We start from the raw sequence: 69354 nt of genomic DNA on the forward strand, positions 1-69354 counted from the left end.
GAAAGTAATTGTAATAACAACAGGAATGAAGGAACGATGAAATTTGTAAGAGACAACTGATGGAAGATGTGAAAATTATATATTAAATGTTTAATTTTCATATTTTGTGAAGATGCTCTGTTATTGGTTATCCCCATCAAGTCTTCAATCAGTACATTCGTAGCAGTAGTATCGTGGATGACAAATAAATCAGTCTGCTTTAACAGTCTTGTTTTCTTCCTTACATCGACAAAGGAGTGTCGTTCCATGGTAATAAGTACTGGGTGGAAGCCTTTCTTAATCATATCTCGTACTCAGAGAGCAGAAATCAATAGTGAACTCAAGTATTATTCTTGACATGTTAGTCTTGTTTCAAAACAGCAAGATTTACAATCTTCATTTACGTTTTAATCACTTGTACCGCACAACAGTAAACTAAACTAATGGGATATTATATGAAGAATACTAACACATAAATGGAATAATAATCAGTATTAAGCTGTTATACTACCAAATATAACTGAAGTTTGTTGATCAACCTGTTCAAAAATTAAGATTAAATATTCAATATTGTAATACATTCGTAGATTTGAAGATTCTCTTTGGCATTATTAATATCATAACTGAACTGAAGTGAACTTTGATTTTGTCATCATGAGAACCGCTTATTAACAGATTTACAAATATTAGTTGTGAAGAATTTCCATACTGACGTTTAGGACTGCAGTTGATTGATCTTCTATGACAGATATGAATCGTGTGCGGATTACCTCGAACGGTGCCAGATTTGAGTTCAAGAATGAATATCGACTCTGAAGTGAAGGTAAATTCAGCTGACGAGTTTCAAGTAGAACGAAGCCTACATGCTAGATTCTACTACTAACCACCATTTATCTCCGTTTAAAATGTTTATTCGTGAGCTTTGACAGGAGAAAATTGTTGTTTATCACCAAATAACTAAACACACCATCTCCAACTCCCTTCGGTTAAATATATAATCTGTTTTAAACATAAATGTAGGAACATCTGTTTGATTCCTTGCATATATCTTTCCTTGGTACTTATAAATATTAGTATCTATGGGCTCGTAAAGGTGTCCCCTGTAAAATACCTGGTACAATAGGATAGATTTCGCTTCATGAGTGATGAATCAACCAAACACTCATATCAAGCTTCAATGCAAGATTTCTGGTGGATGATATAATCTGTTAAGTGAAGAAGTAATTCATTACACATAAGTTACTAATTTTATTATATAATAGTAAGAATAGTTACCGCTAATCCTTAAAACTACCTCATAAGTTCAGTGAATCACATAAAAAGCACACGTTGGGAAATTCAGATATTGATATTACCCGACTTCCTTGGACTTGGACCTGTGGCCTGATGTTTGAAAAATGAACCATTTAACCACTAATCATATTGGTCAACGAAATTTATTCATATTTGAGCCTTGATTAAAGATCCATACTCTATGAGTTTATGAATGAATCTAATCACTTAACCCATACTAGGATAAAATGGCTGTTTAGTCCTTCCAGATTTTCAATAATGGTCTAACTTAGATTGGTTCATGATTTCAATGAAAGTCAACTATCTCCACAACTCAGTACTGAATCCATAAGCATGTACTTAACGGCCGCTGATTCTGAAAGACTAACATAACCAGAACTAAAGATACTAAACATACAAACAATGTAAAATAAGGTTTGAATAAATTGTGTTTTGTCTAGTTTAATGGCCCTGCCCCATACCATTCAACATCAACTGGAAATTCAGTGAATGACATACTTAAATTGTTCGTAGTCGTACATGGCTGGAAGTACTCAGGAAAATAATCTTCTGCATAACCATTTGCAGTTGTTAATCATCATAAAACTTGTCTGTCATCTTAGGGGAAACTTCAATCCATATCAAATAGAAACTCTACTATTGAGCTATGCAGGCTACAAATGACTAATGAAATACAAGACTACATTAAGCCTTTCTGGTTTTAGTAGAGTTTTATTGATCATTGCATTGGAAAACTAAACTAGCATTACATTTGAGGTCATTTAGGGTGAGTTGGTTTATTTTAAGGTTGTTTTCATTTATAGTCATAAAATTCAAACTTATGAATGTCAAAAGGAAATACAACCACTTAAACCTCATAAAAAAGAACCGATGCACCGATATGAATAACTATGATAACACTAAATACAATCATTAAGATAATTTACCTTAAATAAATATAGTTTTTAACTAAAGTAAACAGATATGGAAATTTCAATAATTGAGATCATGAGTCAATCGAAGCTAGATCACTATGGAAGACCTGGAAACACTGAACGGCCGTTTCGTCCCAGTATGGGACTCCCCAGCAGCGCGTCCACGACTCCGCCTCGCGGGATTCGAACCCAGGAACTATCCGTTTCGCGCCAGGCTCTTAACCAACTAGGCCACTGAGCTGATTGGCATCCAACGGTATTAATGTTTAACTTCAACGAATCCACGAAATTCAGTGACATCCACCATTGTCATCACAACAGACCCGGTTGAACTTCACTGATCACAGCTTCTCACTAGAACTCGAGGAAACATATATTGAAACCAGTCACTAGTGAGCATATGTTGATTAATATCAGAAGAAGTTTTGTGGATATTGTAGTAATTTCAATAGTTGTGATCATGAATCAATTGAAGCCAGACCACCATGGAAAACCTGTAAGCACTGATAGGTCCTGGGTTTGAATCCCGCGAGGCGGGGTTGTGGATGCGCACTGCTGAGGAGTCCCACAATAGGACAAAACGGCCGTCCAATGCTACCAGGTTTTAAATGGTGGTCTAGTTTCAATTGACTCATAATCTTAACTAGTGAAATGACTACAATCTCCATAAAACCCCTTCAGATTTGGAAATTGTCTATAAATACAGGTATAAATCGATTTCATTATTGTATTAGTTAACGATACACTTCTAGTTGTAAATTATGTAAAATTTACATATTTGTAATTTAGAGTTATGTAATTTTTATGAATGTTTCTCTATTAATACTGTTCAACAGAACCGTTATAATGATACAACTATTGATTATATATTCATCAATAATTTATCAGTGATTACAAAACTGATCAGCAGTTTAAACCTTGTCAACCCTTAATATCTAAAAATTCCAATGATTTGAACTATTTTCCTTTCTAGATTTCATAAATGAAAAGATCATCGTCTTCCAATAAACCAAACTAGAAATCCGATGAATAAAACTAATTCAACCTGGTTAACCACCATTGGTGTTAGGGATGAGTTATCCACTGCCTAGTATCATATATCCATTGAAGTAGTCAGTCAATACTTTAATTATTGAAATCAAGCCCACTGCTGAAGAATCCTATACTAGGATGAAACAGCTATCCAGTAGTTCTAGGTTTTTAATTATGGTCTAATGTAGACTGCTTCATGATTTCAGTAAAATTTAACAACCCTCTATTGACATATGTTTATGTCGACCTCTGAAAATTAGGTCGAATTTCTTGACAGTCTCCAACTATTCCATATGACTACACTATATACCAACAGTAAACATTTAGCTCAATTCGTGATAAACGTTATCTTTAATTAATACAGAACTCGTCATCCCGCATACGGGACTCGAACCTGGGGCATCCAGTCTTTCGAGCGAACGCCTAACCTCCAAACCACCGATCCGGCGTCCAGCGGTGTTAATGTCTAACTTCAATCGATCTATGGTCGTGCTCAACACTTCATCCATCGTCTGAGGTTGATACCTGTCTCTACCCGAGATTAAGCATTCGCTCGCGAGACCGGAGATCCTGGGTTCGGGTCCGGCATGCGGGATTCGCACGGTTGAGGAGTTCCACATCAGGACGAAACGGTCATTCAGTGCTTCCAGGTCTTTAACGGTTGTCTAGCTTAAATAGACCCGTGAGTTCAACTATTAAAATTGCTACAACCTCCATAAGCCCCATTCTGAAAATAATGCAAAATCATCAAAATAAGTTTTTCATAAATGTCAAGTTATTTGTATCCAAATAAATTGTAACCAATTATCGATTTTCGTTGTTTTAAAGGTTGGTGAAGAATGAATCAATACATTACCAATACAATCCAACCTGACCAATCTGAATCACATACACTTTGAATGGGGTCATTTGATTTGAAATGGAACAATGAATAAAAATATAACGCTCAAATGACTGGACCAAATGAAGAAAAACAACTTGTAAGCAATCTTCCAATAGTGATTCATTTTTATGGTTACCAGGACTATGGTTCTATAATCTTGGCAATAGAGTTTTGATCATTTATTCGATGGTTCGAACTGTGCTATGTTTACTGAAGTCTGTCCTTATTTAAAATATGTGTCCTTAATGTTGTTTGAAATTACAACTGCTGATATAGAATTAGGTTGGGATAAAAGTAGTATCGCCCAAACCAAAATGTTGTATCAATCCAAGAAATTATTGACTGTTAGTCTGAGCCTTGTTGATAAATGCAGACAACCAGCTTCGGGTTTGTGCGATAGCTGATCAGTAGTTGGAAATATTGAGTGATATAAGTCAGAAATGGTCACAGTAGTTTATATGCATTTATTACTCTTCAATCCGGTCGAGTTGGACTAATGCCTAATTGTGCTAGAACCTACGCGAGGTGGAATCGTAGATGCGCACTGTTGAGGAGTCCCATACTAGGACGAAACGGCCGTCCAGTGCTTCCAGGTTTTCCATGGTGATCTAGCTTCAATTGATTCATGATCACAACTATTGAAATTACTAAAATCTCCACAAAACCCCTTCTGATACTAATCATCTGCTCACTAGTGACTGACTTCAAGAGACACTCCTGGAGTTCTAGTGAGAAGCCATGACTAGTGGAGTTCAACCAGGCCTGTTGTGGGATATCAGTTCACTGAAGACAATGGTGACGGTGGCGCAATTTCGTGGATTGGTTGAAGTTAGACATTAACACCATTTGATGCCGGCTCAGTGGTCTAATGGTTAAGTGCTCGCGCGCGAGACTGATTTTGGCCTTTGTAAAATATCATAATTATGAACCTATAACTGTAGAGCCTGATGAAGTTACTGAAAACAATTGTTCGCTCAAATCTTCTTCATTTTTGAATATTTTATGAGGACTTTTAAACTGAGGAAGAAACCAAAATGAAAATGCATGACTAAATCTTATCGGGCTGTCTAACTTCGAACTGAGGGATTTAAGATCAACCCCTTTAATTTATGAATTATATCTGTTGTGGAAAAGCTAGTTATATTATCCAGACTTCCCAAAACTTTGATGAGGTGACTTTCAAATTACATTGCCTTTTTGAGAAATTTTATGATTATTGTTGTCAGTAAATAAACACAATACACATATTACACATCTCGGGTGCTGTTAAAGGTATTAGAGTAGTTGTCACTTCCCATGTGCCCACACCGTGAAAGGATATTTCTTCTTGAGAGACCTAAAAAGGGAGCTGGATTAGTGATCTAGGAGAATGACCGCAGAGACAAGAAGATAACTGCCAAAGCCCGGTCACGCACGTCATTTTTATGGGACGTTTTTGATGTGATAGCTCCGTACTTCAAAAGATCTTACAAACGGAGATGGAAATCCATAGGGTAAGGTGAGGAGTGAAATTTTTAGAGGAATACCTTATAGCTGCCATAACCCTCAAGTCAGCAGTACAACTTCCGGCCTTCATTTTTACCGTTTTCCAAACGACCTGCCTGGCACGGTAGGACCTGAAGAAGCATATATTGCAGCTAATATAGCTCGATTGCGTCGTCCAGACAAGTAAGCCCGACCAACACATCAAGGTGGCAGCCACGGTTTCATCTATCTGTGATAAATAGGTACGGCAGCTTGAATCGATTTATATACGTACTGGGTCCTACTTCGCTCTTAAATGATTGCTGCACATAATAATAAAGGAAATATCTAAAAAGATATTCAACATCTGTAAAGGATTTTCAACAATTGCATGTAATATCACATTTATCAAGGAGGACGCAACATCCACTTTCTCATTCCTCAACACAAACTAATAGTGAATGTTTGTACATAAGGTATAAACGCAATTTCATAGAAGTGCATCATCCACTGAGTACTCAAATCTGTATTATGTAGTTACATGTTACCACACTTAAATATCTCAACTCAGTTCAACCCTTTGAATTACAGTTATCCCCTTACAGTGAATATCACTAATTATGAAACATTGATCCATGAAAATTTATGAATTACCTTAAAACACTTATCATTATTTATGTTTCAAAGTCTTCCTTCTTGTTTAGCTAATTAGTTATAGTGAATACCCAACAGCCTAATTTTACAACCTGGTACGATCAGTAAAGATTGACATCATTCAACTTTGCTCAATCAAAGCAATTTTTACGCAGACTTGTTAATTACCGAGGAGAGTATACATCTTTGTTTTTCTCACAACATCATATATTCATAAGTTAAAGTAAAAATCATCAATAATGTATAGATGAGAATTCATTACAATAACAAGGAACATTATTTAAACTAATTTCTAGTATGAAAACCACAGGCATATAAAAAGTTGGAATTTTTCAATAAATAAACCAAAAAATCATACAAAATCGAAAAGTACAGTCCAAGCAACTATACAATAAATATAAAACCCTTACTTCATATAACAGGATAGTAAACACAAAGACAAAACATTTCAAAGCATTATTGGTTTAATGATACACACAATAGGCATGTAAATGTAATCAGCGTACTGACAAACAATAGGAATCATGAAAAGGTGTAAAATAATATGTTTTTCAAAACAAAAATAATGAATATGTGACTTGTTTTATTTCTTAATGTATTTCGTTAAAATGCAAATACAAATCTGATATAAGTGTTATGATATCATGAGATAAACAACAGAATCACGGCATATATCAATCCATTATAAGAAAACCACATGCATTTTGTTTGAATGCACTCAAACTCCTTATTTTACATCCACAGAATATTCTGTTCCGTGAACAGATTCATAATCTTTTCGGAAAGATTGTCAGCTATTCCTATGTGATTGATAAACAGAATTCTGAACCATTATAGAACTTGAATTACTGCTGGAAATAGATTCTAACTCATCATGATAGTGGTCGGAGATGACAGCTGACGAGGAAACTTTTCTCGTCGTTATTTTTTCTGGTGTATGTTGCCATACTCCCTCCATATTGCTCCTGTCATATTCCATTACAGGGTTTTCAACAAGAGTTGTATATGCAACGTATAAAGTGTAACCAAAATCGACAAAAAATGTGACCACCAGTAAAATAAATGTTACGATTAAATAAACACGAGATGTGGTCAGTTGTAAATTTATTGATTTAGTAATAAGATCTAAACAACCTGAAGTATAAATATGTCGATTAACGGAAATATTATCAGTGAAATAACATGAAATCGGTAGTGCAGTTTCTACGTTACTCTGTACATCTCTTTGTCCATATGAACTCCAATCAGTGTAATTGATCTGACCACAACACTGGAAAGTTTTTTGTATTATGTCCCAACACTTTAGTGCATTGTTAGAGCTCTTGGCACTAAAGTAGCTTACACGGGCCTCTACAAATGTGCTGGCCATCTCTGAGTTAAACAGTGTATCCATTTCAGACAAAAAGTTTCCTACCAATATTAAACTTAATATTAAACCAACTGATAAAATTCCAAGAAATATGGAACCGAACCATAACCATCCAATTCTGAAGTGACAACAGTCGCATATGCTTGATGATCTATCAAGTGTATCATCACTTGCACAACGTGGACGTGAAAAATAAGAAGGTCCATAAACTTGACCACAGTGGACACCAACAGCTGTTGTACAAGAATCAAATGGATTATCCGATGAATAAACTAGTTGATTAGCTTGAACTCCAGGTTGACTTGAATTTATAACACTACCAACTGATTTTGGAGGACAAAGAAATGTGAACAGAAACCAAATGAAGAAAATTATGGCTAATATGATCTGTAGAATAGAAAGGCCAAGAGAAAGCCAGAACACAGTGTATATAGCATGAAGTATAGGACAATTTCGAATAGGTTGACTAATAATCGTACTGAATAAAACCAGTCCGACAATTCCTGTGCATAAAAGTGTGAGGATAAAGCATCCGTGTAACGCCTTTAGAATATGAAGGCGCTGAGTCAAACTCAATCTTTGCATGTATCTGAGCTATCCTAGAGATTGAGAACAAATTTAAAAAAATAGGAATTTTATAAATAAATGTACTTATCATATGTAACAGGAAGTACTGACAGACCATTTTTAAAATATGTATTACCACCGATCAACCTCTGTATTTAACGATATACGATTGGAGGAATGATAACAAGTAATTGTACGTCTAGTAAACATACATCGGTTTTTGTACTAGTGTTACGCATACCCAAAGACTGCCGATGCAGTAGGTTGTAAGACCCAAGTCACGACATGATATCAGTTCACGAACCCACTGACTCTTAGTCACAGCAGTGCTGATAGATTTAGGCTAGTTTGTTAGGTTTATGGTGATAACCCCCATCAGAGGTACGAAAGTTTACGTAAAATGGCTCAGAACCGTCTACAACCTTTCAGATTCATTCGCTCTTCTTCTTCCCCCCAACCTTGAATTTCAATATTCCTTGATCTTTTCTACCGTCATTTTTATCACAATTACTTTGACTCCTTTGCTATTAATCTTGCTATCTTTATCTCTTAACTGTAACAAGGTATGGAGACTTGGGCCGATGCATATTTGTGGCACCTTTACGTTGATTGTGTTAGCTAGTTGTAGAGAGTGAGAAAACGTTCGTTGTACCAAGTTATCGAATCGCATTATTACGACAAGTTGATGAATAGTAAACGAGTCAAAATGAGTGTGTCGATGATAGTAAGGAAAACTTATCAATACGAGTATATTTTTAGGGGGACAGAAAAATACATGTGCACTGCATGCGGTTTAAATCCACATTATATGATTTGAGTGCCATCAAATCGTTAACTGAATAATCAATAAATGGAAACAGTTGCCTTCTTATTCAACACATAAGCGTTTACAAGTGTGGGCAAAAACCATTTGAATTTGGTCACATTTGTCTCAACAATAAGTCTCCTAATTCCTTTGTAATGAATTCAGTACATTAAAGTGGAGTAAAAGCATCCTTTAGGCCACACACTTCCTTGTATGTGCTTCAAATACCACCACGAAATAATATACAAATTCTGAGCAGGTTGGTGTTTTTATTTTATGATAATGTTTTAATGCATTATTTAACGTCAATTTTCCCCAAAATGTTGAAAATAATAAGATGGGGAATGATGTCAGTATGGTTGAGCAAAATTTAGCTCGAATGACCATCCGTACACATATTATTTTAATCAGTAAGACCATCATAAATGATATTACAACATGACGCTTATCATATTAATTTTAAAAACCTCAGGATTGTTATGTATTAACGAGAAACGACCACTACCTTTGAAGAACATTACCGTCAAGGTCATTGACTCACATTTGCAATAGCCGCTGTGTATATGAGTACATGGTGATTTTGAGCAATGTCCAGTTACAAAAACCGATTCTTGATATGAAGAAAAACACAGTCACTACCAAATCTTAAATCTTTGTTAAGGTTCTCGAATTCTCTATATGAAATGGACTTTATTTCAATTGTTAGGAATGTAGAAGCAACAAATCGTCCCCTTCGTACCCCATATCAAAGTACTTATCAAGCACCAAAACTTAAATTTTTCTAGGCAGAGTCAACAGATAGCTTGGCCCTCGTGAGCTGCTTCTTAAAAGTAAAAGAAATTTTCCCGGTTAGGAAAAGGTATGATTCTTTCTGATTTCTTTTCAGAAGCTAACTCTCGGAAACAACCCAATTAGCAGTCCAACGTGCAGTAACACTTGAAGATGTTAATCTACTGGAGTTGAACAGGAGTGATGTAACCACTTGAGTTGTGCAGCCTCACGCTGAATTTGTGTTTTTTGGTGCTTGCCTAGTATTTTTAGAAAAGACTAAAATGTCTTGTCATTATTTCGATTATTTCCTAAAACGGTCTCTTTCTAAGAATGATTTACTGCTAGGACAGACTGAGAGACTTCCAGGGTGAAGAGAGTTATTGGCGATGCGATACATCGAGTTTAAATCATGTCTACTTCCCAGATGAACTACCTGTACATTCATAGTTTTCAGGCGAGCTAAATAACCTGTATTTCCCAGTATGAGCACCTCTTTGTTTGCTCCACTTTGAACACGTTCAAAGGAAGCGATTTTTTGTAATAAAGAGACATGGCGCAAACACTTTTCTGGGCAAAATCTTAAGTAACCAATTAAGAAAGTCTGACATACACCCGGAGTAAGATTTCCTGAAATTCTTGAGAGGATCCTCAGTAGTGAGCACGTCTTTTTGGTTGTACTTGGTTTGTTAAAAGAGAAATCTAGACTGATACAAAGAGTGGTGTACCAGTCCCTGTTCAGTGGTGGAGGTTGTAGCTGCGGGACCTCATAGAAAGTACGAAGTAAACAGATTATCAATATTGCCCATCATCAATATTCCACTGACATTCTACAGATATTAAAGCCGGAAGACTGGTCTTACGTTAACCATTCTGAAAAGTCAGGATATCATCGGAGTGTTTTTCTTCAAAATTTATGACTGTTTGAGTGTGTCAGAGTTAGGGTCCTAAGCTTTATGGGCGTCGTTAATAATCAATAAAAGGGTTTCTCCAAAGATCTGTGTTTGTGACATTCTGCTCTCCAATGAAGGTCAGTCAGAAGAAGTAACGCGAACATCGTTGGCTTTTGACCTCCATCTTAAATAACAGAGGAGTTAATTCATCACACACCCACTTGAACCTGTGAAGTTCAGCTTCCGGGATAGAATATACTGGTCTATTCTACTGAGTCCTTATAGTAAATCTAGAAGGCTGGTGTGAACGGGACAACTGTTCCACTGAGGAAGTCCATCCGTTCTGAACAGCCATTTGGTTTTTATTATAGGGTCTACTAGGCAAGAGTCCGCGTTATGGTCAAGCAAGCATAAATTTGTTGACTAGGTACTTAAAAAGAGACTCATTTAAAACCCTCTCCGTGTACTAGCAGCTCATTTCTAATAAAATAACTTACCCGTAGGGATAAGTAAGTTAAGATTCACTATATGTATCACTGCTCGTTCTATACTTCTAGGTGTCAGGATCTTCTTATGTGACGAATTGTACTGAACGAGGAATTCTCATTACTTACGTTCTTCATTTTGCACCATAAGTATGTGCGAACCTGCAACAGCGTAGTGGTAAATACCTTAAAACCTCAACTTTTTTCGCTCGTTCAGCCGCGAAGTCAGAGAACTTTTGTTGCCTTGTCACAATGTGTACTGCTCCAAGGTATGGAACTAGGAGAGAAGTCATATCAGTAAACATTCGAAAATTGATCGTTTGATAAAGAAGATATAGAATGTAAGGTCTACATAAAATGGGAAGTCCATATCTCCGAATTCTTGTTCCAATATTTTCGTTCTAACGAAAGGTTATCTTTTGACCCCACCTGCCTTTGACTGTTTTGTTTTAACCTAAGTTAGTAGCCTTAATTTCACACAGTGTTCTGTTCATGAGTCATATTTAGCGATCAATTATCCATTAGGCTGTTCTTTAGTGTTGAAAAGTCAAATTGGTCAAAAAATTATTCCGGTAATAAATTCTGGAGCAATAGCTCGCTTCTCTAGACTTTAGTATATACCGACTAGGACGAAAGGAATGGTATCAATTCGAAATTTTACACAGATTGTTCATCTACATGATGCTGTGATCGAGCGAAATGTGTTAACTTTAAGTGGATACACAGAACACGTTCACCATTCAAAAGATAAAGTGATAACAGCACGAAAAACGGTTAAACATCTTTCAGTATATATTCTGATTTTCTCACTTTAGCGTCATACGGACTGATTTTTCTGGTCAGCATCCTTCATAGGTCGTTATGTCACCTTCCTCCTATGAGATATGTTTATCTACACCAACTCAATATATAGTGAAGAACGCATTTATATTAGAGATAGAACAATATATTCAATTTGAATAAAAGGTATACAACAACACCCAAGGATGGCCTAGCCTGCAAGGCAGAGCCATGCCGTTCGATTAATTCCTATCAATTGAATTTATTCTTCCCGCCTTCTCCAGCGTTGGGTTTTTATCCGCGCTAAATGTTGAATATCTACTTCCCCAAATGCCTCGTGTTCAGCCTTGAGAATTATGTGGTCAGGACGCGATGCCACTATAAGTGTATTCAAAGTTTGTGAATGCCATGGAAAAGTTATATTGACTTTTTTACTCCATTTACATCACAGCCCGTCTAAAGTACTGCTCTGTATCCGCTAGTCATTGCCCAACCAATGATTTAGATGCTCTTGGAGTGTTCAAATAATAATAGCCAAAACCTTGGTACTAAGTTCTAGAGTAAAACACTGAGGTGAAATCACAAGAAAGAATAAACTAATACTGAAAAAGTATGCAGCGGTAAGTAGCTAGAATAACACTGAATACGAAAGCAATATTAATCGCACAATACCTAGTCTAAGAAACTGAAGTTATCACGGAAATGATGTCTTTGTTAACTCTCCTGCCCGAAATTTCCTCTTACACGAGGATCACAAGACCAGACAAATGGGTCGAAAGTGAAGTAATGCGAAAGTATATTTGACTAATGGTCTAATGGTCCTGCCACGAAATTTGAAAGTCGTAGCATTTTTTCACGTGTTTGGGGAACTTTTCGACTAGGCCATCAACAGGATGTATTATACAGAGATTATCATCTTATCTTGTATACCGGGTAAATTTTATCCTGGGGAAATAATTGTGACGGACACTTAACAGTTAATACATACCCATCGCAGACTTTGTTTCCTACATATCATACATAAGTCTCCAGTGGTTGACATCGTTGGATTATACTGATTAAGATGCAAATATTCAAGTGATGGTCACTCTCCACGTTATATCTGAACACCTTATACCTAAAATACATTATATACCAATAGTCTCTGATCCTAGTATTAACCCGGTTAATATTTATTATTATCCATGTACTCAAATATTCTGTTTGATTAAACGAGCTCTCTACTCACCCACTTTCAAATTATGGCAAGTAACTCCACTAAAAGAGAAATCTCGCCAACTTCTAAGCCATCTATAAGGTCAAAATCTGCAACCCCTGCGTCAGGTGATTCAGTACCTGTCAATATCAAACCTTTATCTTATGAGCCCTGTGAATTTAATCCCCAAATATTACGATTACTAACTTATTCTTTCCCTATCTCTGTGCAGTGTGCCAACGGTAAGACTGGTTGACATAAACATCACAATACCCACCTGAATCGAAGGGTCGACACAGTCTACCACATAGAATGTTTTACTAACGCCAAAATCCAAAATTTCAAAGACCAAAGAGTTTATTAGTTTATCTCATACATACCCAAATGCTGATGGACAAAGTATTAACATCCGTCAGTTACGAAACTCTCTGGCCGAAACTAACGGTAGACCTTACCAATTAGCGCCCCTTACACATATAATGGGCCTTAATACTGATAAAAGTCTTGAACAGCTCACTAAAGCTGAGTGTATTTTGGAGTTTGTGGCTGAAGAAGTGACGAAAAGAGTGGTATTCTGTTTCAGTGCAGTTGCGTACTTTCTCCCCGACCGCACACACCCATCTAAGTTAAGGGATATTTGCCCTAGAGCATGCGGTATGCTGAACATTAACTGCAAAGTCATCCGCCTGAGAAAAAAGCCGGATAAATTGACATGCCCCTCCTGTTTAAGTTTGGCTGTTGTAACGGTGCTAAACAGTTTGTTGTCACGAACTTATGGTATTGATGCTGATTTATCACGCAAAATACCTCTTTAAATCGTGTTACGAACGTTGAATTGGTTTCACTCCCTACCCAGAAATCCTATTACAAGCAAACCAGACAATTCCTTAATATACGAAGCCTACTCAAGACCCTATAATACCTGAAAAAAATAATAATACAAAAAAACGAAAGGGGCTCTAATAGCTTCGATAATAAAAGGAAGATAGCCAATTGTATATCACAATACTGTTTCTAGCACTATATTTTATTTTATAACCACACATAATCCCATACTCTCAGCTCCTTTCAGAATTGCCTCCATTTGTCAGTTGTATGTCCACTCACACCTTGTTAACACTTATTTTCTTTAACCTATTAAAATGCTCTTTCTTAGCAAATACCTTAATAAAAGAAAATTAGACTGAGTAACCATACCTTAAACATTCCTTCATGAATATTGGCTACTCTGCCTCTCGTCCTTTCTTTTACTTGCTCCCTTTTTCAGCCCTCTTGTGATATGGAACGAAAGATTTTATCCTGCACCATCCTCAAAGCCTTAGACATTCCAAAGGGACATAAGGTTGCGACATTTAGAAGCTCATACCTTCAATGGACCTATCCTTGACCATCAGTCGCACATTTGCAACGCAAGTTTCATGAAGCGCGCCAACTGCGGTACTGGTTAAAACCATCTACATTCATATCTTATAAATTATCAACCCAGCTATGTAATTTACTACAGTGGATATTGTGTCATTTGTATCAATTTGATCTTGCCTGTAAACTGGCATGCCTCATGTAACAAACTGTTATTTGAGAATAAATTATTATTATTATTATTAGTGTTACAACAAAAAACCAGCTAGAGACTGTTTGAAACATAGTAAATAGTTTAAAGTGCATGAACGATAAGAATGATCTACTTACTCACGCCTGTTACTTCCAGTGGAGCATAGGTCGCCGACCAGCATTATCCAACCCACACTGTCCTGGACCTATCCAATGTCATCCATTCTTCTCAGGTCTGTCTCCATTTCTCGACGCAATGTGTTCTTTGATCTTCCTCTTCTCCCTTGGCCTTGAGGATTCTAACAAGAGCTTACCTAGTCATGCACTTTCATGATTTCCTCAATGTGTGTCCTATCCACATCGAGAGCTTCTTAATTTCTTCTTCCACTGGAATCTGCTTTATTCTCTCTCATAGTAGGTTGTTGCTAACCAACAGATCCGAAGTATTTTGCGTAGACAACTGTTAACAAACACTTGTATCTTCTGGGTGATGGCTTTCGCAGTTCTCCAAGTTTCCGTGCCACACAGTAGAACTGTCTTGACATTTGCATTGAAAATTCTAACCTTGGTGTTGGTTGACAGTTGTTTTTATTTCCACATGTTCTTCAGCTGTAAATATGCTGCTCTTGCTTTTCCGATCCGCGCCTTCATATCTGCATCAGATCCACCGTGTTCATCAATGATGCTTCCCAAATATGTAAAAGTTTTTAGATCTTCCAAATCTTATCCGTCAAGTGTGATTCGATTCTTGCGTGCTGTGTTGTATCGGAGAATCTTGCTTTTCCCTTTGTGTATGTTGAGATCCACTGCTGCTGCCTCACTGGTCGCCTTCTCCTGCACTTGATGTTGCGTGTGCGGTAGAAGAGCCGAATCTGTGTAGTCTAGATCGTCCAGCTGCATCCTAGCTGTCCACTGTATCCCATGCTTCCTCTCAGATGTTGACGTCTTCATAATCCAGTCGATCACCAGAAGAAAGAGAAGGGGTGAGAGTAAGCAACCTTACCTGACACCGGTCTTTGATTTGGACGACTCTGCGAGCTGTGAGCTGCATGATTTTACAGCTTAATCCATCATAGGAATTCCGTATAATATTGACTGTGTTCTCAGACACGCCTTATTACTGAAGAAGCCTCCATAGTGTTGCTCTGTCCACGCTATCAAATGCTTTCTCGTAGTCAGTGAAGTGATGAATTCCATTCAGTTGATTGTTTCATAATAATCTGTAGTGTTGCGATTTGATCTGTACACGATCGACTCTTACAGAATCCAGCATGTTGGTCTCGAAGTTGAGCGTCTACGGAGTCTTTCATCCTGTTTAACAATACTCTGCTGAATACTTTTCCTGGTATTGAAAGAAGAGTGATGCCCCTGTAGTTATCACACCTGCCGAGATCGCTTTTCTTTGGTGTCTTGACCAGGTGTCCTTCTTTCCATTCTGTTGGTACTTAATTTTCATCCTAAATCTTACTGAAGAGAATGTGGAGTATCTTCGCAGTTACTGCTGCATCTGCCTTCAGTACCTCCCTGCAGTTGCCGCTACGTCTGCTTTCAGTGCCTCTGCTGGAATGCTGTCTGATCCTGCTGCTTTGCTGCCCTTGATTTGTCTGATGGATATGCTTATCTAGTCAACTGTTGTTAGGCCAACATTGGTTGGGAGGTCCGTGGGTGCTGCTTCAATGTTGGGAGTAGGAGGACATCAGACATCTATGTATGAATTGTCCAGGTAATCTCTGGTGTTACGGGAGAACTGAAAACATTGGGCTGGTTAAAACCTTTATATTCAATATTATCAATGCCACTGTGTTTTCGGATGTATCTGTTTTACTGAACTTCTGAACTTGTTTGTCTATATCATTATTTTCGGACATTTTGGTTTTTCTTTGTCTTTGGTTTGATATCTGGGGGGTTTTTGCTCCGGGAACATACAACATTGAAGGTTTGTTTTTTAATTGTTATAATTATTGTTGTTAGAACGACATTTGGGTCGACTATTTGTAAATTGAGAATAAACTTTGGTACCTAAATTGGAGTTTGATTTTATTGTTAATTTGGTTTCTTAAATTGAAAATAGATCGATATGCCGTGCTTCAATAACGAGAACGAGTAAAACCTTGGACGTAACGACTGGATTCATACCAACTTAGGCAAGAATGGAAGCAGGCCACTATCTCTTAAACCTTCAAAGGTGACAGAAATAACTCAGCCTATTGAAGACCGAATAGTGTTAACAGTATTGGAAAGACTAGTGAATAAGCAAATGAGAGAGTCGGCGAAAAAAAGAGACCTCCCACTAATCCCAACGCTGATTCGGGAAAGGCAGTTCATGTGCACTTGATCTCCCCATAGACGACTTGCTGGTACCACAAGATATCCCTCGATTTCGCAAAACCTTTGATATAGTACCTCATGTACTCCCCATAGTAAGGGTTTAAAAGAGAGACCTCATCGATCAACTTTTAACCTGACCCCGAAACCATCCAGAAAGCAGGGTGTTTCCGACCAAGTTAAATAGAGTATAAGCGAGTTGTCAGGCCACGTAACCTGATGTTTCTCAAAGAACAATCATTGATTCGATCATATTTCTAGTCTTCATCAACAATAAGGCAGATAAAATTAGCTCGGGGGTACTGACTTATGTGGTCTACTGTGGTGTTTGAATGAACTAATGATACCTTGGTACTTGTTGAATGCTTGGTTTCGAATTCTAAATACAATACATTCGTTGGTGCCTGTGTCTTCTTAATTCAATTGCGTTAATCCTGGAATTCCTAAGTTATACGACAATTAGAATACTATATTGGCGTCGCGATGGAGCCTGCAATGGAAAAGTTAGATATTCATTCAACTTCGGAAGCTTTTGAAGATTACTTTGAGAGGTTCGAAATCTGGGCTATGACCAAGGAAGATGATGAGGATGTTAATATTGTGGCACACTTCCTCACATTCATTGGGAGAGAAGCGTACAGCTTATTAAGAACTCTGGCTATGCCGGAAAAGCCCATTTCGCTTTCTTATACAGCTCTCAAGGATCTACTGCTAGACTATGCTCAGTATACAAATTTCGAATGTCGTAAAGGAGAAAGATTTCATAAAATGATTCATGAGGATATAAAAAAGTCCACTACATTACGTCATCCCAACCCAATTCACACTCAAGGTTATGCAGACAATTCATTGAGTTTGGATGCAGTTCACGAGGATGGGGACAAGTTTGGTCAGTGTTTGTCCTGTTGCAAGTTCCACTCTTCTAATTCATGTCAATTTCGTAATTCTAGGTGCTTCAAATGTCGTGATATTGGACAAGTTCAGTCACTTTGTAATGCTAATGTTCATCCTACTGCAACAAATATTAAGTCTTGTAATTCTGATTCTACTGAGTCCAGTATTCATGATAATCATTTATCTTTATCAACGATTTCAAAAGACAGTGCAGAGTCATATGGCAGTTCAGAGTTAAATGAAATCCGGAATTCTTGTGAGACAACTGTTCCTAATCAACCGATTTATCAGAATTCTCATGCTATTGTACCAGGTATGACTTTTCCTAATGATTCACATATTTCTAATGAAATTACTTGCAATTCTGAGGAAAATATGTTAAATGTACCTAATCGTGATCAAAAACCTGATGTGGTTTGGATAGATGCTGATTTTTCTAACGATCCTACGCTCTGCAATGACAGTCCTAATGAATTTCATAAGAATATTTCAGAAGAATCAAATCCTGATGTCATATCATATATCACCTCTCCTCATAATGCATTTGATCCTTGTGTAAAACCTGCTCAATGCGAAGCACGAGTACTAAGTGACCTCGAGTTTGATTACATTTCGGATGATTTCATATCAACTGCTGTTTACTCTTATCACAAAAACAGTTCTAATGTTTACTCTAAACAATGTGAGAAATATGTTTTAAATGAAGCCACATTATTCATAACTTAGGGATATAAAGATCCAACATTATTTCGTGGGGGAGGATAGTGTTGAAAAATCTATGGTTCGAATTCTAGATATTAATGATTTCATTACAAAACCGACATGCTGGTTGTATACAATTCCAGGTGAGTCTGTTCCGATTTCGTTTGTTAATTCCAATACTAATGAGCACATTCTAGATACTACAAAGTTTTTATCTTATACATTGTCGGACAGACTCAAGATGAACTTAACAAGAAGACGTACAACCGATTACAAACACTTATACTTCTATTTAAACTGTGGCGGATGTGGTGTTTGAATGAACTAATGATACCTTGGTACTTGTTGAATGCTTGGTTTCGAATTCTAAATACAATACATTCGTTGGTGCCTGTGTCTTCTTAATTCAATTGCGTTAATCCTGGAATTCCTAAGTTATACGACAATTAGAATACTATATTGGCGTCGCGATGGAGCCTGCAATGGAAAAGTTAGATATTCATTCAACTTCGGAAGCTTTTGAAGATTACTTTGAGAGGTTCGAAATCTGGGCTATGACCAAGGAAGATGATGAGGATGTTAATATTGTGGCACACTTCCTCACATTCATTGGGAGAGAAGCGTACAGCTTATTAAGAACTCTGGCTATGCCGGAAAAGCCCATTTCGCTTTCTTATACAGCTCTCAAGGATCTACTGCTAGACTATGCTCAGTATACAAATTTCGAATGTCGTAAAGGAGAAAGATTTCATAAAATGATTCATGAGGATATAAAAAAGTCCACTACATTACGTCATCCCAACCCAATTCACACTCAAGGTTATGCAGACAATTCATTGAGTTTGGATGCAGTTCACGAGGATGGGGACAAGTTTGGTCAGTGTTTGTCCTGTTGCAAGTTCCACTCTTCTAATTCATGTCAATTTCGTAATTCTAGGTGCTTCAAATGTCGTGATATTGGACAAGTTCAGTCACTTTGTAATGCTAATGTTCATCCTACTGCAACAAATATTAAGTCTTGTAATTCTGATTCTACTGAGTCCAGTATTCATGATAATCATTTATCTTTATCAACGATTTCAAAAGACAGTGCAGAGTCATATGGCAGTTCAGAGTTAAATGAAATCCGGAATTCTTGTGAGACAACTGTTCCTAATCAACCGATTTATCAGAATTCTCATGCTATTGTACCAGGTATGACTTTTCCTAATGATTCACATATTTCTAATGAAATTACTTGCAATTCTGAGGAAAATATGTTAAATGTACCTAATCGTGATCAAAAACCTGATGTGGTTTGGATAGATGCTGATTTTTCTAACGATCCTACGCTCTGCAATGACAGTCCTAATGAATTTCATAAGAATATTTCAGAAGAATCAAATCCTGATGTCATATCATATATCACCTCTCCTCATAATGCATTTGATCCTTGTGTAAAACCTGCTCAATGCGAAGCACGAGTACTAAGTGACCTCGAGTTTGATTACATTTCGGATGATTTCATATCAACTGCTGTTTACTCTTATCACAAAAACAGTTCTAATGTTTACTCTAAACAATGTGAGAAATATGTTTTAAATGAAGCCACATTATTCATAACTTAGGGATATAAAGATCCAACATTATTTCGTGGGGGAGGATAGTGTTGAAAAATCTATGGTTCGAATTCTAGATATTAATGATTTCATTACAAAACCGACATGCTGGTTGTATACAATTCCAGGTGAGTCTGTTCCGATTTCGTTTGTTAATTCCAATACTAATGAGCACATTCTAGATACTACAAAGTTTTTATCTTATACATTGTCGGACAGACTCAAGATGAACTTAACAAGAAGACGTACAACCGATTACAAACACTTATACTTCTATTTAAACTGTGGCGGATGTGGTGTTTGAATGAACTAATGATACCTTGGTACTTGTTGAATGCTTGGTTTCGAATTCTAAATACAATACATTCGTTGGTGCCTGTGTCTTCTTAATTCAATTGCGTTAATCCTGGAATTCCTAAGTCATACGACAATTAGAATACTATATCTACGCAGAGATCTGAAGGCCTGTAAAAGCCGAAAAGGACTCATTTGAACTTTAAAATGATCATACAACAATAGAGGGGTGGGCAGTAGACAATTGGTTAAATCTTAACCTATCGAAATTTCATGCCATGATTATTCTGCCTCATTTAACAAAAAGCACAAACTCCCCACGGAACCCCATTCCCGAGTGTTTTTTTGGAAAAAGATCTCGGGCTTGCAACCACAGAGGATCTGGACATCAGTTCAAGCCACACGAGGGAGGTAGTTAAGGCCAATGCGACTCTCTATTTTACTCATAGATGATTCGACTCAATCACCTCTGAGCTGTTCGTAACACAGTTTAGGACGAATGGAGGCCCCCACCTTGAAGCTCTAGATGTCATAACTTATCCTCATATTGAAAGAGAGTTAAACCTAGATCGAGGACGGAGACGGGCAACAAAGTAGGTGATTGGTCTGAAACACAATTTTCATGAGAAAGCACTCCAGAACCTGAGATTATTCTGGTTGAGCTATACGAGAATAAGAGGTTACTTGACAATGACATACAACACCTTAAGTAAGCCAAACCACGGACACCTAGGTACGTTCCCACTTTTCCTCATTAAAGTTTGTCCCCATTCAGGATGTTCTTCCAGCCGAAATGACCACAATCGATAGCTCTGAAATTTTCATTTATTTACTTAAAACATTATTGTTGGTGCACGAAGGCACCAAATATATATGCGTCATATTGTTCACTCGAGGCAGGTGGTTTTCTTAGGGGGCCACACCAAGAGCCTTGCACCTACAGGTCTAATCCAAAAGGCAGTGGAGCGACACCAGGAGATGCAGTCTCATGGTAGCCAGTGACCAACAATTGGTTCCCTCAAGATTCCGTAGTCCGTGTTCACCATTAGTTTGGAATTAGGGTTTTCCAACTCCTCTAGGTGGATCCTCTGTGTTCACCAACTCGGTTATGGCTCCAAACATTCGCTTTTTGTCCTCTCGATTTCAGTCCTTGAAACAATCATCTCCTATAACTCAAAATGTCACTTTATTATTTTCAAGTTGCAACCAACCAAATTCCTTCTTGGTAATATGACGGGTGTCGGCATTCAGAAACCGTGCTCTCCTGAAACAAACGCATTCACTCAACTACACGATACAAAATTCCACAAATAACCACCAGTTTTTAGAGTTCATTACAGTGTCTAGACCCATCGAAAATCACCAAATACCTGGAACTGTACTGAAGCAAGAAGAAGAAAACTTGAAGAAATTAAATGGTCCACACAATCTCGTGACAAATATATTGTACAGTGAATGTAGACCTTCTAGCCTTGAACTTGTAAGGTCAACTCATCATGTTTACTGTATTACTACGTTTGGACTGGTAAAAGGTACAGAAAAACTGTATTATGTTATATTCTTCTAATATTCGTTCACAGAAAACGCTATTTATATGCCAGCTATGCACAACTTTTTCACAGTCACTAGAAACAACCAGCTGACAGATAATCACTTATTGGCCTTCTAACATCTTGTGTGCCTTCCCAAATTCGCCCTCTTGAAAACTAGTACTAAAAAGGACATTTTGCCTCTGGTGGCTATTCTTGTTGTCCTGCTAATATTTTGAATTAAACCATATACTGTGTGGCACGGGAACCCTAATGGTTGCTTAAGCAACCAATATAAGGGAAATAATTATTGTCTCTTTTAAAAGAGACAATCTTTTAAACAATTAGGTTAAATATCAGAAAAACTCGCCAAAGAGTCTTCTTTTTTTCTTGTTGAAAAATAATGCGAAATTTCCTTTTTTGTCGCCTTGTGTTTGAAATGTCACTAAGTTGTCTAATTTCCAACTAAATACATATCGAATTGTCCACTTTTCATAGATTTCGGGTTTTCATCAAGAAGTGACACTTATAATGACAAACCTATTCATCCGATTGAATGAGTGAATTTCGTGCCAAAATCCAAGACCTGTTATCCTATACGTGTTTGTTCGTCCATAAACTTTCGTCTCGCCAGTTAGACACTGACGGAAAATGACATTATAGTTTACAAGGTGATTATCAGTTGATAGATGCTCGTCACACAAATTCGTCGTAAGTACAAAGTTCCACTTCCATTTACGAAGGTCTACAAAAGAAACTACAGGTGATGCGATATTCATTAAGATTATGTCCTAATTTTAATTGCATATGAGATCAGACACGCTCTCACGACATAATTAGTCTCAACTTAGCACATGTCAGTAAGAAAGTAAATCCATGGTCAGAGAGAGCTTTATTAAAAAATTAAGTTAAACATAGTAATAAATTTCGAAAATAACGCTCTTTTTGAACTGCAGTGTTATTATTCTGAAGCGAAATAATCCTGTGAATTCTGGAATTAATTAAACATACATTTTTAGCAATGCTATGTACCGATTTCCTGATCCCTTTCATATAAGACCCCAAATCTAGAGGCGGATAATCTAAGGCTCCATGGAAACAAACGTCATCAAGAGGGTGCTTCAACGAATGCACTTCATAAACTGAGTGTTCTGGTTCATAACGTCATTTATGTCCTGTCAAAAAATTTATTAAATCATTCCTAGTTGAGTCTGCTTTGCTGTGTGGTTTAGGATGCACCGACGAATATATCGCTAATGCTAAATGTTTAAAGTTTTGGTAAAGCAGTGGTGGTAAAGAATTATGGAGCCTAAATAGAGACCAGTTTTTGTTAACATACGCTCTATTTTCAGTTCCTTGGGGAGTGATTCATTGTCTGTTAGGCAAGAGCGTCCCTGAACCATTCATAAACGTCCTAATACCCCTTCACATACCGTATAGACTAACGGCATTGATTACTGGGTTTCACTATTTTTTCCTGATCTTGTCGTATATCTTAGGAGAACCTATAATTGTGGATTAGATCTGTAACCCATAGAAAGTTTCAATGCAGGTTTAGTGCCATGATTTCATACTACTCTCAATCACTTTGCGATCATTTTTGGTAGGTATAGTTGGTGTTTAAATCAATTAAAGTACTTTTATGAAATTTGCGAATGCTTGTCTGTAGAGTAAAGAAAACTGCTGAGCAGTCGAATCGTCCTTTAGTGGACAGACGGATTGTCATGGTTTGAAGTATTTTAATTATAGTACAAACTAGGAATCCTAGAAATAACGCAATTTAGCCTAAAAGTACTAGATGAGCACGAATGAACGTATCGCATTTGGAATTCGAAATCAAGCAGTCATCAAGTACAAAAGAATCATTAGTTCATTACAGACACCGATTCCATCATAGCTTAAATGAAAATCCAAATTTCTGCGATCAGCGTACTTCTTGAGTTCATCATATGTCTGTCTGATTGTTTATTAGATGTAGACTCTGTATGATCTATAATATACTTTCTAGTATTAGAATTAGCAACTGAAATCAGAACGGAATCACCTGGGTCTTGGAGTTGTATGTAATCACCATACTTGTTGTGTACTGAAATCATTGAACCATAGATTTTCCAATACTATCCTCCCCCACGAAATAATGTTGGATCTTCATATCCTCAAGTTATGAATAGCGTGGCTTCATTTATAACCTATTTCTCACATTGATTAGAAAATTCCTTAGAAGTAACTTCATGATAAGTAAAAACAACATTTGATATGAAATCATCCGAATTGTAATCAAAATCAAGCTTGTTTAGGACTTGTGCTTCGCAAGTTCCTCATAAGAAACAAATGCATCATAAAGACAAATAACACTTAACATGGCATCAGGATTTGATTGTTTTGGAATATTTTCTTCAAATTTATTAGAAATGTCATTGGAGGATAATGGACCATTAGAAAAATCAGCATCGATCAAAACTGCATCAGATTTTTTATCACGATTTGCTTCACTCAACATATTTTCCTCAGATTTGTAAAAAATTTCATTAGAAATATGTGAATCGTTAGGACAAGTCACATCTGGTACAATAACATGAGAAATCCGATAAAAAGTTGATTGACTAGAAGCTTTTATCTTACAATGATTCTGAGTTTCATTTAATTCTGGGCTGCTACATGACTACTGTTTTTCGAGGTGGATAGAAATAAATGATCATTAGAAACATCCAGCTTAATACGATCAGAACTACAAAATTTAGCATTGCTTGCAGCGAAACGAATAATAGTATTACAAACTGACTAAATGTGTCCGGTTTTACCACATTTAAAGCATTTGGTATTACAAAATGCACATGAATTACACGGGCGAAACTTACCCCAGAACAAGCATTTACCAAACTTCGTGACTTGCTTCGCAACTTCTCAATGAATTATCTAAATAACCTCGATTACTCATTGGACTGAGACGTAGTAACGTAGTGGAATTCCTCATGTCTTGATGAGTCATTTTATGAAATTTTCCTCCTTTACCTCATTCGAAATCTGTATACTTTACATAGCCTAGCAGTAGTTCCTTGAGAGTTGCATAAGGAAGTGAAATGGGCTTTGCTGGTAAAAACCAGTTTTTAATAAGCTGTATGCTTCTTTTCCGATCAGTCAGCTACAACGTAGGACCAGGCACATTTATGCATCGGTCCAAGTTGCCATACCTCATTAACACAACGAGATGGACACCGGATTCATAAAAGTAGTTAATTCAGAGGTAGTAATATATAAAAGAAAGATTGCAATAAGGATATAGTACAGGAAGAAAAAATTAGTTCGTAGAAAGAAATATTTGAAGCGATTTTAATCTCTTAGTTTAAGGGAAGACAGAGAGTGTATACACCGGTGAATGTAAAGAAATGAGCCACAATATTAATATTCTAAACATCTTCGTTGGTCATAGCCCAGATTTCGAACCTTTCCATGTAATCTTCAAAAGCATCAAAATCTGAATGTATGTCCAACCGTTCCATCACGACGCCAATGTGATAATTAGGAGTACTTTAATTATCATACAAACTAGAAATCTCAGAAATAACGCAATTTAACTAAGAGGTATTAGATGAGCACAAACGAACGTATTGCATTTGGAATTCGAAATCAAGTAGTTATCAAGTACAAAAGAATCATTAGTTCATACAAACGCCACACGGCTATCTCACTTACACCACGATTTGGCGAGGGGCAACCGAGCTTTGAATATACGCCGAAATTTGTGCGGAAACCAACCCACCAGCGTCAATGAGACTCAACGTAAGTGAATTATTAGACTAGCGGAATTACTCCATTCCCTATCATTAATTCAGACGTTGACTCAGGGAAGTCTTGAAATAATATTTTCCATTTAGGAAAGGATCGCGTCTCAAACATGGCATTGTTCCTTAAGGCGATCAGCCTTCACCTTGTCAGCTCCACTAAACAGAACTGTCATAAATGGATCTCCTTGTAAGAGGTCAGTCCAAAAGGTTCGATAGAGTGTTATTTCTAGGGAGATATCTATGATGAAATTAAATAGAGAATTATGATCAAACCTAATACGTATCACTTGAGGTCGATAGTCCTGGTGACAGTTTCCTAATACCTCTGACTCAAACAATATTATCTGAGTAGAGATGCTTCACATATTGTATGTAATTTGGTACCCCTTTCAATGACAAACAGCCACAATCTTTCGTCCGATAGAGTTGAGTATCACCTCAAAGTCGAGAAACACGACCATAGTTGGGCGGCGATATATTTATCTCAAAACTTGACGAATAGTGAATGTATGGTCGATACATCCACGTCTAGGTTTGAAATCAGGCTAATTTTCCCTAGTTCGCCGAATAAAATAATCAGATTTTTATATTTTCTTGTTTTCGCACATCTTTTTACAGTATTATTCTCTCTGTACCACTTGTAAAAATATCAATACATGAGCCATTATCTCATATATATATATATATATATATATATATATATATATATATATATATATATATATATATATATATATATACCTTATTTTATTACTGACTCCCTGTTAGTTTAATCTTTTGTTCAATTTACAGAAAACTAGTAAAGGATAGTCCACCAAGTTATGTGGCTATTTACTAACAGGGATTCAGACAGCTTGTTGGGATCAGCTACCTCATTAGGCTTGAACTTTTCTCATGACCCAGTCCCTGGTTTCTCTATTGACCCACCCAACTCAGAACCATTAGGAACGATTCATGGTCCATATGATTTCAAATGGCGACTTCTCCCTGGTCAGAAAAAGAAAACCAAAGAAGAGGTTACTTTGTTTGTGTGCAACCTAAGTTCGAATGCTGCAACCAGGGAAGCTAGTACTATTCTGTCTGTTTTTCAAAGCACAGTCAAGTGGATGAAAACAATACGTCATCCAAATATGCTTACTTGGATCGGTGGATCAGAGATTGGTTCAGGGAAATTATCTAATGAAATTGGCTTTGTTACGGAACGTGTTCTACCATTACGGGAATATCTACGCATTAAAGCAGATTGTGGAAATTTCAACCTTCTCTCTTCATGGGGTATACATCAGGTTGGTATCGGTAGATAGATTATAATGCTACTGAGCTATGTCTATTTTTGAAAAACTATATTTCTTTGTTCGACATCTATCAAACATGATTTAAATATTTATGTGTGAAGAGTAGTTTGACCTAAGAAGGATCAATGATTTTGCTGAACTTTAATCTGTGTGTTTACTCTGGAGATTTTTAGTGTTCTACTATTATGTTACATAGGCTCGATGTTATGACAAAGCACAACCTTTCGCGTGCGTCTAGTTACAAGTCAGTCAATCAGTCAGTAACAACGTAGAACTTCGTACGTACGTACATTATTTCGAGTTGCCATACCACATTAGCACCGAGATGCAGTTGTTGATTCAAATCCCGTAGTGGTAGAGGTGGTAAGAGTATAAGCAGTAATCGGAAAGATTAGGGTTTGAAGATGTTATTCAAGGAGTATAATCCAGCGAAACAAATTTGGAAAGAGGAAAAAAAGGGACATGAAGAATTCAGAAGATTAGAATTTTGGAGAATACAAAGAGTGCCATTGCAACCGATTTTTAGCAATGTCATTCAGGGTCTCTTCATGAGCTTTGGTTAGGCGTCGAAGTATTATTGAAGCTAATATTTTAGACACTATATTAGTCAAACTGATTCCTCTGTGATTGTCACAAGAGGACTTTTGTCCTTTCTTATAGACTGGCACAATCAGTGATTGAGACCAGTCAGATGGGATTACGTCTAGTTCCCAAATTCTACCTAAGACCTCAGTTAATCTCACTGCTAATACTGGACCACCATCCTTAAAAATCTCAGGAGTAAACCTGTCAGGGCCAGCTACTCTCCCTCGTCTCAGATTTCTTATAACTTTTTCAACTTCGTAAAGAGATGGAGGACCTACATTAACTTGCCATTCAGGTTGACTGGAGATCGTGGGAAACCGAAGTGTGGCTGAAGGCCAGTTGAACTGATCCCTAAAGTGTTCTGCCCATCGATCCAATCTCCTGGATTGAGAATGTATATATCCATCTTTCTCTGAGATTTTTTCGCTAACAGTCGAGTTCCTAATATTGGTTTCCTTAACGAGTCTGAACAATTGTCTGCTATTACCTATTGCCGCTGCCTTTTCCATCTCTCTTGCTTTCACTACCCACCACTGTTCATGATCATTGCGTAGGCTTCTTGTCAGCTTGCGCTCTTCGTTATGTTACAAACTTCGATGAATTTCTGTCCACTGTTTATTTTCGAAACTTTCAACAATCCAACCATTGTCCCTACTCGGACATCGTTATTATGTCTCATTATGTTCATAAGTTATCTAGTTCAAATGCTTTTTTTGGTCATGAAGAATTATTTCCACTTTCTGCTTGTATTAACCGTCTCTAGATCTTGAGTCATTTCCTTGATAGGTTATTTTAAATCGCTTGCCGGGGTGCTCTGTGTTGTTAGTAGATAAGCTTAATAATCTTAATTTCCATACTTCTGGTGACGAGGAGGAGTTATGACAGTGCCAAATGTTTATTAGGAGAAACCAGTGTTCCAATTTTTAGTGTTCATTTTTCTTCAATAATGATGGCTAAATTTTTTTAAATCTATGTATCGTCATCTAAGTAAGTGTGAGTTAGAAATTTTCAGTCCTTATTAAAAAAACCCATAATTGACCGTACAGTTTTATAAAGATGTTCTCTATCTATTCAGTGATTATTTACACTTTCCAGTGATTTGGTTACTAGTCTTCCATTCAGTTGTAATTGTTTCCATGTATTATATTTAGTACCGTCTAGTTGATGGCACTAGGCTGGCACATAATTAAGCGTTACCATAATATGAACAAGAAAATATTTGCTACATATTGTTTGGATCCATACTGTAGTAAAACAAATTCACCAGCAACGATTGTTTCGGAATTCAGCTCTAAACATTTTTCAACACTATGTGACCACATTCGTGCATATGTTTACTTACCTTTCATCTGTACCTTAGTATGAATATATTTTGTTATGATCTGAGATACCCGCGAACTATGTTAACGACAATTCGAACCAGGATACGAAGACCTCAACTACTCCAACAATGGTTACATATTGATATTAATTGTGTACTCGCTTAACATTAATAATCGTCAAGTTAAATTTCTAATACACTTGTAGTTTTTGAGTATTTGGTGCATATCTTTTATATAATTATTGGTATATATTCATAGAAGACTTCTTAAACGATAAAGCCATTTAAGTATGAGTAAAATTGGATTATCTCGTAGTGACAAATGTTTCTTACCATCATTCCACCATTCTCTCATTTGAAACCTATAAATATAAAATAGCTAAATAGTTCTATTGCAATCGTCTCTTTGGGTGTTGATTTATGTTTTATTTTTGGCAGTAGTATGAAGTTGTATAAACCTTATAAAAACATTATAGTAATAAAAACCCACCATGTGAGTTTGCTTTCACTATAGTATTTAAACCTATTAGCCAAAGCATTATCCATAAAGTTGGAGTTAATCTGAATATCTTGGAAAAATTGCGTATTCTAGGGAAATATGTGAAAGTAGGACTGTGAATATTACTATATTAATGCTTCAAGTTTATGTATTTCGATATGCAAACCTTTTCGCACTAATCTAGATGTCAACTTCACAAGCAATCAAAGTTAAGATATTCTTGATTAATACTCATGGGAGGAATCCTTTCTATTAATCCAGGTAAAGAATGAAATCAAGACGGTATATATATATATATATTGGTTTAGACATAGATGCATTTAACCAACGAACTAGTATAGAATGTAAAAGAAACATTTACCCTTAACTCTATTGTAAAAGTGAGAGTGCTCTCATTAATAACAATACAAAACCATTTCTAACACACATACGATTAATGTTTTAATAGAAAATGTTCAACTTGTTTTCATAACTCGACCGAGAAATGATAAATCCTGTCACATACCAATATATATATATATATATATATATATATATATATATATATATATTTGGTATGTGACAGGATTTATCATTTCTCGGTCGAGTTATGAAAACAAGTTGAACATTTTCTATTAAAACATTAATCGTATGTGTGTTAGAAATGGTTTTGTATTGTTATTAATGAGAGCACTCTCACTTTTACAATAGAGTTAAGGGTAAATGTTTCTTTTACATTCTATACTAGTTCGTTGGTTAAATGCATCTATGTCTAAACCAATGTTGATATTCTTATGTGGAGACTCGAACTCAGCATCTTTTATTGGAACTATAAAATCCTAATTTGGTCTTATTTCGCTTGTTATCAATCCTATGCTAACTGAAATATTTATTCTTTAGACGTTTTCTCATCTTTTTTATTTACTAAAAAGTTCAATTAACGTCTTTTAGTACAATTTTGACCTGTATAACATACGGTACTTTACACGAGTCTTAATAACATAAAAAAGAGATAGTCAGCAAAAAAAACATCAGTGTATGAGAAATAAATAAACTTAGATTGTTAAAATATTCAAACTGTAGAGAAAGGTGAAGAGTGATTTCTGTTATGTCCCGACAAGCATAATAAATGGTAACTTTTGGGATCCGTTTATGGACAAATAATATACGTATATTTTTATGTTAAATAACTAAACTATACATATTCATGTCCCTCTTATTATGAGCTTTATTTTGATTTATGAACTATTATTCTACAATTTACCATTCTTGAATTATTCCCTGTCTATTAATTACTACCTCCCACATCCACAGCCACATTTGGCCAAATCTTGTACAAATGTTGTTTCCTATTTTATGGTACAATGTGGTCTGTCTGATTGGTATATAAACCCAGTATGGTTGAAATAAATGATTCATATCGCAGAGGCTGGGATTAGTGTCCTAGACTTAACCGGCAGGTCTAGACAGGAAGCAGGACCGATAAGGGCTCTGGACAGCTCGTACGGGTTTTATGCGTCACTGGTTCGATCGATAATTCACTGTTCTCTAATTGGCGGTATCATTACGTATACATTAACAGGGCACACAGGCCACAAGTTATAACAATTTCACCTATAATTACCAATGATTCTGAGCCGTAAATTGAAGGATTTGAAGTTAACTTTGAAATTGAGTGTTTACCGAGATTATTTTTATTTTTGTCGACAGGTACTGTATGAGATTTTAAACACTTCATTTTCAATCAATAATAGCAGCCACCAAGGGCTGGAAACTTCAGGTGGAATTACTCGGATTTGTTCACAATTGCGCAAGCGTATTCACCCTTTATCTTCCTCTCAAAATTGAATTCTTATATTCCTTTATATACACGTTGTTATTCTGTCTTTTCGAACAATATCCTCAATGTCCAGTCTTTCTTGTTATCATTGCTACTTCGTTATTTCGATCTCTTTCGGTGTTCACCTGGTTGTGCTAATGTGGTATGGGAACTCGAACCAATTCTCATCTCTGCCAGACCATACGTTGATGACGGCTGACTGGATGAACAGTCATAATGTGACTATCTTTGTTTCATCTGTTTCTAACAATAGTGTAGTGTTTGTTTATTTTCATTTTCTTTTCTTTGTTCATCTGTAGATCGCCAAAGCGTTAGTTTTCTTAAATGATGACGGTAAATTGGCACATAATGCTGTGCGTTTAGATAGCGTATTTGTAACTACAGCTGGTGAATGGAAATTAGGCGCTTTAGATTTTGTCGGACCTGTCAATGAACCTCCACCGTCTACTAGACAAACAGCAGGTTTTGTGGATGCAAATACAACAGGTAAATTTATACAATGTCCTACTTTTTAGAGACTTTTTCATCCCTTAGATCATTTGTTTGTAAATAACACACTCTTGAACTGTTTTCAAATTCAATCTTTTGTCATAATCGGTAGTAAGCTGTACTTACTCATATACGTGTTAATCAACTAACTATAGGAAATAGAAGTGGTTGAATCGTTAACTGAAGAAAACGGATTTATGTGAGAGGAATTTTAAGTCAACTTTGTAAAGACCTCTGTATCTATGATTTCAAATCATTGGAAAACAAGCTAAACCCAATAACAGTTTTAAAAATAGTAGTCTTGGTACGGCCGAGGGTGACAACGTCAGCTCTGCCTCTTGAAATGCCCTCGTAAGGCTACGGGTATACAACCACTGCCTGGGAAGTCCTGCACACCGCCTTCTAGCGGAGGGTGTGTTATTTACGAAATTGAGAGGATAAAAAGCGGATGTTTGGGTTGGTGATCACAGAGGATCCACCTAGAGGAGTTGGAAAACCCTGATTCCAAACTAATGGTGAACACGGACTACGGAATCTTGAGGGAACCAATTGTTGGTCACTGGCTACCATGAGACTGCATCTCCTGGTGTCGCTCCACTGCCTTTTGGATTAGACCTGTAGGTGCAAGGCTCTTGGTGTGGCCCCCTAAGAAGACCACCTGCTTCGGTTTGGAAGTTCGTGTAGTATTCTAGCCCTCACACGAAGTGTGGCATATATATTTTTTGCACTCCCTTGTACCAATGTTAATGTGTTTAAATAAATGATTTTCGAGGTCATTTTTAATTCTTACTTTTTCACTAAATATCTAAAGTAGAAAAAGTTCCCTTGATGTTGAGATATGATCGCTTGTCCCTTAAATTTTAAAACACTCAACCTGGTCTTACACGAATGTATATCTTTCCTATTTACTACAGTTAACATCTATCTACACACTGAAAGGGAGTTAATTAAGTGAATAAATTGCAAAGAAGTTGACATATTGATGGTATCTATAATGGTAAAGATAAAACTTGGAATATATGGTCTGAAAATAATGATTAAAATCGAGAAGGGAAAAGTATGAAATCATAATACAACTGAGGATCTAAAAAGCGACAAACAATTCACCTGTGTCACTGTCTATAGATTATAACTATCGCAACACTCTTGTATAGGCAGATTGTAACAGTGATGAAATTTATTTCTTACAATAACTATAGTCAAAGTTTTACATCTAACCCTATTCTATCCATAATTCGATACCTCATATTCTTACGTGATAATTATACTCTAAGGACTCAACACAACTTAACTGTTTTTCTTCGAATTTTTATTCCTTCGCAAGTTTTGTGTTGATTAGAATAGTCATTAGCATATTATTTTATAATAGCCGCTTTCATTAAATCTTCAAAGCCACTACGCTAATAAATTCAACGTAACTTATTTACTAAAAGCAGATTTATTAGTGTAGCTATGAACCACATAGTTTGTGTAAGGGCTAATAATACTAATGTAATATCCAAACACGAATTACAGTCCAAACCTCCAAGTCACTGATTGAAGTATTTCAATCATAAAGCCACTATTCAACAATCATGTTATACTTATTACCACTTAAATTACATGTATCACTTGTAAATTTTCTTTGTTTTCTACCATAAATTATATAAATGACGCAGTTACTACTTGGTTTTAACTAGTTTTATAAATACGTACATTTTCCTCGTTGCTTTTTTCAAATCCTTAATAAATGATTTCATGATGGAGGTTTTTCTATTTCCATAGATCCGTACATGCCTCCAGACAATCGTCTCGTTGATTCATGGGGTTTGGGATGTTTAATATGGGAAATATTTAATCCGTCTTCAACATTAAAAGATCGCGCTCAGTTAATTGAATCTTCATATTCGAAAAGAATTCCTAAAGCATTAGTACATGATTATCGACGTCTCATTGCTCAAAGTGCTACAAAAGGTGGAGTGAAACGATTCACCGTGTCTCAATTTCTCCAGTCAACTCGTAATTCAGAAAAACAAGGATTTTTAGCCAATGATTACGTAGATACATTATTATTTTTAGAAGAGATTGAATTAAAGGATAGTATGGTAAGAAAAATCATTTCATTTTTGTGATTGTGGTTAAACTCTTATGTTATTGTTCTTGTTAAAACTTAACTCTGTGGCTTCATTTAGGTTTGTGAATTAAGCTGTAGCTGGGTTGTGGCTTGGTGTTTAAAAAACTTGACCTTTAGTCATTGACTCACAGGTTAAAGGCCGAATTCACTTCTTTGGTCGATTGGTATCACCAACTGTTAGCGGGACATAGGCTGGATTAAAACATGCTCAATGCATGATTGCTTTGGTGCACTCTGATTGGCTAATTCTTATCCAATCAACACTAGTCGATAGTTGGAGAATACTCTAGAATCTTCTCATGTAAAAACTATAAATATACTGACGTTTTCTCTATTGTGCTTCCTACTGGCTTCTGACTTGCTATTTGGAATATAATCTCTTTCCTGTTCAACCGTGTTCTGATTTGGGGACTTGTCGAGTGAATCGGTGTCCGAGAATACTAAGCAATAGGAATAGCTGGGTCATAACCGTAAGAAAACAGAGTTATAACAGTGGCGACGGGGAAAAACTAAAGAAAAATGGCGATTTCTTTAAAACAGTTGCGGTTAATATTACAGCACCAGCAGAAGTTGTTAGCCTTGCAACAACAACTATTGAGCACACTTTTCACTCGACCAGAAAATAAGAAATCTGTTTATGATGCAGTAACAGACATTTCAGAAGCATATCTAGTGGAGGGTTCAAATCCCTTTATACCTGAATCAGAACGTAATATTTGTAACGTTTCCGGCTCACAGCAAGAAAATCCTGTGCTGAATGCTCATAAAGTTGTGGCAATACGAGGTTATCAAGAGCCAGACCCTGTAGATGAAGCCCGGAGTCCAGAATTGAATGAAGCACTACTGGTCCTGTCTAGCTCTGAAAATAACTTTCAGCTAGAACAAATTTATGGTCCACGTGATATTAGCCAAGAAAGCTATGGGGACTCGTATTCAGAAAATAACTGCAGTGACACAACAAACCCAATTATACCGAATGTTACTCAAAATCATTGTGAGACAGAAACTTATATTGAATCAGCTTATCCGATTTCTAATGACAATGTATCAGACATGGGTTCTCAGAACAATGCATGTTATTTTGATGAAATTTCTCATAAAAATCAGGAAAATATATCAGCTGAGTCAAATTATGGTCAAAAGTCTAATTTAATTTTGTTAGATGATGATTTCCGTAATGATCCATTATCCACTGATGAAATTCCTAATGGATTTGAAAGTAATGCTTCAGAAGAATTTAACTTTGACCTCAAATCAAAGGTCGTTCATTATCATCTAGTCGTTTCTAGTGGATCCGACATTCAATGCGAGAAACGTCGTTTAAATAAAGTCCTATTATTTGTAACTTGGAGATATAAGGATCCGACATTGTTTCGCGGAGGAGGAGAATGTTGGAGAATTAAAAGTTATGCATACTTTTTTTTAAGAAAAATCAAAACGCCGGGAACAGACATGTCAGTCTCTGTGCAAGGAAAAAGTGATAATTCTTCATTGCCTAGACGATGGACTAATCGAAAGCACAAGCCAGTCACTCACTTGCAGTTGGACCCTAGCACCAGATCCTACGAATCTGCTCAAAGGGGAGGTGTTAGCGGGACATAGGCTGGATTAAAACATGCTCAATGCATGATTGCTTTGGTGCACTCTGATTGGCTAATTCTTATCCAATCAACACTAGTCGATAGTTGGAGAATACTCTAGAATCTTCTCATGTAAAAACTATAAATATACTGACGTTTTCTCTATTGTGCTTCCTACTGGCTTCTGACTTGCTATTTGGAATATAATCTCTTTCCTGTTCAACCGTGTTCTGATTTGGGGACTTGTCGAGTGAATCGGTGTCCGAGAATACTAAGCAATAGGAATAGCTGGGTCATAACCGCGTAAGAAAAGAGATTATAACACCAACACTCACACGTAAAGTGTGACTTGAAACTATTTATTTATTTGAACACAAATATTGGTACAAAGGGGCACCGAATAAATATTCGCCACACTTCGCTATCCGATTCGTGTGGGGGCTGGGATGCTACGCATTTGTTCCCTTAGGATCCTGCAGTCCATGTTCACAATTGGTTTATAATCAGAGTTTTCCAACTCCTCTAGGTGGATCTTCTGTGTTCATCAACCCACTTATAGCTCCAGACATTCGCTTTTCATCCTTTCAATTTCGTAAACAACACCCCCTCCGCTAGAAGGTAGTGAATAGAACTTCCCTAGCAGTGGTTGTATACGCGTGTCCATGTGAGAGCATTTCGAGAGGGAAAGCTGACTCTCGCCATCCTCGGCTGTATCAGGGCATTTGGGTGTCTACTACATAAATTTATCCTTGGTAAATGAGTTACACTATACTGTATATGTTACCAAATGTTGACTAAACGTCTTTTACATTCATGAACGCTATCCCATCCAAACAGTTCAGTGCTTTTAGATTTAAATGGTATTTTATAACTCATTGTAGCTTTATGTTTAAATTTTACTAAGAATATAGATCAAGATCATCCATTTCCTCTCTACAATTCATTTCGTTATGGTCATTTATGATAGAATGAAAATAAAACTCTGGAATCCTGTTCTAATAATTACTATAGCATTGTTCATTAATGAGTAGATAGCTTCATCATCAGATTGATATCAGCTAACGCTAACCCGCGTGGTGTGGTGTTCCAGCCAGATTGGTTGTTAAATCCTTATACTGATGGAGTCTTTAGGTCCTCCTGGAATGAATTCCGCGTTTTCAAGGCTCACAAACCCACCGCGTGAAGTGATTTTGTGGGCAACCGCGGCCTTGCAGGCCTTGGTGTGTGTAGGTGTCGTACCAAGAAGAGTAAGTAAACGTTTTTTTAGATTTTATTTACCCTGGATAGGTATAGTCTAAATGCATTCCAGGTGACACACAGGCTTTCATCCATGTATCCATTGGTATACATACAGGTATACCTACCCTGTCAGCAAATATGCGTTACATGCACGCCGGTAATACACGGATTTTGTCCCATGCATCCCATAGGATACATATAGGTATGTTCACCCACTTGAGAGGGTGGATGTTCACCGCCTCTGTACTCTACAACATACACATAAGCATAAACGCTCTCTCAGTGGAGGTTGTCGATCTTCTCTTTCGAGTATCTGCTACCATATCTTTTTATTATGTCTCCGACCTGGTAGATTAGGCCGCTGACTTTATTAGACATAAGGAAAACAATATTTCAGCTTGCTTTTCCATTGTACCACGACGTTCACACCCGTTGCATAGGCCTATATACATGAACAACATACACCCGATGACTTCTGCAATTCTTATGAATTGTCATACACATCAGGTAGCCCAGTGAGGTTAAGTGAGCCTCGAGTTGAAACCCGAGTTAGTCTAGGAGACGGCGGAGTGGTTGGTTAGTCCAAGCTCCGTCGACCATCTAAGTTGACTAGCAGGGTTTCCCCTACTATCTAGCAAGAGGCCTTATGTCAGTTTTTGCTGCTCAACTCACGTAAACAAGTACTTTATACCCCTTATCAATGTCACCAATTACCATTACTACTTTTCGCTACCCCGTCTAATAATTGGTTACAAAATTTTCAGGCTTATGTTTTCTTAAATCATTAACATTTTAATCAATACACATGTCCAATTTGGTAAGACTACGTTTTTTGTAATGCTTATTGATCTGCAAAATGTTATATTATTTTACTTCATTGACAAACTGATTTTTTCTTAAGTTATGACCTACTATTCATTGAAAAAACTTGAATTTACACACCCAGTATCTTCTTGTTTTGAAACACTAATATCATTTAGAATTATGATTAGCCGACATTGGAGCGTCTGTTTTTCTTCTTAATCATATGTATGAATACACAAATAAAATGTGTAACAGAGATCACCAACTAATTTCAAGGGACTTAACTATATCTGGAACTCAAAAGTATCTATCTTAGAAATGCTAAGTTGAACCTTACTTCTTTAAACATCTGAGTCGCAGTGACTGAGTCATGATTCCGTTGATCCTCACCCAATAGATGTGATCTAATAAAAGATGCTTCATTAGGTTAGTCAGAAAATTTGTATCAGTAATAATTTCCAATACATTCTAATGATCGTTATCTTGTACTTTCATCATTTATTTGTCCATTTGTAGGAAAAATCAACATTTTTAAAAAATCTTGCCACACAAATAACAAGTTTCCCAGATGATGTATGCCGTCATAAAATACTACCTCATTTAGTTAATGGTTTACGTTATGGATCTGCTGGAGTTGATGCTCTTCTACCTGTATTGCGTCTTATTCCATTGTTATCGGATAATGATTTTCAAACCTATGTTCTCCCATGTCTTTTAAAATTGTTCTCATCACCTGAACGTGCAACACGTGTACGTCTTTTAGAACATCTACCTGATTTTGTACAACATTTGCAAACAAAATGTATAGAAACACAAATTTTCGGTCCAGTTTCTGCTGGTTTCACAGATACACATCCGGTTGTACGTGAAGCGACTGTACGTGCAATGATTCATTTGGCACCAAAACTTTCAACAAAACTACTAAATGAGAATTTAATAAAGCACATAATAACATTACAGGTTGGTGATAATTTATAATTACAATAACTTTGTATTGCTTATTCCATAATCCACTTATCATATGCGTGTTCCTAACTGCGGTGTACCAGTCATGAGATTCGTTAGGCCTCATTGGGGAACCCCATTGGCTCTCTTAGCAGAAGGACTCATTTTTCGAGGGAAATAAACCCACCGCTTAAATGCTTTTATGAGGAAATAGTTTAAAACCCCTTGGGTCTTCGCACATGGGTATCGCACCTAGGATTAGTATACATTACATCGAACTCTAGGCTGCTCGCATGTGTTCTACGCGTCCTTGGTCCGATCGATAATTCGTTGCTTCTCATTGGCGGCTTTGGGCTATAACACATAAGCCGCTCTGGTTTTCACTATACGTGCATTGATCTCATCACTCACGCCACCACCAGCACTTATGCAGCTACCTAGATACACGAACTTTTCGACTACTTCTATCTGCTCACCATCCAGGGTGAGTACAGGATTAATTAGGATCCTGCCAGTCTTGTAGAAATACTTTGCAATTCGAAGGTCCAAAGCACATACCATACCTACGGACACCGATCGCCAACTGATTAAGTGCGGATTGCATGGCTTGGGCATTATCGAACAGTAAGACGATATCATCCGCATACTCAAAGTCGAGAAGTCTTTCTCCAGGCAACAGATCCACACCACCATTACTTACATCCATCAGAGCTGTTTCCAGAATATCATCGATGGCAAAGTTGAAGAGGAATGGTGAGATTGGGCAACCCTGTCTAACCCTACTGCTCGAATGGAACAATGGAGAGAGGTGGTTGTATGCCCTCACTCTACTTGAGTATGTGGTACAGAAAGAAAGATGAAATAATTTTAATCCCATAGTTTAAGGGAAGACAGAAAGTGTATACACCTACGCCATCGTGATCGTCCTAATATGGGACTCCTCAGTAGTATAAATTCACGACTCTGCAAGTGGGAATAAAAACCGAGACCTTCGGTTTCGCACGCGAACGCTTAATCTCCAATAGCACTAAACTGGGATCCAAATGTTTACAAGTCTTGGCTTGGATGAATTGGAAGAGCTTCCGGTAGTTATCAGATGCATCTGTCGCTTCCAGCTCATTAACACGCTCCGACCACCAGGCTTCTCGGTCCTTACGCAAGCTTTTCTCAATTTCATTACGTAACATCCTTCGTTTGTGGTCAAACTCACGGTCACCCGGAGTAGACCGACGGGCTTCAATGAGTTGTAGGGAGTCTGAAGAAACCCAGTGCTTATAAACGGGACGTTTCACGAACCCACAACTAACTGTACCCGCCATTTTCATGGCGTCATGCGATTGCAACCAATGCTCATCTATAATTTTCGGTGGAATGGTAGCTAGCCTAGAAGCTAGCTCGGTTCGATACTTATTTGCAACAGAAGTTGCAACCAGCTTGCTAACATCAATCCGTTGGTGGCGGTCACTTCGTTGGCCACTGAAAAGTAAGGTAAAATTGGCGCAGACCAAGGCATGGTCAGAGTCCAGATAGGTACTCCAAAAGGAGCGGCAGTCTTGTACACAACCACTCTAGCGGTAGCTGATCGTGATGTGATCAATCTGAGTCCAGGTTTGAGATGCAGAGAGAGGACGCCATGTGGCACATCGGCGATGACTGTGCCGAAAGTTAGTGCTAGCCAGAAACAGGTTGTGGTCTGTGCACAGTTGCAGTAGACGGTCCCTGTTATCTGTCCTGCGACCAACAAGTCCCCATCGGCCACCTAAACGACTCTTCTGTGCCTAGACGCCCGACCTGAGCATCCAAGTCACCGACTAGTACTACAATATCTATCGAACGCACTTTCTGGAGAAGAACAGTTAACTGGTGGTAGAATTCATCCTTGATTGCATCCGGGCTGCAATCTGTTGGGGCATAGGCGGAGATGACGAAAAGACATCGTTTCTCACGCCGATTTCTTCTCACTTTGATGGAACTTTCTAATCTAACAGCACATAACCGACTGCTAATGGGGATCCAATAGATTAATGCTGCCTCAGCTCTAGCGCTTAGTGCGACACCAACGCCAGCAAGACCAGACGAAGACGCCACAGGGTCCCCAAATAAACGCACGTAAAACAAGCTTTTTGAAACGAAAGGTGGAGAGCGAATTTATAGTACTTCACCAGAGTCTTGAATACGGGTCTCGGATAGACAACAAACATCGATATTAAGGCTTTCTAATGACATAGCCAGCCCTATTTGTTGTCCGACCTGCATAAGTGTACGAACGTTGAAGGCAACCAGTTTGAATGGTGCACGTGGTTTCAGAAAAACTGCTTCAGTATTCGTATTTGGTGGTAGCATACAATTTTCAACCAGGCAGTATAGGAAGCAATTTCCTACAGATGTGACTCTACGCTATTCTCTAGACTGTCGAGCACAGAGTCTTGGTTCAGCCAAAGTCAGAACAAGTAAGTTATTTGGCTTGATAAACTTTATCTGTCTCTAAAACATAATTTAACACCGTTAGTATACAAATAAACTATACAGTCTATCAACACAGGGAAAAACAGAGACATAAATAACATACCATGGGTGAGCTGCTGTATAAGTCGAAAAATAAGTATACATAAAGTGGGATAAAAAAGAATGAATAAATGACGTAGTAAATAATAATAATAATAATAATAATAATAATAATAATAATGTGAATCGTTTGATTGTTAATCGAAGCAAGACAAGCATGGCGCATGAACCAATCGTTGGTCACCAGGTACCATGGGACTGCATCTCCTCACTATGCTCCACTATCTTATGGGTCAGATTTCTAGGTCAAAGGCTCAGGGTGTGGCCCCTAAGAACACCACCTGATTCGGTCTGAGCACCCGGACAGTATCACAGCACACACACAAATATGATAAAATGTCGATATTTATGGAAAAGCCTGATGACAATCTGATTGAAAACAATTGTTCGCTTATATGTGTTGTTCTAACTTTTACAGTATATGCATATAAGAGGTACTAAGACTTACGTTCACTCAAATCATCACACATACATAAACATGAGAGCTCTTAGGGAGGTTGATGATCACTACCTTCATTCGTATTTCCTCCATGGGGCAGACTGTCTACTCTAACTCATTCCGGTTGAGCCAGACGCGTATCCTATGCACATAAGCTACATACACAAACTGCGCAGACCGAAACTCATCTAATCCATATATATATATATATATATATATATATATATGTGCACGTACAGACGACATTTTCGGTGCCTCGAAATGTGGATCTTTGATTAATTCAGGTATAACTGAGTGGTGGGTTAGTCTGATCTCCGTCGACCGCCCAAGTTAGCTAATGAGGCTTCTCCCTTAACCAAGCGGTGCCACGCGGAGGCCCTCGGTCATATTTTTCTGCCATAATTTCATAATTCAGTCATCACATGGGTGTTCACAAAATAATGATCTTAGAACCCAGTGATAATTGAATTCTATAGATAAGGAAATATGGTCTACACGCACAGTTAAATGGTGCACCACAATAGTGCTTTTTATTTCGTGTTGGAAAAATAGAGGTACACATAGAATCTTTTGCGTCTTAGATTTCTTGTTTAACATCTCTTCCTAACATTCCATATCCGATTCTACTCAGAATGAATCTTTGTCTTCTGTTAAGCCTCCCTAACAATGACTAATCGCAATATGGTCTATTTGGATCAATCATTGAATCGATTTCAGGGATCACCATGTCAAATGATGTCCTTCTTCACTCTTAAAGTTGGTGCTTACCAGAAATAAGTGGCTATCTGAGTAGTCTCAGCAACCGATCGCTTTTACTTGTACCCTGATCCTCGAAACCGTAAGACTCATCTAGGTTCCTTTCACTTTGGTTTAAGTTACGTATTTAGGCATTAAAATCACCTACCATTATTACTACATCTGATCATTTAGCTTGTAGAATTCTTCTTGTACTTCATGCAAACTGCAGTTAGTTAAAGCATAAGCAGAGATAAAGAATTGGCAATGCCGTGTGTCTCTAACTTTCCGAGTTCTCACCGTCCCGTCTATCTAGACAGCTTACAGACGACTATCCAGTCCAGGAGAGCCTGCTCAGCTCCCGAACTCATTGGTATATTTATGCCAGAAAGACTGCGGGAAGTACCAGTCATAACCCTGGATACATGGGGATTAAATCTCGTTTGTCCTCTAAACTGATTAAAGGAGTTTAAGTGAGTGACTGTACTTGGATTCTGTATGTGTGTTTCAGAGGTACAGCGTACACTGAGTTCACCTAGAAAAAAGGTCCCTACAAAAGTGGCGAAGTAAAAGTAACCGTCTGTATGATGAGTATGAAGGATTCATCTAGGGAAGTTAAATAGTCCTAATTTCAAATCAGCGGTGCAAACAAGCTATGGAAATCTGAGAAAAAAAATACCATATATACTTGATCACTGTCTATCATGAAACTATCACTAGGGGGAGGCTTGGTCCTTTAAGAGAGTTACCTGTTTTCCCACCATACCAGTTTTGTATCCCTCACGAAAATCATACTTTTCACAACAAAACGAATGGAAAACATAGTTTACTCTTCTCAAACTGAAAAGTTCTAATTGTTTTATTATAAATAATTTTATAGCACTTCAAATCTGTAGTGTATTTCTTAGTCCCTGTGTATCAACCTTTTTTCTATAATGTTGTGTGAATAAATGTTATCATTGTTTCAGTGGACTTTCGTTCTTTAAGTTGAATGGTTGTTTTATGATAACATAGGACATTTCGTTCATCTCTTTTTTATTCCTACAAATCTTAATTTCTTAATAATTTTCAACTAGATATGATCTCCTTGTTTTATAGTCACGGGATGCACAAGGTGGAATTCGTACTAATGCAACTGTATGTTTGGCAAAATTAGCATCATATTTTTCAACACAAACACAACAAGGTTCGATTTTAGGCGCTTTTCTTCGAGCAACTCGTGATTCATTCTTGCCGAATCGTCAAGCAGCAATAACTGCCTTAGCTGCTACACAAGTAAAAAATATATGATTTGCATGATAACTTGTTTTTTTATTTCTATGTGTTTCAGAATAAATCGTAATGTTTCTCACTACGTTCTTCCGGTGTTACCAAAAATCGCAATCTACAAATCCTACTGTAGTTTTATTTTGAGATCAGTCCACGATATTTTAATTAGCTTATTATTGCGACCATTGTTTGATGTTATACTAAAACTTAGTTAAATTAAGATCTGTATCTCCTTAAGTTTTAAAGAGATGTGTAATATCGAGTACGTATATTACTGAATCAGAGATTAATCCACAAGGCAATAGCGCAACAATAGGTTCATATGCCATTTGTTCCTTAAGGATCCTATAGCCCATGTGTACCATTGGTTCGGAATCAGTGTTTTTCAACTCCCCTAAATGGATCCTCCAGACATTCGCTTTTCATCCTCTCAATTTCATGAAAAACAGTAATACCGTTAGAAGGCATTGATTAGGACTTCACTGACAGTGGCTGTATACTCGTGGCCATATGAGAGGACTTCGGAAGAGAGAGAGCGGACTCTGCATGCCCTCAAGCGTAGCAGGGCATTTGGGTCATACTCAAATCATACAATTAGCTTGATATAAATATAGACAAAACATATCATTATGCGAAAAGTATAACATACAAGTGAAATCTATTTTCACCTGTTTTAATGAATACTTCAATAGTATATAGTAATGAAGTAATTCAAAATAAGTCTTCATACACGTGACTCAGTAGACCTGGTATTGTACTATTTCATCAGGTCACTTTTAATATCGGTACTTTATAGTTTAATGAAAGCTTTCTAAGTAGTGCTGATATTTTTTCTTATGCTGTTAGCTATATTTATTTAGGCACAAAGTTTATCGGGGATTTTTTAAAGCATACATTAATCTATCGAAATAAACGGGCAACAGAGTAAGTCTTTGTTAAAGGTTATTTGAAAATCTTAATAGTAAAGTTCAGAATGCATAATTCTTATTCACGTTGCATTACGTTGTGTATTCACTGAAACTAATCAACTACAAATAATGTAGGAGTCTATCTGGAAGCGTTAAATTAATTCTCACATATTAGGGGTACATATGTGTATTTCTTCTTTATATTCTAATTGGGCAGTCAGTTCTGTGTTACCTCATGCTTTTCTTCACTACTGGTGTCTATTGAAGGAAGCTAAAGCTTCATTTCAGTGGATTATTCTGAAAAACATTTTCATGACTAGAAACACTTATTCTGTAATTTATAATTCATTTTTCTGTTTATAAGGAATATTACACAAATGATCTATTAGCTGGAAAAGTTTTACCTTGTTTGTCATTCTTAACGACTGATACAGAGAAGTCAATACGTGATGATACATTTCGTGCCATACGTGGGATACTTGATCGATTGGAACATGTAAGTGATTATTTTGTATGTGTTCATTTAAGAAATTTACAAAGTAATGTCGTATAAATGATTGTTTAAAAAACTGAAATATAGGTCATTTCATCGATTTTATTCAGCGAACCATATTATAATAGCTTACCATCCGTGGTGAGAATGGTGTGCTTGTCTTCACACTTTTATTTTTTCTTCAAATCGGGGTCATGATGTTTTTCCAGGTGGTTACAGGTTTCCAACGGTGGTTTAACATCAATCGTTTCATGATCTCAATCAAAAAATAATTAGCCCTTGTTTCCTCCATTTTAGAAGTTCAGTATCATACTATACAAGGATCGTCAGTAGTACTAAACTATACAGATGACCATGAGGGATCTTAAGTGTGACCTTGGAATCAAACAATCATCTATGGTAAATTACCTGCATATTACGAAAAGAAATGATGAAATTATTTTAAAAAATAGTTTTAGAATATTAAGATTATGATGTTAAGAGTTAACCGTGACATCCCAACCTTGAAACATCAGAATACAGTTTGTGTAAATGACTCCCACTGCTGCAGTAGTGGGTACTTGTACTCCTGTAATCCATTCAGTTATCAAGACTATAATCAAGTGCAAACTTAGCTAAACATTCACCAGAAAAAAAAGCTATTTTTGGTAGACTTTGGTCAACATGTAGCACAGTATGGAATAACCTCATCTTCTCTACATGTCATCTACTGCCTACATATACACAAAGCGATTGACGATCATCTTATCATCCAAGTTTACCAAAATATGAAACCTAGTCAAAAACATGATTTTTCATAGCATGCTATCTGTAATTCATTTTCAAGAAATCGCGCTATCGTCATTCTGATTCGTCATGTTCATTCATTTCAATCCTGTTTCAGTATATTTTAGTTCTATCAAATGGTTCAAATAGTTGTCTATTACATATTATAAAATTTAGATAATTATAACTCTAAGGAACGAAGAAATTAAGTGGGGGAGACCAATTTATCGTTTAGTGGAAAATTATAGAATGTCTTCTTAAAATATGAAAATTATACATTAAATACATAATTTGCATATTTTTCATCAGTTTTCTCTTACAAAGTTCATCATTCCTTCATTCCTGTTTTTATTACCATCATACTCTGTCTACATCCCTGTATTCTTCAATTCTATCTCTTCAGTCTTTTGTTGCTAGGGCGGCCTTCCTCTTCTGATTCGTGTTACACACTATTTATGTCTGTCAACATAAGTAGGCCATACCACATAACTAGTTTCCTATTAACATGACCTATCACATAATCAATAAAATATATGTCTGTGTTATGTGTATAACATTTATTATTTATTGAAAGTTTTTTCTCTTTAACACATGGTTTATTGTATGGAAATCAAATGACAAACACATGTATCCAATATTTATTTCTGTTAGAGTACGTCAATACTTGGAAGAGCATGTGTTCTTATCTCTCTTTTAAATAATGGTGATTATAAAAAGAATTGTTGTGCTTAATCAATAGCGAAGGGTGATAGCCTCAACTCCTTAGGTTGGTAATGATGATATGATATGAATTAAAAGCAATTCAAATTTATAGTCACATTAGAATCCGCGATTTTGTTGTGCTTTATTTGTACTACATCCTCATTTATCTATCACAATGATACTGTTTAAAAGTAAACATTAATTACCTTACTTAATGACAAATTTTTTTATGTACGATTCAATTTTTGACGAAGCATAGCTAAACATTTAGCTGAGTCTTTTGTATTCAGAACCTAATCAATATTTCGGATTTATTAAATTGATGCTAAACTTATCATTGTGGACTGATTGAAGTTAGACTTGTACACATTTGGATCCCAGTTTAGTGCTATTGGAGATTAAGCGTTCGCGTGCGAAACCGAAGGTCTCGGTTTTTATTCCCACTTGCAGAGTCGTGAATTTATACTACTGAGGAGTCCCATATTAGGACGATCACGATGGCGTAGGTGTATACACTTTCTGTCTTCCCTTAAACTATGGGATTAAAATTATTTCATCTTTCTTTCTGTACCACATACTCAAGTAGAGTGAGGGCATACAACCACCTCTCTCCATTGTTCCATTCGAGCAGTAGGGTTAGACAGGGTTGCCCAATCTCACCATTCCTCTTCAACTTTGCCATCGATGATATTCTGGAAACAGCTCTGATGGATGTAAGTAATGGTGGTGTGGATCTGTTGCCTGGAGAAAGACTTCTCGACTTTGAGTATGCGGATGATATCGTCTTACTGTTCGATAATGCCCAAGCCATGCAATCCGCACTTAATCAGTTGGCGATCGGTGTCCGTAGGTATGGTATGTGCTTTGGACCTTCGAATTGCAAAGTATTTCTACAAGACTGGCAGGATCCTAATTAATCCTGTACTCACCCTGGATGGTGAGCAGATAGAAGTAGTCGAAAAGTTCGTGTATCTAGGTAGCTGCATAAGTGCTGGTGGTGGCGTGAGTGATGAGATCAATGCACGTATAGTGAAAACCAGAGCGGCTTATGTGTTATAGCCCAAAGCCGCCAATGAGAAGCAACGAATTATCGATCGGACCAAGGACGCGTAAAACCCGTGCCAGCAGCCTAGAGTTCTGATCGGTCCTGCTTTCCTCCTAGCCCAGCCAGTTAAGTCCAGAACACCAGTCTCAGCCTCTGAATTACGAATCCTCATATTTGAAACATACTGAGTTTATATACCCCCATCAAACAGACCACAACGTACCAATAAAATATGAAACAACGTTTGTACAAGAATTAACCAGATGTGGCTGTGAATGAGGGAGGTAGTAATTAATATACTGGGTATAACTCAAGAATGATAACGTATAATAATAGTTTATGGGTCAAAATAAAGCTTGTAATAAGAGGAATATGAATATGCATAGTTTAGTTACTTAATAATTATACAATAGAAATATACATTTAGTGTTGGTCAATCAATGGATCACAAAAGTTACCATTCATTATTCTCGTTGGGACATAACATTATGCCGATCTGGGCCATCTTTGGCGCCTTCATGATGTCGGTCTGGCTGTAAAAGGTCGGATCTACGACGCGTCTGTGAGAGCAGTTCTGCTCTATGCTTGTGAAACCTGGCCTCTCCGGGTTGAGGATGTTAGACGACTCTCTGTGTTTGATCATCACAGAGACGATAATGCAATTGGTGTCACCATCTTGAAAAATCGACTTCAGTGGCTTGAACATGTTCCGCGAATGTCGTCCCAGAGAATTCGACATGGTGTATTATTTGCGGACGCCTGGACTGGTTGGATAAAGCGGAGAGGTGGTCAGTGTATGACATGGTGTCGCGGTATGAAATAAAGCTGCAAAGGGCTGGCTTCTGTTGACCCTTCACGACTCCCTGGTTGGGGGTCCGAGAGATGATGCAACACAGTGGCTAGAGATGTTATCAGATATGGCTCAGAATAGAAGCCAGTGGCTATGCTGCTGTAACCTTCTTTTACTTTCTTCATAAAACGTGGTTGTATCTTCCTTCACTGAAAGAATTCTTCTGGTTTTACCTCTCCGTGTCCCTCGTTATTATTATAATTATTATTAATATTACTCTACCTTACACTAATCTCTTCGTTATTGTTCTGTTTTTCTTATACTTTCCTTACCTTCTTTTTTCTCTTCCCATTCTCATTGTTTTGTGTGGCGCATATATATCTGGTGCCCCCTTGTACCAATATTTATGTGTTCAAATAAATAAATAAATACATTTGGCAAATGAGTAATAGTATATAGCCTGAAAAATGTCTTACATCATTATTGGTACAACGAATAGTGCTGAAATGCTCACAACTAATTGGTTATTGATTTAGTTTCCATAAGAAATTAGGGCAGAATATGATAACTGCTCTCTATACAGTCATAAATCAACATAATATTAAATTGATGTTATTCTCGATGCCTCTTCATGTACTAGACAATTTGAATTCGGACTATATTAATACTAAAGCATAGTTGATTAGAAACCTCAGTATTCTGGTAAATGTTTATTTACAAAACGGTAAAACCACTAAACTAAAACAGCAATCTGAACCGTTAACTGATTTGTAATAAATAAAATAACCTTTAACCATATAAACTTATTTTCAATGAAATTTGTCACAATAAGATATTCGAACGAATTCAATTGATTTCAGCTTATTGATCTGGGGACTTGTTCCACACAAATCAACTTTCATTTACTAGTTATTAAAATGTAGATTAACAAGAATTAGTAAAACTTTGTATAATGGTTCAATCTTGATAAGTCTTGTCGACTGAACGCTATATTTATTTCCTAAGCTATTCCGATTACCCGCACGCTAGAACTACACAGCGACTTGAACACCAGAGAGAAGACGCAAGTATGAGAGAAATACTTTATCCCAAGGTTCATTTTTGTACAGAAAACCATAGGTATTTATAGATGTTGGCGTCGGTTAAATCAACATCATATTTTAGCCAATCCGTTAACGAGATATTGTGCTACCGACCAATAGTAGCACGCCACGTTGGAATTCTCGAATGCTCCATCGTATTCCGATTGGCTAGGACTCTTCGGCTCCTTTTGGGCCTCTGGAGGCTCTGTTGAAGTTCTCCGGAAGCCGACTCAACAAATCTATTACAGTTTAACAAAAGAAATAAATTAAAAGCAACTTATTATTATTATCATACGGATGGAAAGCACCTAGTTGATAAGTCAGTTGTGTTTTTTTTCTTAGCTGGGTGTTATGTATAATAGTTATACGTACAAATTCAAATTTACCAACATTCGAACTCACGCATTACAGTCTCAAAGTTATATTAAGTAGACTAGCATATTAAGACCGTTAGCTAATCCTGAGATAACTTTTCCTGTTTATATTAACATGAATGCCAGTGGGTATATCCAGGTCATAACACTAAGATTCGGTAGGAAGCCTTTATTGGCTAAATCAGATCAAGATACATACCCAAACTCTTTTGTTAGTGTGTCCCGTAGAAAGTCAAGCTAAATTTTCAATCAATAACATACGTATTTATTTCTCTCGGATAATTAAGCTAAATGTTGATTAATAGGTGGTACCAGTCAGTATTTCTTAGTAATTATTTGATCTTAAACTGATATCTGTGATTGACTTAACCTATTTCTAAGTAATTTCCATTCATAAAACATGAAACAATAATTAAATATCTAATATTCAACAATCTGTACATGGTTAGCTCTTGTAGCTCAGTTAATAGAAATTATCACTGTTTATGCACACTGTAGTTAGTTCCCGATAAAGAAATGCACTTCCTGTAAATCTTAGATATTGTTTATCATTCGTTTATTAATTTATTTGGATAATATCTATCATATTATGTTGTACTGATGTTGTTCTCTTGTTGTTATCTTTTTGCTTTTCTTAAATAAGGCTAGTGAACATGACACATCTAATCACGTGACAAGTGATAATCAAACATCAAGTGCAGATAATACTTCACGAACTGGCACAAGTGGAGCATCTTCAGCAAGTGCACTTACTCAGTGGGCTTTGTCTGCTTTGTCATTTTCTAGTCGCATTTTACCATCATCATCAACAACGACAACTATAGCCACGACAAAATCGTTTGATACGGATGTCCAATCAACGTCCGATCCTTCTTTATCATCGTCAGCATCACAACTCAATAGAAACTCAAATGGCTTAGAAAGAATTGAAGAAAAACAGTGCAGTAATAATAGTAAGTGTCTGTATTTTGTCGTTATTATCTATAAATGACTACTTATTATTTAATTACTTTAATTTCTACTCTAACAATACCTGTCAGTAATTAGTGGATAAAAGCGGAACACAGTTTATCACGTTTAACATTTACTAACTAAACATATTTGTATTCCAGTATGGGGATTTGTGGAGATTATAGTATTTTAACAGTTCAAGTCATGAATCGATCTAAGCTAAACCACCATTAAAAACCTAGAAGCACTGGACGGCCGTTTCGTCCTAGTATGGGGGACCTCAGCAGCACGCATCCACGATCCCGTACACACCAATCGAACCCAGGACACTCGGTGTCACTCACGAACGCTTAACCTCAGCACCACTGAGCAGACATTTGACGGTGTTAGTACATTTTAGTTCATTAAGTTGTAAATAATACCTAAGATTCAACACTGATTTATTAGAATTCATTTACTACACATTATGTAGAGAAATTTGAAATCCACTGATTATCTATTTTGAAGCTAGTTGGATGTCGGTTTAATAGCGACTCTAGGAATTCTATTGAGAAACCGTGACCAATGGTGTCCAATTTGTGTCGGGTGTGAGACAGTTATCCACCAACGACAATGAATCAAGGGTGGCGCACATTATGAATTGATTGGATTTGGACATTAACACCATTGGATACTAGATCACTGGTCTAGAGGTTAAACGTTCTTGAGTGAGACCGAGTGTCCTGGGTTCGATTGGTGTGTGCGGGATCGTGGATGCGTGCTGATGAGGGCTCCCATACTAGGACGAAACGCCCGTCCAGTACTTCCAGGTTTTCAGTGGTGGTCTAGCTTAGATTGACTCATGAGTTCGACTGTGAAAATATCTGTATTCCGACAAGAGTTCATTATCTTCAACAAATTATGAACCCAGCAATATACTTCACTAATTTATGATCTTTTTAGTAAGAGTATATACCATAAAAGTGAGCTTAAAATTATCGTGAAAAATTTATTCTTAATCGGATTTTTAAGTGTCCGTGCATTAATGATTGATTCACGTTAAGGATCTAGAGTTTTTATCATGAATTGAAATTGGGTATAATGCAAAATACTACTCTGAATGTTTTGATTATGCACAATATACAATAGATTCTATCTGATTAGTTTGTCAATACAAATATCATAATAACTTTATCCGGATACAATGAGTATATATTACACTGTGTAGCAAACATCTGTTGATAGATGATCAATGATTTTTGATTATTTTCGTTGAATTATTGTAAGCATTGTTTAATTCCTGTGAAGAAATTTTGCCTGACTATATTTATTATTCACCTTAGGAGAAGAAAATCACAAGCTTGATAACTGATTCTTTGAACCATATAACAAGTCTCGAACTATTACCAAGCTAGTGACTTTAATGTGTTCGAGTTATGAGCAATGTTTTTGTGATCATTCTAAATATAACGATTGTAAATAATGCAGGTTTTAACCGTGTGTTGGGTGTTTAAGTTAATGAACTAAATCTTTTCGTACGATAGTATATTCAATAGCAGACAATAAATACCTAGTCAGATACAGTTCTTCTATTGAAATAATAAATTTCACACATCTTTTTTTACACAATCTAAACTGAATTCTCTATGTTCCAAATAGTTTTATGACCTAATTAAACTGTCTTGTCTTTAACTCGATTAACAAGATATTAAATCAGTGCTCAGGTCATATCTTGTTAAAACCAGATCATAGACCAGTCAGTCGGTCAGCAACAACATAGGATCAAGTACATATATACATCGGTTCAATTTGCTACATCTCATTAGCACAACAAGATAATCACCAAATTCATAGAACTAGTTACTTCAATGGTAGTAATATATAAAGGAAAGATTATATATAAGGATATAATACAGGAAGAAAAAATTAGTTCGTAGAAAGAAAGGTATAAAGTAATTTTAATCACACGGTTTAAGGGAAGACATAGTGTGTATACACCTACGCGATTGTGATCAATTATGAGCCATGTCACCTAGAATCTCTAACCATTGGTTACGATATTTGCGTGGGCCCCACCCAAGTAGTCTGCATCTACCAACATGACTCGGACCAGAAGTTAGTGACTTCAAGAACTGATGCAACGTTTTGGTTTGACCTCTCCTAACTTCTGTCTGTCTCCAAATTTAGTCAACATTGCACTCCGTGGTAATCGGTGTTCAGGCATATGTAACACGTGGCCCAACCATCTCAATCGATGAAGATTCACAACCTCATCAACTGATTTACCATCATTCCATAATACCCTGCGTCAAACCTCACTGTTACTTATCCGGTGATCCCAACAGATGCTGGCAATATTTCTAAGACATCTGTAATCAAATACTAGTAACTTACGAGTATCCTATACCCTTAATGGCCACGTTTCGCAACTGTAAATTAGAACAAAGCGAACTGATCACAGACCAGATATTTTGTTTTACATCATATCAGAGTTAACTCATTTAACTTATAAGTATTCTTGTAAAATTGTTAATATCATTAATTAATTTTCAAATCATCCATCATCTTTCATCACAGTTTCATTATTTACGCGTGAATATTATTGATTTCAGTTTTAGGAAATTCCAATAAATCTGCTCGATTAATTTCATCCAAATCAGCTTCAAAGTCGACTGTTAATCATGACAAAGAATCAAATTCATGGGATCTTATGGACAATACTAATAATGATGATGACGGTGGTGATGATGATTGGAATTTAGATATAAATGATGTTTTTGAAGATGTAGATGACAATAAATCAACATTAAATCATAACTCAGAAAATAAAAATTTCTTATCAGAATCTAATATTCCCCCACTTACACCTTCATCCTATTGGGATTATCAACCACCGTGTAATCAAGAAACAAAGAATAAAATTGACTTGGATTGGAATTCAAATGAATTTTTTGATAGTCTTACTCTAAACGAGAATCCAATTGAAAAGAGAACAAGTAAAAAGAAATCAACTGTTAAATTATCACAATCTTCAGATATAATGAAGAGCTTACCGTCGACAAATCATTCGAATTATCAATCAAAAAAGTCATCATCTGAACATGATCCAACTCGAACTAATTCTAGTAAAACTGATAAGCCTATAAAATCATCGAAAAGACAACAAAGTGAATCAAATAAATCAAACGTTGTCAATAATGCTAGTAATGATGATGGTGATGACTGGGGCGATTGGTAGTGTCTGTTCTTCATCGTATCGTTAATCATTATTACTTCAATGATTTGTTTTTGACCGTGCTTTCTTACTGGCTAGTTGTAAATAGTCTCTCTAAAAAAATAATAATAATAAAGGATAGTTTCTGTGCATGTTTATGTGTCTGTCTGTTTGCAGTTGTCAAGTGTTTGTGAATTCAATACCTAATCGAATTGATGACGGTGGTCAAAGTAATCCTGTGTACACTGTGTAACTTACAGAAATATTCTATTCTGTCTTTGTCATTTTAAACTCTAGTTCTCTCACTTCTGATTAAGATACAAGTTGATCAATGGATTTGTGTAACAATATTGTTTTATTAATCTAAACGATTGATCATATACTATTACGCAATATTTATTTCATAAAGTGCCTTATTCTAACGATTTACTTTAATATGGATATAGGTTGTGTCTATTTGTTTATTTATTTGTGAATAACATATCTTATTTTAAATTTTCTTTCCTCTATTTTATTTTATCTACTTTCTTCTTTTTTCTCATCCAGTATATTCTTGTTTATAAGTAAATAATACATATTTCATTGAGTAAAATATTAACACTTACATGATGAAAGCATCAAGATCTTTTTTCACAAGTACAAAAGGGGAATTTTGAAGACAACCATTTATAGACTGGAATATCAGAGTAAGCTGGTTTAGCGTTCGTGGAATAATCAAATATCTGAAATTGAGGAAACGTTTACAGTGTTTTAATTGTCTCAATAAACGATGCAGTCTTCAATGTTGCCGTCAATGCAGTTTGGCAGTTCAGAAATTGGGTACAGATTCTCAATATTCGGTTGATCTACCTCAGTTTCAGCCACCAAATAGTATTTCTTTGACCTGATTTAACATTGATAGTTACGTGTCAGCCCAATTGAGTTTGGTTAAGCTTCATTAAGGTGAAGTCAGTTGGCTTTTCTGATAAAGAATATCATCCTTAAAGGCACACACACCCGACATTAGTACGTGATTTTAGGAGGAAATCGTGACCACTGGGTCTTGGCTAACAGGCGTCGTACCTGAGACAAGTATACGTCACATCTATTGAGGTAACGCAGAGGTTCTCACTTATCCATCGTATGGCATACATTTTGGTGTACTTTCCCTTTAGTAGGGTCGATGGCCACCGCTCACTTCATTCATATTTGCTACCACTTTCGAGCACTTGTGCGTTACATGTATACCACTGGGCACATAAGCTTGCGCTCATGCACTTCATTCCATACACGGTCATAAGCAGTCTTAAGGGAGGGTAGGTGGTCACCGCACCCTTCGCTTGTATTTGCTACCCATCGTTTTTTTGTTTTGTCCACATACTTGTTTCATTTTGGTTAGGCCACGTTTTGACATAGGGCAGACTACCTTTCTAACTCTATTCACAGTTGAAACCGGATCGTACCCACATAAACAGTCCGAGACTCATGCAGTTCATATATATATATATATATATTTCCCTTTACGATCTTTGGTGCCTCAAAGTAGGGTCTTCGAGAATAAAGGTTATAGCAGAGTGGCGGATTCGTCCAATCTCCGCCGACTGCACAAGTTGACGAACACGATTGCCCTTATTATTCAGCAGAGCGATGAAGAGGCCTTAAGTCGGATTCTGCTGCCAACATTGTTAGTATAAAATCTAACACCACTTAATTAATTACTGACCGATAATGAAAATCTTCGCAGTCACTAGAAGTTGGGTTTGTTGTTTAAGCACATCCTTTTAGGATGGGTTTTTTCCATTGATCGACACGTTTTCATATGAATATCAATAAACATTAAGTAAGGGACATTCTTTTTTTATTTTACAATATTACTTAAATACACATCACTTTTTTACACGCTTATTCTGAAAAATATCATATAGCCTTAAAAGTAATGGACGATTGTCAATTTTATACTCGACTATAAATCATCCCTATCATCACTGAATTCGATCACAACGGAAACTTTTTATTATGATGAATGAAAATCTAACCGTGATTTTCATCAAAAAATTGTTAGTTTCCCGGGGTTTTTTGTGCATTTAGGATTGTAATTGATCATTCCATGTAAATGTGTGAAGCGATAGGTATCAAATTCCAGTCTTAGTATATTTTAATTCTATTAAAGCGTCTAACTACATGATTGAGATAAGCGTCAAACCAAAGTTTAAAAAAACTATTTGTGTGAAGAATGATTTTGTTATTATTGAATATAAATAAATTTGTTACAAACCTCAACTCATGAGGTATCTGAGGCATTTAACGCTTCTGTATATCTCAAAAAAGAAAGGATTCTGCTAATAGTAACATTAAAAGTAATTACGACATGTCACCGCAAATGGTAGCTGTGTTTAATGTTAACAATAATTTATCAACAACCAATATGAGAAGTAAGAGCACAGAAGTATGGAAAATGTTGTATTTAGACAACTGTTACAAGGGCTGAGAGGGAGAGTAATTTTTATGATAAATACAGTAAATGTTATTAGTTTATGTGAAGACGTAGGGATATTACACAAGAGATCAACATTCACTACACTGTTTTCAGAAATTATTAAATATAGACTGTTTACTGAATATTAGCAAGTAGTATAAAGTGGTGTACAAAAAGTGAGTCTGATAAGAAAAGACAAAATACAAACTTAATAGTATCGGCATCAGTGCTAAGATAAGGATGCATCCAGTTGATGAATCCCTAACAGGAGGATATGAATGTTCTAGATTCTACTGATAAAAAATAGGTTTATATTTGAAAACCAAGTTTCCCTGGGTCGGAACACAATATAACAGAAGCAAATTAAGCACGTCACTTAAAGGTCTTGTGGCGAATACGATACTACTGAACCAAATCTGTCAACAGTTAATGATTGATATTCCAATTTATGTAATATCTATTCTTATATTCATACAACTATAACTGACCAGTTACTGCGGAATCCGGTCGATTAAATAACGTATGAACTTTCACTATAATCTTTGGGAAATCCATTCCAAAGCTAATCTTCAATATTTGTTCAATAAAGACGGTGTTTAGTGTTGATTTCGAATAAATTTTAACTAATAATTAAGCGAAATCGATAGATCCACTTATTCACAGGGACTAAGTAGTTTCAGCCATCACACTAAAAATGTGGATCTCAGCTAAGTAAACGAACTTGTCTGAGTTATTGGGTTTCTAATACCTAAAGTTTCTGAAATGAATGTAAGCTGTCCAAGACAAATTACTCGTAGAACAATACTTTACATTAAAGATAATATTTAACTTGATTTAATGCCCAGTTTCATGAAATTGAGTTAAAATTGCTTTTTTTTGGTTGATTTTCTATCCATTTGTACCAACTAGTTGAACCTTTATGCCCTGCTATGACATTCTTAACCCTTGACCTATGAACTATCCAGAGTAAAGAAAACCAAACGTTGTTTCAAGAGTTTTATTACAAAATACCAAATAATAGTGTTTACAATTCGCGTGTTTTGGTAGTTTGCTAAACTGGTAGGAACATGTCCATAATAACTTTGTTCAAATGAGTAGTTCATTTACTCGTACTAGCCCACCTACAACTACATCCTACTAATCGTATAGCCTAGAGACACCATGGAGTTTGTCTGATATGCCATGACATTACTCCTTGAAACGATAACTTAATCATTTATATGACAACTGATTTCTCCAGAAGAATTAGATTTATAGATACATTGGCAGGGTGAGTGAGGTAGTTGGTTCTTAATATGAAAGTACAATCAAAATCCGATAAATCTAATACACAATCTGTCTGTATTAAAACGTTTTTGATGTTATCTCCTTGTCAATTAGGTCAAAACTACATTTTTACTGCAACTGACAAAACAGTTTATTCGACATCGTTTCTGTTGCATTCGAATGAAGAATAAATTAGTGGTAACTGCTAGGGATTATTTATGGACTATTATTACATATATTCTTATTGGGTTACTATTAAGTAAGTAGATTATATATATATTCACATTCCTTTTATTATAGACTTTCATTTGACCTATTGGCTACTTTTATACGACTTATCATTCTTAATTTACTCTTATACTCGCAGCCACTTTTGGCTTGATGTCATATAATTAATTTTTTTTTCATTTTATAGTGAGATGCGATCCAGTTTGTTTGTATATAAACCACATATGTCTGAAATATACAATTCATGTAGTGGAGGCTGATAATGTATTCTGGACTGTACGGCGAAGGCTGAGAGAGAAGCTACCATACATAGGACCAATAAGGACTCAGAGTTAACTCAAGGCTTCTCATGCTGATTAACTCACTCTTGGTTTAGCAGAGGGGCAAAGTTATAAAGGTCGGTGTTCCGATCGGCGATTTTGCCACACGATATTTGACGGTCGATAAATCATAACAGTTTCTCATACATCAACATATCAGATTTTTAAATTTGTTCCATTTTTCTAATTTAAAATGAGAGATAAAGAGAAAAAGTGGTTAATATTAACCTACAGAATTGTTTAATGTTGGTAGAAGGTGAAACGTTTCCCAATTATTCCTCTCCCCCCTAATTATCCTTTCGGCGAGACTATAATTTATGGACGAACCAATCAGATATAAGAAATTAGGTCTCAGATTTCGGTGCGAAATTCACTCATCTATTTGGATAATTAGAGTTGTTGACATTATTGCTGATGTCAGCTCGTGATGAAAACCTGAAATCTAATTCCTAATCTTAATCATCAACTGTAAATTATAAGTATAATTCCTGACACTGGTTCATAAGCCTCATTTGGTCCTAGTTATCAGGTGGGGACTCTCAAGGTCAGTCTGGCGTCATTCAGAGGTCGTTCATAACTTATAGTCTCATCATATGGTATCATTCATATGAAAAACTGTATAGATTTTTTAAAATTATTTTACACTGAACTTCCAAACCTTTGCTTGTTTGGTTGTTTTTCAGAAGATTTTAATCAATTTCAATTTGTTATTTACAGTATCTAATGAGATCTGCTTCGTTCATAATAAAATTCATTTTTGTATTGTTTGTTTGAATCTCCCCATTGATGTTTAGGACTACAATCGATCAGTCTCTTATTGGCAAATATGCATGCATTCTGTGAATACCAACTCTTGGATATAGGTACATCTAGCTGAAGAGTCCTGGATAGGACGAAACGCGCGTCCTGAATTCCACTACTAACCACTATCCATCTTTGCTTATAATATGAATGATTATCATTTTGTTTTAATCCAATAACTAATTCTGTTATTTTTAATTCAAGAAGAGGCGAATAATACCAAAATAATCGATTTTTTATTGACTTTGTTTTGGTATTTTTAAAAAATAACGTTTTTCTACCATAATTGAGGGAAATTTATGATACCTTGAAATTACTTACTTACTTACTTACGCCTTTTACCCCTCGTGGAGAAGTACAGGTCTCTCACCAGCATTCTTCATTCAATCCTATCCTGAGCAAACCTTTCCAGTTGCTATTCATCGTTTTCATGCTTACTTCTAATTCCCGATGTAGTGTGTTTTTGACCTTCCTCTTTTTTGTTTCCCTTCAGGATTCCAAGTTAACACCCGCTTCGTGATGCAGTTTGATGATTCCCATAATGTTCGTCCTATCCACCTCCAACATCTTTTCCTGATGTCCTCTTTAGTTGGAAATTGGGTTGTTTTCTTCCACAGTAGGTTGTTGTTGATGGTATCTGGTCAACGGACATACAGTATCTTATGTAAACAATTGTTTATAAATACTTGCACATTTTTAATTATGGTTGTGGTAGTTATCCATATTGCAGCTCCGTACAGTAAAACTGTCTTGACGTTCGTATTGAAGATTGTGACTTTGATATTGGTTGACAGTCCTTTTAAGTCATATATGTTCTTCAACTGTAGGAATGCTGTCCTTGTTTTGCCAATCCTCGCCTTTACGTCTGTATCAAATCCTCCTTGTTCATCGATGATGATACCCAGATATGTGAGAGTTTCCACCTCTTCCAGAGTTTCTCTATCAAGTGTGATTGAGTTTGTGCTCTCTATGTTGTATTTGAGGATCTCGCTTTTTCCCTTGTGTATGTTGAGGTCTACAGATGCAGAATCTGATACTTTAAAATATAACAAACCAAATTGGAATGTGTACTGCAAAATTATTAAAAACTATGAAGTACTGAACTGTTGTTTCTTGTATTTTTATCATTGTTCAACAGTGTGTACCTATAGTTCTATGAGAAATCAGAACCAGGATACTCAGCTGTCGTTGTAAGAACGATACTGGATTGGAATGAAGTGATATCTCAAAACATAGTTAATGTAATTCATGTTTTATTTTCTCATTATCTTGATTCGCACAATGTGCACTCTCCTAAATCTTGATTATTTCAACTACACAGGGAAGATAAAAATTGGAACTTATTACTGATGGGCAGGTAGTGACATGTGGTCAGTGAGTTTTACAAAATGAATAATTCATTTAACAACTACAGTTTATCTACACTTGCATCTAACTTACTGTATGGTTTCTTTTCAGCTTAACATGAGTACATATGCTTAAAACCATCAGAAGAAAAATATTGCGATTTGGTGTGAAAGCGAATATGAAAAAAAAATGAAAAACGAGTATTCTGGAACTTATCAGTTATTGATGAAAATCTATGGCCATGCCATTTTTTTTCATTATCATGTCAAACGCAATCTGTAGAGAGTATGTAATCTTTATTCAACACATAACACTTCAAACGCTCCAAGTGGAATTTTATGAAGTCTCTGCCTGAAGACAGTGTCAATTTACATCAATGCTATACGTGTAGAGCTTGCAATTTCTACTAACAATCATTGTTGACAATCATTTTGTGACGAAAACAAGTTAACCTCAGTTGAGTACATCACTTCATTTTTAAATAGTTCAACTTGGCCTGAACTGTAAAAATTTTAGTGTTTTTTTCTTTAACTGTTCTACAACATTCTTCCTTTGCCGCACCAGTAGGCCAGCTAGTAATTATTAATATCATGCTCTATTTCCCATCGCTGCACAAAATTGCTCAATATGGCCACCAAACTAACTGGATATTGTAATGCACTGAAAACGATATCAGATAGTTCGATTTAGTTAGCGCAGAAGCCCTATATCCATCCTTTTCTTTAAATAACACTGAATGATTAATTAAATTGGTAGCTCTGGAGTAATTTATACTTAACCTGAATACTTAAGCATTTTAATGCAAATTATTGTCCAATTCATCTTTAACGCTACTTTTAGAACTAGGATGTATTATTCTCAATCCTCCAACACTGAATAAAGTGTTAAATAGTATATGGTCAGTATTTTTAGATAACTCATTAATTTCATAACTTACTATGAAAAAAAAACTAATATTTAGACAAAAAGGGATTCACTTAAGTCACACGGTTTTGAGAAGTCGAGAATAGCTTTGGATTTAGGCTTCGCACTAACCGACAACCTTCAGAAAGGTACTTATGGTATCTTGTGAAACTTGTGTTACATGTAGGATTGGGATATGCATTAATTGACAAGTTAATCAGCACTAATAATTGAACTAACATCAGACTAGTTATTTAGCCGTAATTGGTCAATATAAATTTATTTTTGTGGGATTTCCTTCTCTGTTGTTGCTCAGTAGATTGAAATTCAGAGATTCATTCATAATTTGATTTCTGCCACAAATTCACACTCGAATCCAGGAACTGTGCTAGGTGCAGTAAACGTGATAGTATTTATCTCAGACTATAGATTCTCTAGATATCTCATGGTCGTTACTCAGTAATTCTGGAGGACAACAAGTAACTTTTCATGTCGAAAAATGAACTTATAGTTAGTATAGAATAACAGTGAAAACTGAATATATATTGCTTGTGCTATCACCATACTGAGGCGCACACGTTGCTTTAATTAAACGTGCATCAATTTGTTTGTTCCTTAATTTGTTACTACCTACTAACAAGTAGTGAAATGACATATCGCATAAACATTTAGCATATACTTTCAATTTATCAGTCGTTACTGACATTGAAGTATCACGGACATATTCTTTGCTGTTTCACACTATGTATACCTCTTGTAATTGTGTTTTCATGTAGAGTATCTGAATCATTTTTCTTTGTTCATTCTCGAAATTGTACCAAAATTAATGTTAAACTAGAAAAAAGGAGGCCTGTTTGAATATCTGGCCTACCTGTTCCTCTCATATAGATATTTCAACAAGTTGTTTTTTTATTGTTTGTTTTTACAGATCATTATGTCAATTAATTGCATAACCTATTGAGGTGTGTTTGTGAAACGTTCGTGACATTTTGCTGTACAATTAAAAAAAGAGACCAATGAGAGATATCGTGGTGGCTGGCGATGTGCATTGAAAAGAATGAACATTAACCAGATGTCGATTCCTGAACCGTTAACTTCTGTTATATCTTAAAGGCTGCTTTCTTGATATACCGCGTATAACAGAACATTAGAACACCAAAATCCCTCCAAGTTGTAAAGAGAAGACAGAAGACTAACGAAAGGAATATTATTCCAACAGTGTTCATTATAGTACAAAATTGTCAGGTATGTATAGTTTTTAGTAAGAACGAAATCATCATAACAGTCCATCAATCCGCGTTCATGGAGCTATTAGCATTGACCAACCAAAAGGCTACATGTTGGAACTCTAGAATATTCTTCTGAAAGGTGATTAGATGGAATATCTTCGTCTCCTTCTGAACCTTCCTCGAGTTCACCGGTGGTCCGTCGTCATAACTTCCAACCAGCTACCACTAATAGGCAGGGTGGACTGTCTTCAACTCCTACTAAGTCGTCGTCATTGTGGTGTAATCACAGTACAAGACGATTACTTTGTACCACTACAATATTTCAATATTTTTCGTCAGGATCAATCAAGAAATAAGAAAAGGAAACTTGTTGAAATACTTCGTGCTAAGAATTCTATATTATATCAAAAATATAAGATTGAATTAAGCTAATAATACTAATAATAATAAAACGGCTTCGTCACAGCAAAGGACCGCGTGTTTGGAAGCAGCTATAACTCCATATAAGTAATATAATCCTCACTTTATGCCGCTTAGTAAGGTCTGTGATTAGGAGTGTAGTTTTAGACGTCAACAGAACAACTGACCCATGATTACTGGTTTTCAGTGCCTATCTGGTTAAAGATAATTTGTGATATAAACATTTTTAAACTGAGTAATATTGAAAACATCATTTCATCTTAACGATGCACGGCTTGCTCAATCATCATTATTCATATACAAAAACTATCATAATTATCTAATGAATTAAGTAATATTGATATCACTAATGTTAATCAATCAATGTTCTTTAATTTATTTCGATATTAAATCAATAATGCCCTGATAAACTTAATTGACCAATATCTGATGACATAACAGCGCACTACTTCGTTTTAGATTCTATCTTATGGTTTCTGTAACTCAATTATTGTGATATTCGAATCAAGGTATTTTTACTACAAAATCTCAGTCATGAGTTGTTGTTTTTTTCTGGACATTGTCTTTATAGTGAACTAACATTAATTGTAGAAATACGCGCAATTTTCTAATTGATAAGTTGTAATCTGTAATTGAGAAGAGAATCATTGACGTATTGTTATATATCGATAAGAATAATGAATGGTAACTTTTGGGATCCATTTATCAACCAATACTATACATATATTTTTACTGTATAATTGTTAAGTAACTAAATTATTCATATTCATGTCCCTCTTATTATGAGCTTTATTTTGATCTATGAACTATTATTCTACGATTTACCATTCTTGAATTATGCTCTGTCTATTAATTACTACCTCCCACATCCACAGCCACATTTGGCTAAATCTTGTACAAATAATGTTTCCTATTTCATAGTACAATGTGGTCTGTTTGGTTGATATATAAACCCAGTGTGTTTGAAATAAATGATTCATGTCACAGAGACTGAGATTAGTGTTCTGAACTTAACGGGTGGGGCTAGGCAGGAAGTAGGACCGATAAGGACTCTAGATTGCTCGTACTTGTTTTATGCGTCATTGGTCCGGTCGATAATTCCCTGTTCTCTAATTGGCGGTATCATTACGTTATACATTAATAAGGACACAGGGCACAAGTTCTAACACTTATAATGCTTGAGATTAGATGATACTGAGATTAAAAGTGATTACGCTAGTTGAAAATATAATTTATCGGTTTATGAACCTTTTGTTAATGATCTTCAGAGATAAATTTTAAATATCTTTCATACTTAAAATCACTTCCTTGAATACTGAAAAAAATCGTAGAATATAAGCTAATTTTCATAAATGTTGGTGATCTTTTCAATCAATGCATCATACATGAAAGTATAATAATGGTGGTTTATTATGTAAATTCCCTGACGATCTTTAACTCCGATGCTTGGTCTGAACATTAAGTAAGTACATCAATCTGTTAAATCATAATAGATTTAAATATGTCCATTAACTGATTTATTAAGCCGACTGATTTAGGGGTTTATAATCCCACAAAACATGAAATAGAGGTTCAGGAGTTGCGCATAAAAATATTTACAATATCGTTTGAAAGAGGGTAACTAAGTAGCCCACTAGATTATGTAAACAACTCAATACACAAACTGATGTCGAAATAGAGGTTAGCTGAGTGGCTTTGTAAACAAATTGAAAAAAAAATCAAAACACAGGTAGATTTGGGAAAATAAAAATCGGGAAACATATTCTTTGTGGAACCTGTCATTTAATTACCACTAATTAAAACGTTTTAGACTGTAAAAAGAGGATGGAATTCGCAGTTCTCTCCATGTATAACAAACAAGTTTCATTGAAATTCTTATCAGACAAATAACATGAAAAGTCACGAAATTATAGGAGATTCTTATCTTGGGGAGCATACTAGTTAACGGTTGATGTTTAAGAACTCTAAGGCAATTCAAACTACTTAACTTATCAAAATAGATTATATGTCTCCTTCATTTTCTGCAGAGGAATCCAAAATGTCGGACTTATTTTCAGAATGGAAAGTTGGTGAGCTCAGCCAATCAGATATAAGCCAAATGAGAAATGAGGGATGCTAATATGTGCACTTTATTGGTTAGGATTCGGTCTAACTTTTTGAAGAAACAGACAAACGCTATTGAGTGAAAACGTGGCGGAATCTTTAGAGGAATATCTATATTGATTGAATGAGTTATGGATATGTTCTTGACTCGGTTAGTCAATTAAACTTTCATACTCACTCTCTGTTTTCTCACTCAAGTAGCTAGTTTGAGCACACATATAGAAAGTGTAAGCATCAGTATCGGACTGGAACAGCTACACGATACAACAAGAGAATAGGAACGGGTAATCGGAATGAATCATTGGAAAGCTTATTTTCATTAACGCACCATTTAAGACCTTAGAAATGTTTGTTTCAGTATGATAGGAAGCATTAAGAGAACTACGATAAGATCGGTCGATTATATTCTTTGATTTAACAAAGATACACATTTGCTGAAGATTTAGATTTAGACGTTTAACGCAACTAGTCTCTCGTTTATAATTCATTTTATTGGTCTACTTTTCACTTCAAGGTCATTTGTCGCATACACCGAAATATGTGGACAACCGTTTATGTCTGTCCTACTATCACTGTGACATTCATCTGCGCGTTTTGAATGATTAAAGATCTTTTTTTAAAAAGTGGCAACAACAGCTACTATCATTAAGATCAGTTGAACAACAATATCGACCGTTCGCTATTAAAGGACAAATGTTTGACAGCAAATAAGGTTAACTGTTAATCTAATGATTATTGGATGAAGGTAGCAGGAGAGATATTTCTCTGATAAAACTTAGATCTATGTTCTAATTAAGTGTGTCTCAGAAGACAGAACAACTGGCCGATTGATCGGATTATCCTCATAGTAGTGAAATTGTCATCTATAAACTGATCAATCAACAAAGAATGAACAAATCTAAGCTGTTTACTTACTTACTTACGCCTGTTACTCCCAATGGAGCATAGGCCGCAGACCAGCATTCTCCAACCCACTCTGTCCTGAGCCTTCTTTTCTAGTTCCATCCAATTCTTGTTTATTTTTCTCATGTCTATCTCCATTTCCCGGCGTAATGTATCCTTTAGTCTTCCTCTTCTCCTTTGATCTTCAGGATCCCGTGTAAGGGCTTGTCTTGTGACGCAGTTGGGTGTTTTCCTCAATGTGAGTCCTATCCACTTCCAGCGCTTCCTCCTGATTTCTTCCTCCGCTGGGATCTGGTTTGTTCGCTCCCACAGTTGGTTGTTGCTAATAATGTCCGGCCAACGGATTTGAAGTATTTTGAGTAGACAGCTGTTAATAAACACCTGTATCTTCTGGATGGTGGCTTTCGTAGTTCTCCAGGTTTCTGTCCCATACAGTAGAACTGTCTTGATATATTGTATTGAAAATCCTGACCTTGGTGTTGGTTGACAGTTGTTTTTAGTTCTAGATGTTCTTCAGTTGTAAATATACTGCTCTTGCTTTACCGATCCGCGCTTTCACATCTGCATCAGATCCACCCTGTTCATCAATGATGCTGCCCAAATACGTAAAGGTTTTTACATCTTCCAAATCTTCTCCATCAATTATGATTGGATTGATGCATGCTGTGTTGTTTATCATATGACAAATACTCAATGAAAGGTGAAGTTGGAAATTGAATTCCTTCGTAGTTAGTTTAAGGGATTAAGGTTTTAAAATACATTTCAAACCCTTTAGTATATAATTGAGAGTTGAATGGTTACACTGGTTAGCTAATAAATTATTGGAAAAATGAAGTAAACTCCTCTCATCTAGTCACTTAAATCAATACCGTTAATCAAACAGTATGACATCAGTTATGGTATTGTTTACCCTATACATATACTTATTTGCTGCTAAAAGCGCTATATTCATAAATAATTTACATTCAATAGTTGAGTTCATGAGTCAATTGAAGCTAGAGCACCATGGAAAACCTGGAAGCAGTGGAAGGCCGTTTCGTCTTAATATGAGACTCCTCAACAGTGTGCATACACGATCCCACCTCGTGAGATTCGAACCCAGGATCTATCAGTCTAGATCCAGTTGACTCATGAATTGAACTATTAAATTACTATAATATCCACAAAAACTCTTCTCTGATTATAATCTAACATTCATTTATTTTATCAAAGTATAATTTTTTTAAATTAGGATCATGAACCGATTGATGTTAGACCAGCGTTGGAATCCTGGAAGCACTGGACGGTGGTCTAACATCAATCGGTACATGATCTCAATCAAAAACTTACTAATCTCCACAACCCCTACACTGATAATCTTTTTCTTTCCCTTAAGATATGATATTTCTAAAATCGGATATCTACAATAAAAGTCATGACAACTATAATTTTTACAGTTTATATATATGGATGATGTCCTGACAGTAACATTGTATACTTTATTTGACAGGTGATTAAGTTTGTGCTTGTTTTGATGAATTGCTTGATTGTATCTAATGAGTCATACATTGTCCCAATTTTACATGCTTTCTATGTAATTCTAAACAAGGAAGCAAATCTAAAACGTTATTATTATTGAGTGACACAAAAATAATTAATTGTTACCCTGTGATCTACAAAAAAAAAACATGTTTTACAACCATTAAAATTAGGATAATTTCAATCGATAATGGCTATCCTACTTTTTAGATAACAAACTATTGACCGATTAAAGAAGTTTCAAAGATTAAATAAACAGATATCTGACTCAGATGACCAACCATCCAGCACAAAGTAGAATGTTGTATCTATTGTCAAACATAGAAATGCAATCGCATGATCCTTGATTAGCATTTCTCAAGCCTAGTCCATCAATTACTGAATAGTATGGTTTAAAATTGACTGTATAGATTTATCCTTCAAATCCTAAGTTTTTAAATTCCTCACAATGTTTTTCTGTTATTTCACTCATTTATATTTTCATCTTCAATAGTATCTTTGATGTCTATCTTTTCCATTCCTATTAATCCTGTTGCTATATCAAATACTCTGAGGTTTGCCTTAACAATTTCATCTCTCTATAGTAATGAGATATGACAACTTGAACCGGTGTGTGTTGAGTTGACTGACTGATTATTGGTTAGTCAGATGCATTTGCTTATCAGTTTGTCACTGATATACAATATTTTAATATTTTAGACTAATTTATCAAGTTTATTTTACTGGGTTTCTTTTTGTTTGTTTTCTGTTTTAAGGTGTGTAAAAGAAAGAAATGTTATAGATGGTAACCAATAAGATTATGAGAGAATCGGGTGTTGTATGGATGACTAGTTGAAGTTAATCTTTATGTTTTGCAATAGACAGTCACAAAATTTAACCTTTATAAGGTCACCAATGTATGAAGTCAAAGAAATGCTGTTTAACATATGTGACCTGATTTATGAAACTTTAATTCCAAGTATTTGCAACTATTCCTAAGTTTTTGATAAACATTTGAAATGTAAGTAAAATGACCATCAAAATTTCCTATTTCAATCAATTGGTCATTTAGCGTGACGAGCAACTAATCCACTTGGTGACAAGTGTTTCACTCCTGACATATAGGAACTTCACCACTTAAGGATTACCAGTAGAACCTCCGGAATTCATTTTGAATTAAGCCACTTGCGAGCTGATGATTATATAGTTTGTGGTGCAGAAGTTCGATTTGAAGATGGTATTTTTATAATAAATAAGTGCGTATTGACGATGATTCCCAATACCAACTGTTCAGTGCTTCTTGGTTTTCAATGGAATATCAAATGGAAATAACCTTTTTAAAACCACTACATTAAAAAAAGTGTTCGAAATTCGAACACTTCACTTCTATCTGAAGTTTGTGCTGATGATGTCGTTCAGAAGAACGATGAAAGCTCCACGACCAAACCATCCAGCTCAGAGAACAAAACACCACCAAAATCATCCACCTGAGCTACAAATCTTCTCCACCAACTAAAAAACTTTTTAGCTGGGAGAGAAATAAGAACATCAGAGTAGAACTTTGTCTATTTACGAATGCAATCGAAATAGGACAGTAATCCAGTAAAACTATTTGAATTGGTGGTTAGTACTTGTGACAATAATTGTGAATTGATATCAGCTACAGTGCAATCCTTTGCCACACTTCTATCTACAAACTTCAGAAATTTAAGCTTGACATTTAGAGTAAGAGTTGAGGTGGGAGAATAGTATCTAGCCTCACTAAACACTCTTCATTACTCATTCAATCACATTAAGCACGTTAACACACAATCTGTCTTACGTGCAGCTATGTTTTGTAGTTTCAGTAAAGCATAAGTTAAAATCAACTTCGCCCGGAGTCCCTCCGGGGGCTACTGCCGGTCCCAAGCCCGGATAAAGTAGGAGGGTTGGGCATGGGGTTAGCGACCACATCCAGTAGAAAACTAACTCGCTAAAAAAACGCTAACCAGAAATTATAATTTAAAATCCACTTTTTGGTTACATAATAGATATTTCTACTGGTTTCGAGCATTTTAATAACCAAATATTGACAATTTTCACTTAGTTATTGATTACATACATATCATCCATCAGTGTATTTG

The 69354-nt window shown here is 36.1% G+C and overlaps 2 protein-coding genes across 2 annotated transcripts; one reads left to right on the plus strand and one right to left on the minus strand.

The window, feature by feature from the left end:
• Positions 1–6404: 6404 nt before the first annotated feature.
• MS3_00001731 (uncharacterized protein) lies at positions 6405–9528 on the minus strand. The gene is made up of 2 exons (XM_051209211.1): positions 9502–9528; positions 6405–8187 (listed from the first exon to the last, which is right to left on the minus strand). Exon 2 carries the CDS (start codon positions 8171–8173, stop codon positions 7010–7012), a length of 1164 nt encoding a protein of 387 aa, XP_051073050.1. The 5' UTR covers positions 8174–8187; positions 9502–9528; the 3' UTR covers positions 6405–7009.
• Positions 9529–21742: 12214 nt separating this feature from the next.
• On the plus strand, positions 21743–54665 carry SCYL1 (N-terminal kinase-like protein). Its single transcript, XM_051209227.1, has 9 exons — positions 21743–21977; positions 26552–27045; positions 31578–31764; positions 33532–33851; positions 38020–38463; positions 43286–43462; positions 44729–44860; positions 50259–50568; positions 53158–54665. Exons 2-9 carry the CDS (start codon positions 26581–26583, stop codon positions 53781–53783), a joined length of 2661 nt encoding a protein of 886 aa, XP_051073051.1. The 5' UTR covers positions 21743–21977; positions 26552–26580; the 3' UTR covers positions 53784–54665.
• The last annotated feature ends 14689 nt before the right edge of the window (positions 54666–69354 follow it).

Source organism: Schistosoma haematobium, chromosome 1, assembly GCF_000699445.3.
Source record: "Schistosoma haematobium chromosome 1, whole genome shotgun sequence".
Taxonomy (NCBI): Eukaryota; Metazoa; Platyhelminthes; class Trematoda; order Strigeidida; family Schistosomatidae; genus Schistosoma; species Schistosoma haematobium.

Bases quoted from the DNA above. Each gene is read 5' to 3' on its own strand.
- MS3_00001731 (XM_051209211.1), bottom strand. From the start codon at position 8,173: ATGCAAAGATTGAGTTTGACTCAGCGCCTTCATATTCTAAAGGCGTTA.
- SCYL1 (XM_051209227.1), top strand. From the start codon at position 26,581: ATGTGGCTATTTACTAACAGGGATTCAGACAGCTTGTTGGGATCAGCT. The intron at 33,852-38,019 runs GTAAGAAAAATC...GTCCATTTGTAG, and splicing joins TTGAATTAAAGGATAGTATG to GAAAAATCAACATTTTTAAA. The intron at 50,569-53,157 runs GTAAGTGTCTGT...TATTGATTTCAG, and splicing joins AAAACAGTGCAGTAATAATA to TTTTAGGAAATTCCAATAAA.